This window comes from Amblyomma maculatum, chromosome 10 (assembly GCF_055883805.1).
Source record: "Amblyomma maculatum isolate TAMU_Amacu chromosome 10, ASM5588380v1, whole genome shotgun sequence".
NCBI classification, from domain to species: Eukaryota; Metazoa; Arthropoda; class Arachnida; order Ixodida; family Ixodidae; genus Amblyomma; species Amblyomma maculatum.
This window is the reverse complement of record NC_139353.1, coordinates 128,261,395-128,333,483: the sequence shown is the minus strand read 5'-3', so window position 1 is coordinate 128,333,483 and position 72,089 is coordinate 128,261,395. Positions and strand designations below refer to the sequence as shown.

The 72,089-nt window shown below is 46.7% G+C and overlaps 1 pseudogene; it reads left to right on the top strand.

The window, feature by feature from the left end:
* The first annotated feature begins 35,112 nt into the window (after window positions 1–35,112).
* LOC146177445 (uncharacterized) lies at window positions 35,113–59,356 on the top strand (annotated as a pseudogene).
* Window positions 59,357–72,089: the final 12,733 nt, after the last annotated feature.

Sequence of the window (72,089 nt, the reverse complement as noted above, 5' to 3'; positions counted from 1 at the left end):
GCATACCTGAGAGAAAACAGATAAAGCACAATATTACTTGTGAACATCCGCTTTCAACTTGCGACGTATACCCAAAGAGACGCGGTTAATAACATAGTAGTAGTATACTCACAACCATAGTGTTCACATCGCCGTAGCCCTTGCGGCTATAGAAAGCTGCCTTGTGAGCAGCATTACCCCGCGGCGCCACGATGGCAACGAGCGTGCCGTCAACACACCGAACGATGCCGAGAATACTGCGAAGGCGAAGGTAGCCCTCTTTCGCCGCCGCCTTCTTTTGGGGGTCTTGTGGGAAACCCACCCAGCCGCGCTCCGTGTCAACCTTCACTATGGCCTTCGCCACCCGATGCACACAACAGCTAACCTGTGGCTGGGACATCCCAATGTACACCTCGTTACCGATGGCTGCTTGAATGCCGCCGGTAGCAAAAAACCGCAATGCGCACAACACCGTCCGCCGCACTGACACCGCACTCGTTCGAAAGCCTCCTAGTTCACCAGCCAGTTCGTTGCACAACCACACAGCAATATCCCTCTCTAATGAAAACAGCCGTCGAAACTGATCATCCGGCAATTCAAACGCGTCTTCGTGCACTTTCCAACGCCGGTGCTCGCGATGACTCAACTGTCTCAGCCGGCGTATGCGCGAAGTACACTGCCGCCACTTTCCCTTATAGGCACCGTGCAGGAGTAACTCGCGGTGCGACGCGCGCGCCCCTCGCGGCGGGAAGAACAGTTTGGTAGGGAGACGTGCGCCCGGCCGTGCAGCGGAGACGCGGCAGATCTGCTGTGCGTGGGGCGCATTCGCCGTTCGTTCTTTCGATTCACAGCATTCTATGGTCACAAATGAATTGCTAGGTTACAGACCTTGGATTGCTGCTGTTGCACACATTTTCACTGGCCTGATAAAATATTTTCCGCGTCACCGAATAAGCTTTACGAAGCGAAGCGACGCTAAGGCGAATCGCTGCCTTCCAACGAGCAGTGAGCTGGCAATCATGCCCGGGTATTGCCGCGTCCAGATTTACCGCGAAGCAGGTTTGTACAGTGCGGAACTGCGTTCTGCACTGTACAAACCTAGATTTATGGTTAACATTGTAACCATAATTTATGTTAACCATACATCTAGGTTTGTACAGTGCAGAACGCCGGTAATTTACAAAATTCCTCTTTCTTGTGGAAAATACTACATAGGGAAAACTGGCCGTTGTTTGAATATCTGTCTCTTTCAACATAGAAAATATTTAACCCCTACAGCACAAGACAATTTGCCTAAACAATGCACGAAGTGTTAATGCCGCCCCATTTTCGATAAAACTATTGTTCTTGGCACATCGCGCAATCAACGTACACGAGAAATTATAGAGGCATATCATATCATGAAAGGAGGGGATAAGTGTGTTAGCGAAGCTTCCATTAACTTAACAAAAGTAGAGATTACATACCTTGAATCAGTGGTCAAGTAGTTTTTTCACGTGTTATTTTGTGTATCTTTGCAGACTTGCCTTTTGCCACATTTTTGTCAATTTTTGTCAATTTCACCCCTTTATTACATGTATTTGATAATTTTTTGTACCCTATATATTCTGTTAGCTTTTCTAATAAAAAATCAGTTGTGAGTAAGCGCTCGTGTGTGTTTCCTCCTTTTTTGTCCTTGTCTTTGCGCTGTGTTTCCTAAAATGCGAATGCACCAACTCGCCCAATTTAGAATTCTTGTGCTTGAGGAACGCCCAGCGCCTGCTGGAGTTCTTCACGGACGACGTCCGCAAGCGTCGCCACTTGGGGTTGTTGCTAGGATGGCATCAATCGGCGGTGCTCCTCTCGCACGATCTCTGGATGAGGTCCCGAAGGTTTTCTCCACTTGCAGATGCGCTGGGGTAGTGGCTTCAGTAGTCTGGCTGAAGTGGTCGCTCGTAGTGGCGCATCCGGGTGTACAACGTCTTCTCGGTGGCAGACGCTTCCGTTTCAAATTTCGCCACGGTTTTTGGCGGATTTCGGACAAGATTTGCAAAAACCGATTCCTTGACGCCTCGCATTAAAAATTTGACTCTCTCACCTTCAGCTATGTTAGGGTCGGCGCGGCGAAAGAGGCGCTTCATCTCTTCAACGTACGCCAGGACAGGCCCGTTAGGAAGTTGAAGTCTTGACTGAAGGAGGGCCTGGGCTCTTTCCTTTCGGACAACATTTGAAAAGGCAGTCAAAAACGCTTCCTTAAAAATGTCCCAATCCTTCATAGCTGCCTCATGATTTTCGAACCAAATTCGGGCATGTCCTTGAAGAACGAAGTAGACCTGCCTGAGTCTCGCAGCGTCGTTCCAGCCGTTGAATTCTGCCACACGGTCGAAAAGGTCCATCCAGTCTCCAGCATCTTCATCCGGTCGTCCATGGTAGCAGGGGGGCTCACGGGGTTGGACGAAAACAACCGGTGCTGTAGGCTGGGCCATTGTCAGCGTCGATGCCTTCCGAGATCGAATGGGGTCAGGCAGCAGACCGTGTTCGGGTTGTGGGCCTTGAAGTCGGCGGCTGGCTCGGTGGCCTGTAGGCTGGTCTTCCAGGGCGACAGGAACACGGCTTGAATCTTCGCTTGAAGGCTCAAAGGCAGCACCTCCACCAGATGTGACGTAGGGGTGACGAGGTCGACGACACAAATGAAGGGTCGATGATTGCACTAAATAAACTCTTTATTTGGGCTGACTTGCGCCAGCAAAAGGACCTTAAGTAAAGAGTACTAGGTCGGTTCTTTGTTACAAACCTGTGTACAGCACTGTTTACCAAGACATTTCAACTCAACCTTGTGCCTAAAGCAATCTTATAATTGCTTGTTTGTGTGTATGCACATGGACTTGTTGCATACTGTTTGTAATGTGAAGCTCAAAATTTTCAAGGTGTTGACCCAACTTCATGGTTGTGCTGAGAATGTTGTGTGTTATACAATATATGCTCCACAACTGGCAAGCATAGCTCCGTACATTTGTGCGCTTTCATGCTGTGGACTTCGTTGATTTTAGTAATTGAATTAAAAATGTGCACTATATGCTTTCAGCACGATCATTTCATTCTTCTCGGGAATTGTGGCCACATTCCGTGCAGTGCCCACACAAGTTAACATGGCTGAACTCTTGTCTGTAAGGGACCCATTGCCACATATGTTCCTCTAAAAAATGTTATGATTACCGAAAAACACGTTGTTTAAAGTTGTCGCACTGCTCGTGTAAAAGCACAGTTATAAATTCTTCTGATGCCTCCATGTCATACCCTACCTCTGGTATGGCCTCAATGATGTCATTTTACCTGCTACCTATAACAGCACGACTGCTGCAGGGTTGCTAAAATGAAATGGCTTCTTCACATAATGATCCACTGTAATATAAATGTCCCCGAACTGGTCGAATTAACTTGAAATTGATGTACGCTCCATGAGAAATATGGGAGAGGCCTTCGACTTGCAGTGGGTATAGTCAGGCTGATGGGGATGATGTATGCTCTGAGTGTGGATAAGAGCACCCGATAGACACCTTGATCAAATGCACAGTTGTTTATTGGGCAAAGCTACACTTTTTGTGTATAGTCGTGGTCAGATGTAGATGAAGTGCAACAGATTGTTAGAAGGTGGTTATGTGCCACGGTTATGGTAACCGTGGCACAAAGTCTGTGTTATATACATGCAAGTGAAACACTGTACGAATCGGTCTGCAGTGCACATCTAAAACAGCCTCAAAATATTACATCCTGCCCTTTCATATAAATTTTCTATGGATTGCTGTGCAAGTAGATAGATGTCTGCATGCATTAATATGTAAAAAGTACCTCACCCGCGAGGTTGCTGTTCTTGGCCGGGCACCGAAGACTGCGGGGGGCTCTGCAAACGGCGGCGCAGTCCTGACCGATGATCGTATTATTGTGAACGTCGGTTTTACTGAGGACTGAGCCTGGGTTTGGCAGCCCTCCGCCGGTTCTCCTGCAAGGTTGACATAGTTATAACAGACTTTTTGGCAGATGCATGTTTGTGTACGGACGGGCAAAAAAAATGCGTCCACTTATTTATACAGTAAGTGACTGCGCTACTGTTCTCAGCGCCGCCCTGACCAGCTCCTGCCAGACCCACATCCAATCCTGAGGGGAACGAGTAGCCGGCCCTATACCATTTAACTAAGCCGAAAACTGAGTCCATAATCTCCGCCTAGCTTCGGTGGTTATGCTGTTGTTGGCCGCATGGGCCAGCGCAGGATGATAATGTATGCAGTTGACCATAGCTTCAATTTGGAGAGCACTGCAGCCCGGCGCGTATGCTCCGCGCGCTGCTTGCTTGCTGTCGGACATGCTGTCAACACTTTCGGATTTCATTTTCGTTCTGACGCTTCGCACAGATATCAGCTGGTGCAGCAGCCGTACTGGGCCTTTTGAGCATGACTATGCATATGTTTCTCGACTATAGGATAAAGCCGTTTGTGTATACGAGCTCAATTTACGAAAGCAACACGGCCGACAATCACCCTATTCCTACCCAGTCACCTTCATTGCACATTTTCAAGGCACGCGTGACATCGCTTTGTAATGAAATGAAGCTTCTGTGTCGCCAGTTATCTCCGACGTCCTTTGCTAGATCATGGTTCTCTAATCTTCGGTTCTATCTACGGAAACTCCGATGGCAGTTTGTTCTTGCCCGAGAAAGTTTTGAGCTAGCAATTTATATACTACTTGCTGCACGCATCTCGTAAACTGAGTGTGATGCTGCAGGACATATGGCAATGTTCTGCTGGTGCAGAGAAAATGTTATTGAAGACGGCTTGAAATAGTCGTTGCAGAACAAGCGACTTGTGCGCTGGGTAATTAAAAGTTTCTTTTGCATGCGCCATATTATATCTGTGCACAGGGGAAAAAACAACGAAATGATTTTTTGCTTCTTAGCGCACTTCCCATCCTCTGGTTTGGTTTAATATATAGAGTTTTGTTTGGTGTATACGTCCCAAAGTAATTAATGTATGCGAGAAGCCGTGGTGGAGGCCTTTGGAATTTTTGTTTAACGTACACTGGCATCGCAGAACACACGGGCCTTCTTTTTCGCCCCCATCGACTAGAGGCTGAGGTTCGACCCCGCATCCTTGCACACAGTATCATTCAGTCGTCTGTTCCATCTTGATACTACTACGGGCTTTGATGCTGGACAAACAGTAACTGCATGGCCGCGCGCTTCTAGTTACTGTACAGTCAATGCCAATTATGCCCATAAAGAATACTACAGTCGGCAGTAATCGAGGCGCCTCTGAACAGAATCGTCTGTGTGCTTGATCGCATCACGTAAGTACGCAATCGCTACCTTTGACGATAATTTAAATCGACGAGACGCGAGATTGCTTCGCGCGATGAGTTGAGGGCTTTCCAACCTGCCGCCGTTCATAGCAATGCTCCGTCAGGTTTGCATAAAATTCTTGCATGACTCCTAGTTCAAAAGAGTGAGGTTACATGGGTGATATTATGGGTGATTTTAATATCAATCTGCTTCGACGCTCCCATGTATCTAACACTTTCGTGGACACTTTGTCTTCTTATGGCTTCAGCAATGTTATCAATACCCCTACCCGCGTCACTGATAATACTGAATCCTTAATAGACCTTTGTTTATTAAGCTGCGTACCCGATAACACGATGTCTGGTGTCCTTGCTAGCGACGTCAGTGATCATTTGTCCCTTTTCTGCTTTATACCAAGAGGGCGGTCTAAAGATTCTCGTTGCACAGACAGAACACACACTACACGAAAGATAACAAATGTCAACATTGAACAATTCCGCTCTCTTGTAGCCGCTGTTGATTGGCACGAACTTCTATCAGTCCTAAACCCCAATGACTTATACGAACGATTCCTCGAAAAAATAATTGAATTGTATAATATTGCATTCCCTACCGTCACAATAAAAAAGAGCAAAAGGGTTAGGAAACCTTGGGTTACACGCGACTTAGTGATAAGAATAAAAGCGCGAAATGCTCTCTTCCATAAGTTCCTATCATGCAGAGAGAAATTATTATTTCAGGAATACAAAAAGATCCGTAACAAGTTAGGTAACGATATAAAGAAAGCACGTATCCACTACTATGCCAATAAATTTGCTGACATTTATTATGATCCTCAAAAGACATGGCGCACTGTAAAAAGCTTACTTGGCAAACACCATACAGTTTTACCTGCTGAATTAAAGATTGATAACCAAATGTACGGTGGTGTGGATCTCAGTAATGTGTTCAATAGACATTTTTTAACTTTTGGATCTTTTACTACTTCTGGTTCTTACGATTTCGATAAGTATATTCAGTGCAACCTGACTAAGTCCATGTTTCTTTATCCAGTCACAGAAACCGAAATTTTCGACCTAGTTAATGACCTTAAAAATAACAGTTCATGTGGTTTCGATGGTATTATGGCAGCACCAATCAAAGCGGTTTCTAATATTCTATCTGAAGTGTTATGCCACTTAACTAATCAGGTGTTATCTATAGGAATATTTCCAGATAAAATGAAAATGGCTAAAGTCATAGTTCTACACAAAGGGGGTGCCGTCGATTGTATCAGTAACTATCGCCCAATATCAGTCCTCCCACTGTTTTCCAAGATAGTAGAAAAAGTAATTAATCTAAGGCTAACTAAGCACTTGACTGAAAATGCCTTGCTCTCTGCAGCCCAGTATGGTTTCCAGAGAGGTAAGTCAACTGAATCTGCTCTACTATTCATTAAAGATAAGATAGCACATAATATAGACATGCAGTTGTGTACTATAGGAATTGTTTTGGATTTCAACAAAGCTTTCGACTCAATTAAGCATGAAATACTTTTTGAAAAACTGCCACACTACGGAATAAGAGGTGTCGCACTTCAACTGCTCCAAAGCTACTTGTCAAACCGTTCTCAGTTTGTCGTTATAAATGATTTTGCCTCGGATCCTGAATTCATAAAATGCGGTGTTCCTCAAGGTTCCATCCTAGGCCCTTTATTATTTCTTTTATATATAAATGATATAATTGCTATCCCTGGAGCTTCCAATATCTTGCTCTATGCCGATGACACGAGCGCCTTTTTTTCCTCGCCAAGCTTACCCTCCCTAGTGTCTGCAGCTAATAAATGGCTTGAAGATCTCTCGAGTTGGCTTTGTGCAAACCAGCTGATGTTAAATGTTAATAAAACAAAATATATACTTTTTCCGCTGTCAATAAACCAATAAATAAAAACATCACACTTTCGTTCCAATCTGTCTCCTTAGAACGTGTTTCAGTGCATAAGTATTTAGGTGTTCTATTTCACGAAAACCTCCGCTGGTCTTATCATGTAGACTTTGTATCCAGCAAAACAGCCCGATACATAGGCATACTGAATAAATTTCGCCCGCTTCTGCCAATGCACTTCAGGAAGCAACTATATTTTTCCACTGTCCAGTCTCGTGTTCAGTACTGCCTGTTGGTATGGGGAGTGGGTACAAAAACCAACATGGAAAAGATTTATATTTTGCAAAAGAAAGGCCTTCGGTTTATTCACAACCTGTCTAGATATGATTATGCGTCTGCATACTTTAAACTAAGTAATATATTAAGTATTACAGCCCTCTATAAACAACGACTATCCGAATTTATATACCGACAATACAAAACTGACAGTAATGAGTTTTTAACTACGTTTATCAACACTGATCCACATTACGTCCTTAGAAATGTGAACTTTATAAAACCTCGCATAAGGACCGGGTATGGTATGCAGTTAATTCACTGGCAAATCCCTAACCTCTTCAACTGCTATCCTGACATATTTTATCTACTTGAAGAATCATCCTCCTTGTTAACATTCAAAAAAAAATTAAGATGTACTTTTTGGAACATACGTGATTATTTGTTTCCTATTTCCGTTATGTAATACCAATTACTGTTGACACTGTTACCTTGATGTATGTTAGATTGAATTTTATGTATTTTGCCCCTGGTTTGTGTTTGTATTACATTCTCACATATGACTGACTATTTTGTGCTGCTCTGTGCCTGCTGCGTTGTGTTGCACATGTCATTTGTGGTGCCGAAGGCCCCGTCAGGTGACTTGTACGTCACCTTTAGCCTCGCTCCCACGGCAAAAATTGTATTTTTGCTACAAAGTGCAATAAATAAATAAATAAACTGCGAGCGCTCGCTCCGTAAATGCAAACGACCATTACACATGTTTTTCAATACCGGCTGTGGATGAGAAACGGATTGTACGACACCCTAGACCATGCTTGCTTTAAAAACAGGCCACTAGTGCTTCGTAATCAGAAGCGACTGAACGCCGAAGCGACCAAGCCTAATTAAATACCACCGCCCAACGCATGTGCGCTTACACCTAGCTGCAGCGCTGACTGTGCATCCCCAAATAGCACGCCGCCAATGGACCGCCATCACCCCAATATTGGGGCAAACCGGCCCCAGTTTTGGGGCCAATAATGGTGTTTCATTGGGGCGCTACCCGTGCCAAGATTTAATCCAATTTACTAGACTGGCTTTCCGACAATGGCCACCAATAGCAGACTAGGTTATTTATTGGCATGCAGCCTCACACAACGGCTACCCATTATCATCCACCCAAGCATACCCACTGGCCCCTATATAACGTACAGTACTCACGGATTGAAATAGGACACTCGGAGCGCGTGGCCGTCGCTGCATGCAGCGCTGCCCGTGGATGCTCATGGAACCAAGGTGCTGCATTGTGGTATAGCGCGAGGGGGAGAACATCTAAAAAGCAGAACTGCTCCTTCCGGTTGCAAATAAGCTGGCCTGTTGTTTACCACACTGCCTGCGTGGCGCTGCAAGGCTTGCGCGCCTTCGTGTGCCGAGCGAAATGGTTCGGCGGTGCGCACTGCCCGTTTTGCGGCGTCGTCTGCTTGCGCATCAGCGCGAGCAGACGACGCTCTCGTTACACGCCTTTTGGCGATGCGGCACGCATGCTGTGCAATTAAGACACACGATTCAGCCACGAGATAGCACCTTATGTGCGTTCGTAGATATGATAAACATCTGCACAAAAGACTAGCATATTTCGTGCGAACACCTGTGGAGTAGCCGACGAGAAACCGCCTTCTTTGTTTCAGCCTCGAAATGATAACTGCCGGCATTGTTGGTCGTACTGACGTCAGCAGAAACCAAACCACAGGTAGCTATATATGGCGAACACAAGACGCACCTCCGTTTCAGACACGAGCAGCAATGCCAGGCATACCCATCTCGGAACGGATGCATGACTCTGTCTGCAGCAGGTTTACCGCAGCAAAAAATCGCCGATTTGACTGGACGCCCCCGCTCGTCGGTGAGCAGGATTGTGCGGGCTTTCCGGACGGATGCTCGCTTGGAAAATCTGCCCAGAGGACACCGACGGAAGGTGACGACTGACTCTGACGACGAGCGTATAGTTGGAGCAGCGAGACGGAACCCGAAGGTGACGGCGAAAGAAATACGAAACGACCTGGGGCTCGCAGCGAGCACACAAGTAGTACGCGAGCGCCTTCACATGGGTGGCCTTCGTTGTCGTGTGGCGGCGATTAAGCCCTTCATCTCTTCAGAAAACAGGATCAAAAGGCTGCTGTTTGCACAGGAGCATCGGTCCTGGACAGTGGGAGAGTGGCAGAATGTCATTTTTACGGACTAGAGCACGTTTACATCAAAATGGGACCAGCGGCAGCGAGCGTGGAGGACACGAAACACGAGGTAGGTGGACTCCTTCACAAATTCGGGGGTTACACAGCTTGTGCAAAAAAATCTGCCAACGTTTGCATTTCTTTACATTCCCGTAGCGCATGACAGATGGGATAGATGGTATGTGGGGGCTAGGTATGCGTTTTCATCAATAACTGCGTTTTATATTCCGTGCTCTCCGCTACAGCGAGGAGAGAGCGCATGGCCCAAAACGTTCCACCAGCGCCTTGTTTCGTGCTTTGAACGCAAGCAGTTCGTAAAAATGGTCACTAAAGGCAGTGCATTCTGCCAACATTCAAGAGCAAAACCCCCTATGTTCGCGATTATCAATCGCAACGAAGTAAAATGTTGTATTCTTTCCGCTTTCTTCACCCAGGTTCGACGCGCCCAATCTGCATCGTGTTCCAAGCAGCGGTCGATGTAGCGTCAACGTGTGGGGGTGTATTTCAAAAGACGGCTTGGGTCCGCTTGTACGCCTGGACGGCCGCTTTAATGCCGCAGCATACTTAGACCTCCTCGACACCGTCCTCATGCCGTACGCCCTGGATGGCCCATTCAAGGACGGCTTGTTTTACTTCCAGCACGAACGGAGCCCAGTTCACACCGCAGTACCCGTGACTCGCCTGCTGGAAGACAGGTGTGTGATGGGGTTGAACTGGCCTCCGCAAGGTGCGGACATGAATATTATTGAGAATGTATGGGCTGAAATAAAGAAGGCCCTGTCTCGTCGGCCGCTCCACAAGTGTTCTTCGGACAACCTGTGGGCGGCTGTTCAAGAAGAATGGGAGAAGCTAGCGCGTTCTTCCTTGGCCGATAGCCTCTACGAAAGCTTGCCACGCAGAATGGCCGCCGTACTCGCTGCTAGGGGCGAAGCAACAAAATACTGAGACTTCTTTTAAATGTTGCACGAGTACAGGCCTGTGACTGCTTCTTTTCTTTTTTCTCGTTACAAAACGGACGAAATAAAGTTTTTGTTTTGTGCATGTCTACGAAGGCACGTAAGGCGCTATCTCGTGGCTGAATCGTGTGTCTTAATTGCACAGCATGCGTGCCGCATCACCAAAAGGTGTGTAACGAGAGCGTCGTCTGCTCGCGCTGATGCGCAAGCAGACGACGCCGCAAAACGGGCAGTGCCCACCGCCGAACCATTTCGCTCGGCACACGAAGGCGCGCAAGCCTTGCAGCGCCACGCAGGCAGTGTGGTAAACAACAGGCCGGCTTATTGGCGACCGGAAGGAGCAGTTCTGCTTTTTAGATGTTCTCCCCCTCGCGCTATACCACAATGCAGCACCTTGGTTCCATGAGCATCCACGGGCGGCGCTGCATGCAGCGACGGCCACGCGCTCCGAGTGTCCTATTTCAATCCGTGAGTACTGTACATCCAGTCACTCTCACTGGCTATCCAATACTTACAACCAAGCTTACTCTGTGGCTGATAACAACTGCAATCCAGCTGGGCTCATCGGCTTACCAACATCGCCCACCCAAGCTTGTCCACTGGTTTTGCATCATTGGCATCCAGGAAATCGCATTATTGTTTAGTATTGTGTTTTGTGACCATTTTTTTATTCGATGGGTGTTACGACGCAGAGGCAGCTAAGGCCATCATGCGCCAAACACAGGGTTGAGTCTGTTTTTGTGCAGACATTTTACATGCAGCTAATATATATACAGCATCCTGAAAGTATACATTAATTCACACAAAAAAGCCAGAAATGTTCGTTTCATAGACATTTATTAGGTGCGCATTTGGTACATAGTGAAAAAACTATACGCAGAATTCTTTCAGACATCCAGGACTTCACATCTGCTTAGGCCCATTGACAAGGTGTCGGCAGATCTCAAGGTTGTAGGACGACGCCGCATTAAAGGTAGCTTCAGGTGTCTGCCAAGCCAGCATGTCTAGCATGCGCCCTTTTCTCTCGGTTATAAGGACAGCAGTTTTCAGCAGCCCTTGCCGATGTATGCTCAAGCAGCTTGCATGTCACCATCTTCTTTTCGTAGAAACATCTGCAAGCGAAAACAAAAATAAAACAATATTATGCAGATTTTTTTTTTAGAACATCTTGGGCAAACTGTTCATGAGCAGTAAAGTTTGCCACTGCTACAAAATTAGTTTTTCCAAGTCAGTGTGCTGAATTCGAAATCCATGAAGAATGCATATTTTCTGTTTGGTGCAATACAGAGTTGAAGCCAAAGCATTTCTTAGTCTTGGCGCACATAAACAGCAGATAAGCACATTCTTTTAATCTTAATAATCAGGTGCCAATGACTGACAAACTGATCAATTTCCAGTTATTACGCCACTCTGTATAAAAAACGGATATCTTACCGGTCATCCAGCACAGCCAATTGCATGCAGCGTCAACCGAAGCAGCCCAACAGGAAAATGGCACGCAAAGGTCCGTCCTAGTGATCCCGAGTCTTTACTCCTGCAGGGAAGTGTAGCAACATGGGAGGCAAATAACAAAAAATGCTCCCAAAATCCTACTCCATTGCGAACACATATCTTAAAATAAAGGGTCAGTGGTACTCACACTGAGCTGCAGACTGTTCCGCGAGACAGTACGAGGCATGTCGTGGTTCTACTGTTTATTCTCCGAGTTCGTGCGCAGCAGACAACCTGCGAGGCGCACCTGCGCTGCTATAGAGCAGATAGAAGAACGGAGAGAGCGCGCCTCGTGCGAGAGCGGCAGCGCTGTCCGCATGGTTTCATATGACACCGCAAGTTGCAATTCCGCCGGGGTTACTGGACGCTGCTCAGGCGTGGGAATGAAAATGCGTACGCTGCCACGGCGAAGGCTGGCGCCGCTGTGTAGCAAATAGCCGCCTGTCTAACACTGCTATAAAGAACGCACCGTCTTTGCAAAAAGTAACCAGGCTGCCCGATTTGCTCCTTAGCCCTGTAGTTAAGCGTTTTATAAGACATGCCAAATTAATAATAACCTGTGCAAAAAAAAAAGCTCATTACTCTTATCTATCTGTAAAGACCTTTTTTTTTTTTTGCTTTCTGAAATAGATCAAGGGCTCCAAACATAGTTTAGAAGGGAACCTTGCAGCCTAAATAATAATGGCAAAAACGGTACGAACGAACGTAATTTCTGGATTGAAATACCCTCGGTCTGGTCGCAATAGGTTTTTATAATATTCCTAAAAAGCATGGAAAATCTTTCCAGAATACTGCATAGGAACAAGCATTTAAACGCGTGATGTTAAGCCGACTTTGCAAAAATACTCGAAGGCAGGTCATGAGTTATACACGCGCTTATACAGCTTTCGGACAAAAATAATTTCTTGAAGAGCAGCATGAGCCGGCAACAATAATGTTTAACAAATATTTTGGTGGAGAGCACGCATTCATGTTTTTTTGTTTCTGTAAAACAAAATTCATTCACAATTATTTCCAGTCTGCACTTGTGGGGTTGCTATGCTTGTAGCTTCTTGAATATTTTCTCTTTTAAATCTTTACCAGGAAATGTTAACAGGAAATGTTAACTAGTTAACAGGTGTCACAGCAAGTACACAACTTGTAGTAAAACGCTGGGTAGCGTGCAATGCTATTGAATTTAAATACACTTCATTCCAAAACATCTGAGAAACCTAGATTTTTGTCTTTGCCAGGCGAAGGTAGAGAGCGTATAGAAAATATAGTTTTCATTGTTTTATATGCGGGATTTACCTTTTGACTATGAGGTATGCTGCATCAACAGCCTAAAGGCTTTGTTCATCATTCGTCCCTTGCTGAAGCATTCAAAGCGGAGCACGCCGGCATATAGGAATCAAGTGCAAGTTTATGGCTGATGTAAATTACAACACAAAATATGCTCCAGCTAGCCCGTCTTCTGTGCTTGCAAAACCACCTACGGCGTCAGCTAGCGTACATGACGAAAGGGTGCAGCATTTTTGCCTTGACTAGCATAATCTCTTCGCCCTCTGGTTTCCAGAATTTGATCTTCCAGCATGCAAATGGAATAGTGCATCAATGAAGCATTTATGTGTCTATTTTCAGTTATGGACAAACGTTTTCAGGATGCGGATGTAAAACCTCATCACAACAAATTAGGCCGGGCTGACAGCCTATAGTATATATTGTTTTGAAGGTGCTAAGTCTTACTGGCCTACTGCAGATTGCAGAAGTGTATATTGTCACGTAGTGGCGACACGGCCATTGACACCAAAAGAAGACACAGGCTCGATGGTACTAAAATTAACTATATTGGGCTCACTTGCGCTCGCAAAAGAACTAAGCAACTCGGCGGCGACGATAGCACCAAACGTGCTCGTCGATCGTCGAGCAAAAAACGCCGGTCACACTCGTCAACGCTCAATTTAAAGGCTGCTCAGAACAATCTAGATAAGGTCGCAAACTGCTACTAGCACAGCCTGGAACATTGTAGGAACATACGCAAGTGATCGGAATCTTCGAGACAGATCTCGGCTCATCTTTCCCGAGAAGAAAATGATAACACGTCGTAATGCAATAACGAGCACGAACAAAGACGGGATACAGAATTGATACGCGTGCCAGAATCAGAGTGATAAGCCCGCATGCCAGCGGCTGTTACAAAACAACAAATACAGTTTTGAAGGTTTCGCGGCAATATGCTTGTATACTGCGCCGTGCTGTGTTTCTATATATAGGCAGCTACCGTTGTCAGCCTAAAAAAATTATGCGTCTGTTTTGTTGCGATTTTATCAAAGTGGGCGACGAAGTATTGTTAAAATTTTGACATATGAGCGGCCTCATGCATCACGCTGAAAACGTATAGAAGGAAAGGTAGGGACTGTAACTGCTGTGCCTTCCACCTCTGTACTAAATTTCTTCTCAGTTGAGAACAGCGCAACAGCTCGAGCATTTCAAGCGCTTCGTCGACGGCATAAGCCACGCGTCCGTGGTACGGGAGAACGGAGATTCAGTTTTTGAATGAAGATTTGAAGAGGAACTTCAGAATGGGTCGAACCACTTTCCGGTATGTAGCGAGTGTCTGCGAGTGTTTAGACGCGCTGACACTGAAATGCGCAAAGCCAATCTTCTGGAAAAAAGTACAGCCATCGCGATATACCGCTTGGCTTTATCTTGGAAGGCAGAACGGTGGCCAACATCTACGGCGTGGGCCGTTCCTCCATGAACATATTATTCCGGAACTTCTGCGAAGTTGTGTTCGCGTCCTTGAGTCGCGTTTCGTGCGCTTCTAAACATGACACAGATTAACAGAACATGTGAGGCAGTTTGCAGCGCTTCCTGGGTTCCCCCAAGGTGTGGGAGCTCTTCATGGTTGTCATACAGATGTGGGCCCACCCAAATAGCAAGCATGTGACTAGTACAATTATAAAGGCTGGCACAGTACAAAACTATTAGCTGTGGTGAACCACTGCTATAACTTAAGGTATGTAAATGTGGGTTCTTCTGGGAGAAACCATGACGCTGATGTCTTCCGAAAGACTAAGCTGGTGATGATTTTGGCAAGCAATTTGTTTAGGTTTGAAACCCAAACCTTCCATGGAGTGACAGTTCGCCCTGTACTGCTTGCTGAACAAGCGTTCAAAAGAATATGATGAAGCCTTTTTTGACTACTTGGCGCTGCAGATTCTCCTTCCCCAATTTTTAACTATTATTTGTCTAGTGAAAGACGACTTTTGAAAAATCGCCGCCTAAAGCGCGATTCAGAAGTTCACTGAAAGACCCAGAAAACGGCAGTGGTAATGGGAAACGCATTATAGTGCTTGCTGTGTACTGCACAATATCTGCGAAGAACTGAGTGATCAATATGACCCTGTCTTCATTAGCACTGCACGCACTGTTAATGCAAGCAGGCCTCAACCACAGTGCGCAAGTAACCGCCCTGAACTTGGTGGCACAGAAGTACGAAATGCTTTAGCGGCATTCCTTGCTGGCAAATAAGAAGAGCACGAGGAGTTACTCTGCCTTCCTTAGTGTACATATCTCAATGGATGGTTTGGAACCCAGGGTTCTGTGCTCTCAAATTCCTGATCTGTGACGCTTTGAATAGGTGAACCAACCGGAAGTGCAGTACACTAACTTTTCAATTGAACTTTTAGACATGCTGTTGACATCTTTTGTGCTATAATGACCCACGCCATGTATAAACAACAGAGTTTGTGTGGCTACATTCACATTCTCTCTCAGTATAGTGCACGTTTGAACATTTCTCATATTATTGAAATACTTTGCGTGTGTCTTTCTATTTAAAGAGCCTGGAAGGCAAAGCACAGTTTTGTAGTCGTATTCAAAATGAGTACTTCGGTACAAAAACGTTTTCACATTTGCATTCCAGGTTTTCCTTCACTGATTGCTACACGAGTCTTGCTAAGGCATTTCCTTTCAGTGATGGCTACAGATTCAGTGATAGAAGTGCTGCTCCAATTGCGCAAAACACTGCATGTTCAAGCGACCTCTCCCCATGAAAGTATAAATGGTTTGTGTGCAACTTGTTCTTGCTGAGCGGTACGGTCACAGTCTATCTGCAGTTGCATTGAAGCGAGAGATGGTTAATGATGTGATGTGTTCATACAAGCATTTATTTTGGCATTGTCAACCACAGAAGCCGATCCAGTTGCCAAGGAGTCAAAGCTTCGTAATGTCAGCATTCATCGTCAAACTTTGCAGACCACCTTAAACGGCAGCGAACAGTCCCAATGCCATCAAGTCATCAGGACTAAAATTAAAATCAGACAAGTGCCACTTCGCATATGAGGAGCCATATCATGAGCAAGGATGGCGTTCTCCCAGATCAGCAGAAAGCTTCTCCGATCGCCCAGTTTCCGCAACCTTCCAACAAGAAAACCTTGCACAGATTCCTTGGGCTGTGCGCCTACTACCACCGATTTGTCAGGAACCTTTCGCGCAACGCAGAATCATTGACGCAACTTACAAAGGCTGACATGCCTTTCAGATGGGAAGCGCCTCAGGCGGAAGCGTTTAAGCAACTTAAGCGCCGCTTAGGGATTTCTCCTGTCTTCGGTAACTTCGATGAAAACAGCGAAATAGAAATATATACAGGCGCAAGCAGCGTTGGCCTAGGCGCAGTCTTCGTTCAGAGAACTGCAGGACATGAAAGCACTCTAGCGTATGCCATTCGTTCGCAGTCGAAAACCGAAGCGAATCACTCGACGAACGAGAAAGAGTGCATCGCGGTCATCTCGGCAGTTCAAAGTTCCGTCCGTACTTATACGACAGGCCATTCAATTGGTAAGCGATCACCACGCACTGTGCTGGTTGGAAATTTTAAACACCTCTCCGGCCGCCTTTTGCGATGGAGCCTCCGTCTTCCCAGACATCTGCAAGTCACGAGCCCGCGTTGATGCACCGCCGAAATCAGACGACGAAGACGCCTTTTTGGAGACCGTTAAGCAGCAGCATGTTCGCAGAACAGCGATCACACCTTGAGCTGAAAGCGCAAGCCGATTACTTAAAACTAAAGACCGCTTCCCCTCCCACTGTGTTCAAGCGCCAGCTGTCGTCCTTCGCGTTACAAAATGACGCCCTTGTACCCTTGTGAAGAGCTTTGCTTCTAACAGGACCGCAAGCGTTGATTTGCCTGTAAACCTCGGAAGGGAAAGTCAGCAGGTGTGTCATGATGCACCAAGGGCTGGACATCTTTGCCTAGCACGCACGTTGCACCGAATCCAAAGAAGTATTGCTTGCCACGGTTAGCTGCCTGCTGGTCTACTGACCTCAATACCACCCACAACTAAGCCCTTTCAACAAATAGGGATGGACCTACTCGGAACCTTCATCGACGGAAAACAAGTATGACCCGTTACACCGAAGCAAAAGCCCTGCCTAACGGTTCCGCTGTGGAAGTCGCCAAGTTTTCGTCGACCAAATGCTCCTCCGACACGGCGCCCCAGAAGTTCTCATAACGGACAGCGGAACAGTATTAACGGCAAAGCTCACTCAAGACATCCTGATGTACAGACCAGCAAGCCGCCGCAGGACGACCGCCTACCACCCGCAGACAAACGGCATTAAAGAACGTCTGAATAAAACTATTACGGGCATGCTTGCTATATACAGTCGTGAGCATTAGTGGTATACAAAACTCAGCCGGTGGAGGAGCTCGGAGAATCTGCAATGCAACGCTACCTAGCGACAGTACAGAGGTCGAGATAGCCTAACGGGAAGCCGTCTTATCAGCAGGCAAGCCAGTTGGCTCCTTTAGGTGTGTCGTGCTACTGTTCGCTGAAATGCCGAACGGTGCCGCAGCCGTACTATGCCTGTGGCGTCCTTTTTTATTTATCTTTTCTTTGTTCGCGCTCGAGTTACCACGGCCGGCCGGCGCTCGCGCCGGCGTGATTCTGTGATACACTATTAAAAGGTTTATTTGTTTTGCGGATGTTTTCTCGAAATCTTTTCTCAGCAGTATTTTTTTTACTAGGGACGCCCCATAAAGTAGTCTGTCGTTCGTATTCTCCTGAAGGCTGGATTAAAATGGCAAATGGTCTGTGCGAGCGAAGGCGGACTGTAGAGCTAAGCATTCGCAGAATGTCGCGAAGGAGTATATGTCGTCTCATTGGAAGATCGCTGAAGGCAGTTAACAGAATCGTCCAGGCGTACCGTGATGAAGAAGGCAGGCTGCATGATGCCACCACGTAGTGATAGGCCGAGATCTACCGACGATGAGACTGACAGACTGATTGTCGCAGCGGCTGTGGCAGAGCCTTTTTGCGCTGCTAAAGACATTCGTGACGCACTCAACATGGACGTCTCCTGCTCGACAATTCGTCGCCGACTGAGAGAGGCAGGGATTAGCAGTTATATGGCTGCCCAAAAGCCACGTTTAACTGAACGGCAGAGAAGTCTACGTCTTGAATTATCTAAATCACTTGAAGACTATACAATGAATAAATGAAATAAGGTAGTCTTCACCGAAGTGTCCAGATTTTCAACTAGGTGGGATCAACAACAGCCTGTGTGGCGCCCTGTCAACTGTTGGTATGCAATGTTTTGTTCCCTTCGTGGGCAGTCAAACTGCCGTCTAATATTCACCTAAACGAGTACAAAGATATACCAATTTTTGGGTTGCCTTTTTGTCCTTTGTAATTTTGCATAAATATGTAGCAAACTACGCGTACCGTTCGCCTATACACCACCGGTAAATAAATTATAACGCCGTACGAACGCCCATTTTTCTGTTTTGAGTTATGAAAAGCAAACGATGCTATTACATCAGAAGCCAGCAAAACGTGATGTGAGGAGTTAGAAAAGTTAAATGCTATCGTTGCTCCACTGTTTTATTCATAAAGACGTCGAAATCCGTTTGCCCAATGATCTAATACCAAAATTGATGGAGCGATTATAACTTTTGTCTCCATGCCTCACGACACCTGTACTAACCGCTAACTCATAGCCATAGCTGGGCGGATGCAACCGAAACAGATTGAAGAATAAATGCAGCTTTAAATCGCTTGGCTGCTGTTTGTTTGAAAAAAGTTTCATTTCAGCCACCCTACTGCAATCATACTGCTATAAAAAGCTGGTATAATTGACATCACTGCGTAAATCCCAAAGGTAGCGTATGACATTTTGGTATATATTAAAAGAATAGATAAATGAGCCTCTTTCATATACACGATACAACATTTAACATGAGTTTTTCCAGTAATCATCGCATTTATAGAGGAGCATATGTGGCAACAGGTCCCATATGGTCAATATTTCAGCAATGTTAACTTGTGTGGGCAGAGCAAGCGATGTGGCCACAATGCCTAAAAAATTATATGAAATTACTAAAATCAACCAAGGCCACAGTATGAAAACACACATATGCACGGAGCTATGCTCGTAGGTAGTGAAGCATCGATTGTATAACGCAGAACATTCTATGTAGAACCATCAAGCTGGGTCAACACCTTGCACATTTTCAGCTTCAAATAGCAAACAGTACGCAAGAAGTACATGTGCACACACAAACAAGCAATTATAACATTGCCTTATACACGAGGCTATGTTAGAATGCCATTTAAACAGTCATGTAAACCTAGTAACTTTGACTTAGGGTCCTTGGGATGAAAGCATTTAGAGCTGCCCATTTCTCAAATGAAATTACTAAGCAACACATCGACTACGATATACTCCTGAAAGTCTCAACACGCTGCAAGTTAAATATAATACAATAGAACGGAGGAGTTAAAGAGCGGGAAAGGAGGAGCTCGAAGCGCGCGAAACCGTTTCAGGCTTCCGCCTCATCAAGTCCCGAGCTGGCGACCCTCGACTGTTCGGTTGGTACCCTGGTGTGGGGCCAGCTGGGCTCTGCACGTTCTTGGCCGGCTGTGGTCGTGGACTCGGCGATATGTGACCAGACACCAGCTTAGTCCGGCTGCGTATGCGTCTCTCAAAGAATACAAGGTGTCACAGATTGCCCGCGAGAAGGTGCAGAATTTCGTGCTGGCCTTCCAAGAAAGACTGTCGCAAGCTAAAGCCCCTCAATAAACTAAAAGTAGCGCCATCTCCTCTCTCCTCCTCCGGCGGCGCCGCTCCTCCTCTCGCATTTCGACCGTGGCTCCACCTACGGGGTGCGCGACTAGCGCGCGCTCTCCGGAGCAGGCGCCCTTCACAGCCGTCTCGATCAGCGCCGCGCGCGCGCCGATCGAGGCGGCCGTGCGCCGGGTCTCACCAGAGCCTTGCATTTCGTCGCAATGTGTTCAGGTTAAAATATTGCTCACTGCTGAAACACAATTACCGAATGTTGACAGGGATTTCCCGCCAGAATAGTTTCAGCTGTGAGTGTCATACACCACATATACGCGATTTCGGCGCTGGTTCAACTCGCCGTCATCTCCGTGTGTCCGTAGTTCGTCACATTTGGCCACTCAGCGGCATTCTTTATAAAATTTGTAACTAGGCGGCGGACAGGAACAATTTAGGAACAGTCTGTGTATGGTTTCTTCGCAGCGTTGACTGGATTGCGAGCTGCCGGTAAACTTGAGAAGTGTGGCAGCAGCTGTCTTCCATGTATTTTCAACTTCAGCTGCAGATCAAATTAACTATAGGCGGCGGAAGCTGCAGTCTGTGTGGAGTCTTTGCAGCTTTGATTCACTTGTGACCTACCGGTAAACTTGGGGAGGGAGGTAGCAGTTATTTTTTTTTTATATTTGGATTTGAGACGGTGCCGTGTTCAGCTGCCATGGTGTGTCACCATACGTACACGATTTTGGCGTCGATTTAACTCGCCTTCACCTCCTTGAGTCCGTCAGCCGTTGACAAAAGTGCGCAACATGCTTGAAAAAAAAATTAACTAGGCTGCGGAAGCTGCAGTCTGTGTGGTTTCTTTGCAGGTTGGACTGAATTGTAAGCTACCATGAAACATGAGAAGCGTGGTAGCAGTTTTTTTTATATTTTGCGCTGAAACGGTTTCGTTTTCAACTGTCAGTGCGTGACACCATTTGTACGCGATGTCTGCGTTGGTTGAACTCGCCTTCACCACCGTGCTTCTATCAGCCGCCGGCCAAAGAGCGCAACATGCTTGAAAAAAAAATTAAATAGCCAGCGGGAACGATTTAGTAGCAGTCCGCGTGGCAGCAAAACACACGGCGATATGTGCCGCGCGCGCGCCGCCCGCCCCGCTGGAAAGGAGGAAGCTGCACGCCCAGCAAAAAAAAAAGCGCGCGCGCGCACGTGACGGCGCTCGGCCAATGAGAGGGTCGAACGACGAAGGAGAGCGCAGGAGAGGAGGCGGGCGGCAAACTTCACATGTTGGCGCTACTTTTAGTTTATTGAGGGGCTTTATCGCAAGCGGGTGCCACGCGCTACCTGGTGGCAATGCGTGAACGTGTTGAAGCAATACCCTCAAGATCGCGCACATCTCAAGATGGGGACTTGCTTGACTGGGCCAAAACAGCATTTTTGCCGGCAAGCACTGCCATGGCAGCACATACTTCAGGACCAGTGCCCATGGCAGAGCTTACCGCTCTTGGGAAGCTCAAGAAGGTACCACCTGTGTTAAAGTAAACCGCATACTGCACCCCTACAAGCTGCAGTAAATAAGACGGGAGCTCTGAAGCCTTAAGGAAACGCCAGCAGCATGAAGAAATATGCATCTCCTGTAGCAAGCAGCTGCTATGGAGGGGGGGATGAGGAGCTCCCCCTTGTCCAAGGGGTGTTTGTGAAAGGCGCAAGGAGACTCCTCTGGACACCCTGTTTGCGACATCACTAGATGGATCAAGTGCATACTGCGCAATTTGTGGAGGCGGCAAGGAACTCATCATCTGTGATAACGTCGCTTGCCTAGATGCCTGTGCACACTTCGCCCGAGGCAGCTGGTTGGCGACAGGCAGTTAGACAAGGTGGCCCAGTGCTCGTCTTGGCTGCGCAATCTCTACTCTGTGCACTCGGCAGGCCTTCTGCTACCCAAGCCGGACCGGGATGCTCAACTATTGGCGTTCTTCAGTCCTCGGCTGCAGAAGGCCCAGCCGATCATAAGCCCATTGCCCAGTAGCCAGCGCCAGGGGCTCCGCGTGTTGTCCTTATTCGACAACGTTTCTAAATCCAAATTTGTGCTTAACAAGCGGGGCATTTCTGCGCAAGCTTACTTCGTGTGCAGCACGTCCATGGATGGCCAGCATCCCCCGCCCACTGCACTGACAGCACTGACATCACCTGACATCACCTAGCTCGGCAGGCCTTCTGCTACCCTAGCCGGACCGGGATGCTCAACTATTGGCGTTCTTCAGTCCTCGGCTGCAGAAGGCCCAGCCGATCCTAAGCCCATTGCCCAGTAGCCAGCGCCAGGGGCTCCGCGTGTTGTCCTTGTTCGACAACGTTTCTAAATCCAAATTTGTGCTTAACAAGCGGGGCATTTCTGCGCAAGCTTACTTAGTGTGCAGCACGTCCATGGATGGCCAGCACCCCCCGCCCACTGCACTGACAGCACTGACATCACCTGACATCACCTAGCTCGGCAGGCCTTCTGCTGCTCCGGCCGGACCAGGATGCTCAACTATTGGCGTTCTTCAGTCCTCGGCTGCAGAAGGCCCAGCCGACCCTAAGCCCATTGCCCAGTAGCCAGCGCCAGGGGCTCCGCGTGTTGTCCTTATTCGACAACGTCTCTAAAGCCAAATTTGTGCTTGACAAGCTGGGCATTTCTGTGGAGGCTTACTTCGCGTGCAGCATGTCCATGGATGGCCAGGACCCCCAACGTACAGTACTGAAATCACCCAGCTGGGTTATGTAATGGAACTGGATGCCTCTAGGATCGAGAAGCTGTTGCCGATAGACCTGCTGATTGGAGAATCTCCATAAAATGACGTTTCCGGTGTCACCCCACACCGGAAGGGTCTCTATGATCCAACACGCTATGGAAAGCTGCTCTTCGAATTTCATCGTGTGCTGTCTATGCTGCAACTGGCAAAAGGTGACCGGCTCCTCTTTTGGGTCTTTGAGACTGTTGCTGCCATGCCACTAGACTATCGGCCCACCATTTCACGCTTTCTCGGGTGTGAGCCAACACTGCTGGATGGCCGCTTCTTCTCGCCCCAAGCCAAGGCTTGGTTCTACTGGGGAAACATTCCTGACATGCATCTATCCTCTCATTCACTACCTTCACTACTAGGCATCCAGACTGCCACCCGTGGCCAAAGCACACGGACCGTCTGTTACACCGCCACCCACCGAGGAACATGTGTACCATGTCGAAACGCAAGGTCTGTCACAAATGCAAGTATTGTCACATATAACACGATTGGTAGTTTTCTATGCTACACAATGCCGGTACTGGAAAGCAAGGTCCTAACACATCACAATAAAGCCGTGTGTAAAAGCAAACCAAATAATCATCACTGCACCGGTTCATTTTCGTAGTGTGAAATTTATTCGGAACAAGCTTTACTTCCCAATGAGACAAGACTTCTATAACCACCGCAACATCATTATAACTTTTTTTGAGCAAAGGATAATGTATACTTGGTAAGCACACCTTTGGAAGTGGTCCCAACAGCAATCACTCCCGACTCAGTATACTAGTAAACAAGATTCCCCCAAGATTCAAAGGCGGAAAAATGTAGAATGCTGTAACTCTACAGCATACGAAATGACCGATTTTTTTTAAAACACATTCATTCTAAACGGTCATAGCCTTGCTCTAACATAACATTGCTATCCGCTTACCGTGTGCTGGTCATCCTGTTATGTTCTGCGACTGCCCCAGCCAGAGAGTGATCTTGAATTACGTGGCAAAACCAGAATCGTTACTTCTGTAACTTTGAAGATTGTGCGAAAGTTAGTTTTGTTTGTAGGCACATGTATACTTTAATGAACAGTAATGAGTAGTTATTGCCTGATTTTAAAACGGTTCTCCCGTCTCACTGCAATGACAGACCGATGAATAGCCCAGCACTTCCACAGCATTGCCTCCAGCAAGCACGTCTCCAGCCCAGCCGTCTGGACACCCATTAGATGCTCCACACAGGCGACCACGTCGGCGCCCATATGCGCAAGGGCACCAAGCGGAGGAAATGGATGTTGTCCAGGCAAATGCCACAGCAAATTTGGCAGGCAGTAATCATCAAAAATGTTCTTCACAGAAGATTCAAAATACTTATTTGAATATGGATAAGCATGCTGTTGCAGCACGATACCATCTGCCATCAGATATGTCACTATCGAGAATGACAATATAACAAGCATGGACAGGTAAAACGTACCTGGCATGTAACATGGATGGGTAGTAACTGATTCGTCAACGTGTTGTGCATTATCACGAGTCCAGGACTTGGCAGGCCCTACCAATTTGGGCTCTTCTTTTATATAGGAGGAAGAGATTGGAATCGAACCTACCAAGATATTTAGGGGACGATTAAAAAACGCTACATCTAGCAACGCAGGCACAATACAGCTTGCTTAAGAAGGTGCTTTACAAGTATCTATGTTGCCTACTTTTATTCATAATCAGTTACCATTTACCTAGCCATATGGAATATCGTCCAAAATGTTTTGTTAGATATTTTTCTTCAATCATAATATTTTGGTGTTGAAACGTGGAGGCTAACCAAGAGAGTTTTACTTAAGTTGAGGGCAACACAGAGTGCTATGGAACGAAACATGTTAGGGGTAACATTAGGAGATCGAAAGCGTGCAGAGTGGGTCAGAGAAATAACTCAAGTTACCGACATTCTAGTAGAAATTAAGAAGAAATGGACATGGGCAGGACATGTAGGTCGAAGAGAGGATAACCGATGGTCGCTGAGGGTATCAAACTGCATTCCAAGGGAAGGAAAGCGTAGCAGGGGGCGGCAGAAAGTTAGGTGGGCGGATGAGATTAAGAAGTTCGCGATTAAGCTAGCACAGAACCGGGTTAAGTGGAGAAATGTGGAAGAGGCCTTCGCCCTGCAGTGGGTATAATCAGGCTGATGACGATGATGATCAAGGTCGAACTTGATGGGGATCGGTCACTGCCACGTCGAAGTTTTAGATGACGAGTGAACTCGCTGGACATTAACTCAGCGAGGTTCGCGAATGACCATTGGAATAGCAAGCAACACTCAGAGCAGTCAAGCACTTACCCTAAGGTGAAAAAGACAAACCTAAAAGAAACAATATCTGCTTGATTAAATAATTTAGATTACATTAAATAGTTCGTCAGCTAGTTCTTCGCATGTCAAAATGATTGCTCTCTAAATGTGCACTATTCAAAGTTAAACAAATAGTCTCTGTCCTAGGGTGTCTGCTGCTGTTCTGTGGTAGTGCAGCATGCTGTAACGTATCGCTCATGTTAGCCCTTTAACACGTTTTTCGACAACCAACGCTAAAAGAGCCACACATGTGCTTTTAACAACAGCAACTGTGACTGTAGCCAAGACCACTCCCGAACTGTGGAAGCATCGATTGCGCAAAATGAATGCGGCGACTGCCTGTCACTCCACAATTGCTTTCCTGTGCTGCGTGTGAGTTATGCTGGGACGTTAGGTATTTAAAAGCCCTTCTAGGAACGAAACCTCGTTTAAAACATGCATTCACCAATTTATCCGCCTCGTTTTATCCTGTTTCACTTCATATTTCTGATGAATGTTGCTATCCATTGCGCCATCTTTCGGATCACACACTCACTACTAAATGGTTAATAAAACTGGCATTGTGGCATTGATGAATCCCGGCAACCCACAAAAATATGGTCATTCACTCAATGTGAAGTGAGATTGCCCGTGTAACGGATATATTCGTTTAAGCAAGTAAAAATGTATATACGTAAATGAGGATCCGCAAGGAAATCTGCTGATGGGATCCATTATCATTAAAATGCAGTGTCACACTCCTAAAGATGGAACTTCAGTGCCCCTTCTGCCCTCCAAATTTTCTTTAAAACAGATTGTAGCCCACACAGAGCTCCAGGCCATCGCCATGTAGCTGATGGCCTTGGTGCAACGGATAATCAAACACCGCAGAGCAGGAAGCCTTTGCCCAGTAGGGGCCTTTGCCAAGTTGAAGCCGTTAAAGCGCGAGAACGGAGGAGCTCGAAGCGCGCGGAACCGTTTCAGTCTGCCGTCTGATCAGGTCCCGAACCGGAGACCCTCAATTGTTCGGTTGGTGCCCTGGTGTGGGGCCACTTCAGCTCGGCACGTCCTTGGCCAGCTGTGGTCGTGAACTCGGCGATATGTGACCAGGCACCAGCTTTGTCCGGGTGCGTATGGGTCTGCTGGCTCAAAGAATACAAGGTGTCCCACATTGCCCGCGAGAAGGTGCTGAATTTCGTGTTGGCCTTCGAACAAAGCCTGTCGCGGGTGGGTGGCACGCGCTACCTCGCGGCAGTGCTTAAGGTGTTGAGGAAATAGCCTCAAGATCGCGGACATCTCCAGATGGGGACTTGCTTGACTGGGCCAAAACAGCATTTTTGCCGGAGAACACTGCCGTGACAGCACATATTTCAGGACCAGTGCCCGTGGCCGTGCTTACCGCTATTGGGAAGCTCAAGAAGGCACCACTTGTGCGACAATGAAAACCGCGTACTGCACGCCTACAAGCAAGCTGCAGCAAACAAGACGGGGAGCTCTGAAGCCTTACGAAAAACGTCAGCATAATAAAGAAATATGCATCTTCTGTAGCAAGCAGCTGCTGAGGGGGGGGGGAGCATGAGGAGCACCTCCTTGTCCAAGGGAGTGTTTGCGAAAGGTGCAAGGAGACTGTTCTGGACACCCTGTTTGAAACATTTCTAGATGGATCAAGTGCATACTGCGTAATTTGTGGAGGTGGCTAGGAACTCATCTGTGATAATGACGCTTGGCTAAGATGCCTGTGCACACTTCGCCCAAGGCGGCTGGTTGGCGACAGAGAGCTAGACAAGGTGGCCCAGTACTCATCTTGGCTGTGCCATTTCTGCGTCGTAGAGCAGGGTGCCTTTGCCCTGTATGCAGAGCATGTGACACTACAAGCACTGAATGCCACCTTTCAAGCCTGCTTAGAAGCCTTGTGGAACCAGGTATCCCACGAGGACCATTTTGGTATGTGAAGTGAGGCTCACCCCCCCCTCCCCCCACATGCCTAATTTCAAAATATAAAACGACACAACACAAATATGGTGCTTGCTAGCCACAGTGACATAGTGAGAATCATGGTAGGTTGTGCTACTGAGGGTGGCATAAATATTAAGCATGTTGAGTTGAGCGGTAACTTTGAAATTGGTGCGTCTGAGCTACCTGGCAAAGCATCTGTTTATTTTGCCGATATGGCCTAGTCCCTTGATAACAAGTGAGATTAAAGCGCTTCACTTGCATTCAAGTTGATTACCACACGCTATCTAGCTTGCAAGGTAAACAGTCGTGCAGAATAGCCTTCAGCGTAAAATGTATGGGTCAAAGAACAGTTCGTAAAGCAGTGGGAACTTTTGTACATACGTGCAGTAGTGTGGACCACACACAAGCTGTGTAGTGCCAGCATTTCTGCAATCAGCCACATTTTTATTTTGGTCACAAAACCCGAAGAAAATGTGTTCGGATGCAAGTATGAGCAAAGTTTTGCTTTCGTCCAAGCTAGCAGAGTGCCTCCACTATGTGTGCATAGTCGCTGTGAATGATGGGAAGATGCTGTTGACGTTCTGCTCGTTTAAATATGCGCTAAGGTTGAACAATGGGCTTGAGGCCATTATCACGTATCTTACAACAATGAATGCCAGTTCACAATCCCTGTTCTTGTGATTTGAATCTGTGTGGAAAAGAACATTACAATTGCTCTTCAAGCACACTTTCTAAAACCATTCTTTCCTGGAGAGTAAGGGTCTGAAGTCTCAAATATGCTGTAGTCCGAGTTCTTTAGCGACAATGACAAGTGGCCCCTCAAAAGCTTATCACAACTGGTCCTTGCTGGAGAAGTAGTGCCCAAAGCATGAAACAGGATAGGTTACGCGGTGGCCAAACACAGGGCTGCTGTCTCGTAATACCAATAAAGGTAGTCAATGCAAGCTAGGATGCAATAATTTCGTTCTCGGATAGTGGAAGTGGCCTGAAGAGATTAATGCCTACTTGCAGAAATGTGCTCGAGCAGGTGTCATCGAGAAAGCTGCCCTGCTGCAATGTATGTTGATCATTTATAGTGCGCGCACTGCAGCTGTCAACGTGCTGCCCTGCGGTGCCAGCTTGCCCTTCCCCAGTGCAGAGTAGCAGGCCAGATTTGAATTATTCGGGCAAACCTCTCTGCCTTTTCTTGTCAATAAATCCATCTATCTTGGATTTTTAGCCAATAGAATCATTCATGACCACGATGGAGTGCTCATGCACACTCAGTGCTTGCGGAAGTAAGGTCGTTATGTGTGACATAAAAGATAAAAGGTTTACAGGCTGCTCAGAACATGCAGACGTAGTGGCCCATATAATCGCTCTGCTTTCAAAGCAGGCCAAGACACGCAAAAAAATGTTATTCACCCAATAGCAGTTCACACTGTGCCAAAAAGACTGCAAGGGCATGTCTTTTCCTTTCTCTCTGAGCTTGGTGGTGTCAGGAAAAGGCAGTCACACCGACGTGACGCAGTTCTCAATATTATTGGTGTTAGCCTCCGTCGTATTGAAAGGGTAGCTGAGAAATGCAGTCTGCATCAGCGTGTTGACAGTATTTATTTAGCATACATTGACGGAGTCATAATCTTCTCCCCTTTTGACCCATTCTGCGAGGTGACTACGGAAATTACTAAAGTTGACTAGCCAGTAAGTGGCATGGTCTATGACACCGGTGAACAGGTGCCCATAATATTATGAGCGAAAACAGTGCGTAGTGAAGATGTCTAATTATTCCTCCTCCATGACTGGACAAATCTGCTCTGGTATAATAAGGAAGCAACTCACATGGGCATAGATGGGCTCTTTGTATTTGCAAAACTGCATGTCAACCGCGCTCAATATATCACCTGTTGAGTCGGTATCAACCTGTTAGTGCTGACAAATGTGTGTGTTGGAAAAGCATTTGAAAAGCATTTCACTTGATAGAAGGCAGAATTGCTCAGAGATATCAACTCGAAAGCCACATCCTTGTGAACAATGCTTGTCTAAATGTGTACAATGTCTCCAAAGCAGAAAGCAGTAAATGAAGTGGTGAAGATATTAGCACGAGGCCAGGTAACTCTTCAGATGCTTGAAAGATGGGTAGCCGGAAATACTCGACCATCACAGTATTTGTGGGATCATGTTTGATGACCTCTTTGCCCAAGAAATAAGTAAGAAGTAGCACAAGAGATGTCCCTGCGCAGCACGTTTCGGAGTTCAGCAAAATGCCACCATGTGTGCAGTGCAACGCAAGACTTAAAGTGGACAATGTCATCCCAAAAATTACATCGTTTAAGCAGCCATGTATATATCTCGTTGCTAACTGTTGAATTCAATGTCTACTAAACTCGCAGGTGACCGGCGCATTGATGAAGTCTAATGGCATCAAATTAAAATCATAAATACCATCGAGTGCAGCGAAAAGTGTTTTTGTAAGTATACTGGATGCACAGACCGTCAAAGGGCAACAAAAGTAGGAGGCCAAAACGAGGCACTCGGTGCATCATCAATACAAGGAAGGGGATTATACGTCATTCATAGGGATGACACTGAGACTAGTTGCCAAAATAAATGTCATGTGCTGTCCGTCTTTGCAACAAGAATAATTGGGGCATGAAAGTGCTCAACTGTTGAAATACTACCTCCATTATTACTTTGTCTATTTCTTCGCTTATTACCCTGCATTCAGACAGTTATACCCAGAAGGATATTGTCGGATCAGGTGTGAAGGGCCATAGTTGGCCCTCTGCATGGTCTCAGACAAATGTATTGGTGGCGGACGGACGGTTGAGAAGACTAATGTCATTGCAAATAGTCGACAGGGCATTGTACCATTCCGATGACAGCGAGAGGTTAGTCACACAAATTTAAGTGTGCATGATCGATGAACTTTATTAGTGTTTTGTCCACGGTATTAACAACCAAGGCAAAAGACATTGCCGAGCTGCTACTGCAGGATGCAATTTTCCAGCCGTTGGGCAGAACAGCACATTAGGTTGGTTTATTCGTTGTCTACAGCATACTATAATGTTTCGGCAAAAGAAAGTGTGACATAAAGGGCAAAGACAAGTTTAGTCATGCACGTGACGTCGGACGACACTCCGGGAACTATTTATAAATAGGATATTTGTAAATGCAGCTTCATTCCGCCAATCACTGCGTCGCTTCGGCTATTGTACTTAATGGGCAATAGCTGCCGTAACCGAGAACGGCGCTGAGCTGTGTAACAGCAGCGAACCGCGACTGGCGGTTAACCATGGTTAAGTTCGGTGATCGTGGTTAAGCCAGCTGAGTAACTAAGGTATAAGAGGAACTTATGGTCAGTTTGAGCAGCGGAGCAGTTTAAGAGAGGAGGAAACTGTAAGCTTTGAACAGAAAAGAATTCGGTAGGGAGATAAGGTTAATATGCTTGAAGCAGGGCAGATGGCTGGATGTAGAGCGAAACAGTGATAATTGAAAATCAATAGGGCAGTACTTTGTCCTACAGCGGAAGTAACCAGCCTTATGATGTCTATAATCGATGCAAACTTACCTTGCAACCCATATTGCACTAGGTTCTGTAGTATATAGTGCAAACAGTGTCACAATTTCTAATTGCATGAAATGTTTTGTCGTCTACATGGTTATAATTCCCCATCCCCTTAAAGTAATTGTGCAAATAGTTGAGTTGTATCGGTCATTGATGCTACATGCATTGTTCTTGCTTTCATTTTGTTCCTATATTGCTTTGCAGGTTGTATCTTAACTGTAGTATTATGGATGGGTGTTTGTAGCTTTGCACCAAGTAAAATTGTAATATTGATATTTAACCACGCTGATATTACCTATTACCTAATTTTGCAGATTCCTTGTGGCACTACTTCAAGGTAAAGGCCTGCCCTGCCGATGAGCTCCAGAAGCGCCACAAAAAAGGTGGCTAGGCACCTGGCGAGGACTGTGACCTGCAGCGGTAAATATCTTGTCATGGTCACGTTTGAATCTTCTGTCCAGTTTAGGCAAAATTAAGTGGTTGGCTCTTATAATTTGTTTAGCCTCACAGTAGCAGGTAATGATTGTGATCATGGGTGTGGTTATTGTCTTCCATGTTGAGCTCTTCTGATATGTTGTCAGTGAGAGGCGAGCAAAAGGAACATCGCATGTTGCAATGCAGTCTGCCGAGCATTGCATAGCTTAAATCTACGAGCTGCGAATGCCTGATGTCTGTATTAATTGGTGCACAAATAAGTACCTCCGACCAACAAGCATTGGGCCCCATTGGAGCTATGCACATTTTTGCTAGGACCGTAGAGAAGCCAAGTTGACCCAATTGCAAAGTTAACAAAATCAGGATAGGTGAGAGTTCACTACCTGTTATCAAGGAAGCATATTTTGCTCATAAACATGGTGTAGTTTTCTTCATAATTGGTCATTTGAGCTATACAGTGCATGTGAAATGTGTCGTCGCAGTCAACAGATGTCTGCCAAATTCTGCAGTGGTCTGCACAGCTAGGTGACATTTTGTTGACACATTGCATACTTGAGTTCTTCAAAGTTTACGTGTATTTCTTATGGGCATGTAGCATCACAGTCTTTCTCTTTTTCTTCAGTTAGGGCATGCCGAACTTGCACAAGAAGAAGAAAAAGGAACGTCATTAGCCGGGGGTATTGTGCTAATAAAAGGTTTGCCCCAAGTAAGGTGTTTTTGATGTGCATGGCCATACTTAAGAATGCATGGAATGCAGAGCTGGACTGCTGCTCCGCAGCTGCATGTTAATTTAACAAAAGCAACTACTTAACGAGGCAGACTACAGAAATGCACCGCACTACACAAATACTACATGCCAGGAGACAGACTACAGAAGGACAAATTCAGAATACAGACATGCGCTACACTATATAAGACAGACTACAGAAATGCTATACACTACACAACGCAGACAACAGAACTACTACACAAGACAGACAACACAATTACGACATGCCAAAAATACGACAAACTACAAACTACGGGTATCTTTTCTGTAGTACGTTTTGACTGGGAACGCGCCGCTTTCTTTTGTGTCTGCAGCTGCGGCTGCGTGGGCTTCGGCCCACGGAATCTTGGAGTGTATGGAAATAGAGGTGTACGCATTATTTCGCAGTGGTTCGTCCACCTGGCCATTTCGCCTCAGCAGACCGAGGCTATAAACTCCCTCGCGTTACAAACGCATTTGTGTGTGGGCCTGCTGCTCTGAGCCCTGCTCTAAATAGCATTGAACGCACTGCGGGTCTCGTTGTAGCCTGGGCTTCAGCCTGAAGCAACGCCTTTGGGACGCCAGAGGAGGAAGGCTTGCCTCCAAGGTTTCGCTGTAGGCCCACGCTCCGAGCCCAAAGCAGCGCCCCTAGTGCAATAGGGAGATTCTCTCAACGGGTTCGCTGGGCAGCCCGGGAACTTTCCCATAACCGCGCCCTCGGTGTACCGAGTTGGGAGCTCGCTCCGTTTGTGTTGGGTTCACTGGTTGGCCCGGGTGCTTCGCCCGCAACAGCGCCCTCGGTTTACCGAGGGCATCAGCTTGCTCCTTTCTGGGTTCGCTGGTGGGTGCGGGTGCTTCGCGCGCAACAGCGCCCTCGGTTTACCGAGGTGGGACCTCGCTCCGTTTGTGTTGGGTTCGCTGGTTGGCCCGGGTGCTTCGCCCGCAATAGCGCCCTCTAGTAAGCGAGGTGGGAGCTTGCTCCTTTTTGGGTTCACGGGTTGGCCCGGGTGCTTCGCCCGCAACAGCGCCCTCGGTTTACCGAGGGCATCAGCTTGCTCCTTTCTGGGTTCGCTAATGGGCGCGGGTGCTTCGCGCGCAACAGCGCCCTCGGTTTACCGAGGTGGGATCTCGCTCCGTTTGTGTTGGGTTCGCTGGTTGGCCCGGATGCTTGGCCCGCAATAGCGCCCTCTGGTAACCGAGGTGGGAGCTTGCTCCTAATTGGGTTCACTGGTTGGCCCGGGTGCTTCGCCCGCAACAGCGCCCTCGGTTTACGAGGGCATCAGCTTGCTCCTTTCTGGGTTCGCTGGTGGGCGCGGGTGCTTCGCGCGCAACAGCGCCCTCGGTTTACCGAGGTGGGACCTCGCTCCGTTTGTGTTGGGTTCGCTGGTTGGCCCGGGTGCTTCGCCCGCAATAGCGCCCTCTGGTAACCGAGGTGGGAGCTTGCTCCTTTTTGGGTTCACTGGTTGGCCCGGGTGCTTCGCCCGCAACAGTGCCCTCGGTTTACCGAGGTGGGTCCTTGCTCCTCTCATAGTTGGCTGGTTGGCCCGGGTGCTTCTTTTGCCCTCAACAGTGCCTCTGATTCTTCACAGAGATCTCCAATTCCTATTGGACTTGTCTGCTTTCCTTCTTCAATTTCTTTGTTCTGGTGTTTTATTATTTTTGGGGGAATCTACAATCGATTCTCGGCCGAGCAATATTTTTATTTTACGGGTGTTTTTTTCTGTCTTGGGGAACGCCCTAGCAGACGTGTGTGGTGCATTGAGTATAGTCAAAGTTAAGTGGTTATAGTGGTGTAGTATATATATTTATATATCTTGCCTTGGGGCACTCCCTGGCAAACGTGTGTTGCATTGCAGTTAAGGTGCAATACAGTCAGTACAGCAGCAGGATTTTTTTCTTTTTTTTGCTCGGCCCGGCGGATGCAGGTTTGGACGAAACTGGCTTCCACGAAGTTTGGTCATGACTTTGTTGTAGGCAAAAGCACAACTTCCCGCGGAATTTTACCATGTCAGATCTGTGCACGTTTTGAACAGTATTGTCGTGATGTGCATGCTGCCCTGATGGTGTGGAAATGCCTAACGTGTGGGAGACTTGAATCAAGTTCGCAAGTGCTTTCCTCGCACTCAACAAAGCGTCTGAGGAAAAGGGAGCGCGGCCAGTCCCAGGTGCCTACAAATCGTTCAGTTTCGAATGACATCTCGAGTGGTTAGCCAGATGCCGTAGGTGCTGTTGAGGTTACTGACGATGATGTTGGGGCTGCTGCAGCCGTGCAGCAGCCTGCTTTGCATGACTCTCTTAGTTTGCCTTTGGGGTTGCACGCTCTTGTAGAGGCTCATGTCCCTTTAGCTGATTCCGTCGGGGCGCCGAGCGCTACTGGGGTTGATATGGTTCACATGGCTGCACAGCAGCTACATGATTATTTTGGTGTTTCGTCGGTGGCTGCGGGGGGCTTGGTCAATTTGGTGGTTTGTACTGACGATTCACCTTCAGCGGCCGGCTTGTCACTCTCTGAGCCAGGTGGGCAGAGCGATTACAATGCCATTGATCTCCGTACACGGCCTGCTCGACCTCTCCGCATCAGTGGCCGCTGGAAAGCGGAGGAACTAGCACTATCAATGGTCGAGGTCAGCTTGTATCGCGTAATGCCTCTGCTGCCGGCTCTTGCAGCTAAGTACCGGCAGAGAACCGAGGCGGCTATCGAGCATGTTCGAAGAACGTTGAAATGCCATCACATCTTAAAAAGACTAAGAGCGGAGGCCCCGGAAGCTGCACAATCCTCCATCCAGCCACCATCCGCAAGCCATCAGCCTTCCTATGCACACTGCAGGTGAGCCGACTGTGACCTTGCGGCATTGGCGTCGGCCGAGGCTAATTGGGTGCAAGCAGAAAAATAAGGAAGATCTTCATGAAAACGTTCCTTCACAATCTGTTCAGGCAATCGCGCAGATTAGGCGTGACGACAGATATCGCGACGTCCTCCAGTTGGCTAAGCCCGACTGATTTCAGCGTCACTGTCGCCCTTGGTACAAGCAAGTATTTCTCCTCAACCCCTACAACTTGATCTCCGAGAAGTGGAAGGGGAGCTCCTAGATGTCAGTTACATAAACCCCGGTATGGCCTCTGCTATCTGCACTGGGCCGCTATCAATGCAAGATACTAACGCTTTACTTGACTTTTATGGTGTGCGGAGAAGGCCGCCAAGGACAAAAGAGCCCCGAGATGTTCCCCAGCTGGAGTCCTATACCCGCAAGCAGCGCAGGAAGCAAAGATATTTGGAGCATCAACGACTCTACAAGTTGGGACCTGCTGTTTTGGGAGATACGCTTTTGTTGGAAGGGGATCGCCGGGCTACCCTCTTCCAGACTACATGACCTCTATGATGACATTTCTGGAGGGGAGTGTTCCCCAGTGGAGAGCCCGGTACACTCCGACTTCCAGTTGGAGGTCTCTGAAGATCTCATCATGGTGGAAGACGTCTCGGCAGCTTTGAAGAAGCTGCAGGCAAAGTCAGCGGCAGGCATTGCGAGCATTTCCTTGGGGACTGCGGGCTAGCAGACGATCGACATCGGTGACACTGCTGCGATGGCTGTTTGCTCGGTGCACGCGCCTTCTTTGAAGCTTGGTAAGTAAACTTCGGCAAAGTCGTTGTATTCGCTTCGCAAGTGCTGAAATACCTTTTGAGGACGCAAAAAAAGCACTATGTCAACAGCATTTAGCGAGAACAGCGTGTTATGTATGCACGCCGCTGCGGTGGAGCACGTTTGAGCGTGCGAGGACCTGGGGCGCTGTACAGCTCCACTATGAAATACAGACATGTCGATCATTTTACGCAAATGATTGAGTACTGATATCTCGTTGCAGCGAATTTGCTTGGTGTATGTGTACATACGTGAACGTGTATTTAGCCGTCCGTCGCCCTGCTGCGCGGGAAGCAAGCAACGTGCACTTTTACACCTGCGCGCTATGCATGCTGATAACAATACATTTATTAATAACTAAAACGACGTACTGCAGCTAATTTGTCGCAATGGTTGGCAGAGCCACGAGTTGACCACAATTCGAACGCACGCACAATTTAGCACTTTCATGTCGGCGAGTTAATGGGTGGTTTTTGGGTGGCGTCATTTTTTTTTACAAAATTTGCTTGGTACAGGAGCGTCTAATATCAAATTGTAGAGGAGGAATTCCTCTTCACAATAGTATTAGTGACAATGAACATATCTATTGAGTAAGTGATGAAAAGAAATATAGAAAAAAAATTGTAGTTAAAGAAGCAACGCACAAAAGTATCAAAGTTTTCTGACACAAATAAAACAAAGATTTTCAAACTCTACGTTTTTTGCAACCGGGACCAAAGCAACATTGCAGCAAATTCTAGCTTTCTGTGTACAATATCTGCCCCCCCCCCCCCCCATAGTTACGAAAGAAAACACTTCTAGCGCAAAACACGACTATTTGCGCTACCGGCGGGAAGTAATACCGCCTGAAAAACGTTGAAACCCTGAAGATAACAGTTGCCATCTTCAGAACAATGAGTGATCAGCATGCAGTAAAAGCGGAATTTTCGAGGGAGAAAACCTAAACATATCGGGGCATGGCTGTTGACGTTCCGGTTCGGTTTGACGTAGTTTCGCTGTCGGTGCTAAAGTCTGAAGAGCTGAATTCGTCTTCCGAGTCATCACTCCTTCTGTTCGCATCCAAAAATGAGCTCTCCGGTTCGTCAGCTTCAGTGGAAACGCGCCGTTTCCGTGCAGCTGGAGCGCTCGACGTCGACGCCGAGATGTGAACAAGGTACGCCGATCACTCCCGGAGACCAACTGGACGGGCGCGGAACGGCGAAAAAAATTAAACCAAAAGCAAAACTGACAAGGTTAAACAAAATAATGGTTAGGGAAAGGAGGGATACGCCTCATCTGTTCGTTCAAAATCTACCATGGTTTTTGAAGCTAATTCTCGACAATGAAGCGGTTGAGCTTACGCGAAGTGTTTTTCTTGATAACCGACCATTGGTCAGGACAAGCCTCCTTTTAAGCTTTTGTTTCTTACACAGGTACCCGAGTTTTGCCGCACCCTGCCACGATCTGTGACAAGAAATGGTTGGACGATATGAAGTTGTGGCCACCAGTGGCAGAGCACCACATAACATACTATTTGCTAAAAACAAAGGCATGCGACCTGGAAGATGTCCAGGCATTGAAAAGCTTCGACTCTTACAACTATGTGATCAGCGGCAAAGTGGGGCAGCTCCTGATACATAAAGTGGATGGAGATGTATGGTGCGTTAAAGGAGCTGCGGCACCCTCACAAGCCGATGATACCCAGCCATATGAAGTTTGGGTGTGCCTGACAATGACATGTAGCATAATTTCCGCTTCCTGCACATGCAAGGTTGGACTGACAAAAGTCTGCAGCCACGTAGGTAAGCACACAGGCTGTAACAGGTGAACTTTTGGCATAGCAGATCATCCAGACCTGTTGAGAGTAGACCGCAGTGATTTGTACAGCAAAACCTTTGTGTGGGAAATGCGTTATGACAATCAAAGGAGAATCTGCTCGGCTCATTAAGACTGCAACAGCAATACAAAATTGATGCTTGTATATTGTGCATGCTTGCAACACCATACTTTCATTGATTGCAAAGAACTCCCGTCAGGGCTGTTCTACTGAGACTTGCTTGTTTGATGCATAAAATTTTTTTCTGCATAGTTAAGAGCATGCACCCTACTGCTCATTCCACCTCTGTGAATTAAACCCTTTGCGGCTGCATCCCGACTAGGCTTTCTATGACATTATGGCGTTCTTCAGCTGAGGTTAACTGAAAACAGACAAAAAGTTGTCTAGAAAATGTGTGCATATAGGAAAATGTCAAACACGCTTTGTACTAAAGAAAATAGTTACTAAAATATATCTGCATTTAGTATTGTTTTCTTGTGTAAGTCTGAATGCAAGTTTTTCGACTGCAAGAATCATTTTCCATTGCATGTAGACTGAGTACGGACAGCATGTACATCTATACGTATGTCCTGAATGTGCCAAACGATAACCAGGCTTTTTGGTATGCTTCTCGGTCATTTATTGGAGACTTGAATACAACGAAAATGGTAAAATAGGTAACAAAAAACTGAAGGGTTCTCTTTATTATGGAACGATTCAATGCTACGGTTGTGCAATCATGCACAACCAGGCTGAAAAGCAAGCTGCACAGCCCGTTTACTCCTGGAAGACTGTAGTTTGGTGTTCAATGGTTTCCTTGATATTTCTTTCGATAAGCTAGACTTATGAAACAAACTTTTCGTACTGCTGTGTCCACAGTAGCATTTTCTTGCAATGGCAGAGAGGGAAAATGAGCTGTTTGGTGTGAATGGCTTTCTTTCTGTATTCCTGTAATGTTTTGTGTGCCTATATATGCTTGTGCCATGACGCCAATTGCTTAGACACTGCTCCTTATAGAAATAGCCTCGGTTATCAATTACCGACGCTTAAACAAAAAATGCTTTATTCTGTTTTGGGATTCCAGGTGCACTGTTGTGGAAAATGGAATTCGCCAACAGAGAAGGATTTACTGGACAAGCACTGACCGAAGCGCAATTTGGAATCGTGGAACCAAAAGAAATGTCGTACCAGCCAAGGTGTCTGATATGAACTTCAAAATGAAGAAGTTTTCAGAAACCTCAGTGAAAACAGAGATTGTTGTTTTGCCTTGCTACAATACTCACGAAGACTATGTGCAAGCAATGAGAAGTTCCGACATAGCGCCTCTTCTCGACATAAAGGGGACCTTGTTGCAACTGACTGTCGATCCAGCAGTGCCAGGAAACATGCCTGTAGTCGATACTGCAGTGCCTGTAGTCGATACTGCAGTGCCTGCAGTTGACACAGCTGCACCTGCACACACATCTCATGAGGGTGATGATCTTTCCTGCAGCGTTTGCGAAGACTTCTACAACAAGTGGGTCCGCCTGAAAGAGCCAGCAAGGCTGCAGCTTACAGAACTGACGACGCATCAGACCGGCCTTTTATGGCAGGACAGTCGCAAGCTTAGGTTGACTGCATCAAATATCTCCAAAGTTCCACGAAATAAGGAGGCATTGCCAGATAAATTTATAACATGTCTTTTTTCCCACTTTAGGGGAAACAAAGCAACAAGTCATGGGCAACGGTACGAGCCGGTTGCTCGACAAACATTCGAGAAGCTGTGCAAAGTTCAGGTGAAAAAGTGCGGCACTGCTGTGAGTGAAACTCACCCTTTCTTGTCAGCAAGCCCAGATGGATTAGTTGGTGAAACCAGCATTTTGGAGATTAAGTGCCCTTACACAAACGATTGCTTGGAGCTTGTGGAAAGCAACAGGTATGATGTGATGAAAAATAAGGAAGGAAAGTGCTACCTTAGTAAAACTGGAAAAAATGGATGCTACTACCAGGCACAGTTCACTATATTTTGGTCTGCAGAGATCTCATTGTTATTTTTTGTATGGTCAGTGCTCAACACTGTTTTGGTAGAGGTGCTGTTGGATGTGGATTTTTAGTCAGCCACCTCACACGGCTGTCCGAATTTTATTTTGGGCATTACCTTCCCAGGCTTGTCAATGAAGTTCACAGAAGAAGCCTAGTGCTTTGCAAGGATTACGTTGAACTCTGCACTAAATCATAGCAAGCAGAGCTGTCGACTGCTACGATAATATACCGAGTCCTGTAATAAACCATTACAAAAACACAGCAATAAAATATTTTATCGAAATCCCTTAAACAACTGGATCAGTTTTCCGAGCAGATCTGAAAATAAAAAGGATATTGTTGCAACCATAAAATAAGTGAGTATAGATGAGAGGGTGGGAAAACAAAAAAGCATTGCAACTGTCCTGAAATGCACACCTCAACAACATTTGCAGGGTGCAATAATTAAGTAGAGCTCTTGGTTCACTTCAACAACTTGCAACAGTTTATTAAGCACTTTGCATGCATACGTTCATGCTTTATCAATATAAACACTTTGATGCAAAGGAAGACTTTCCACAAAAAAAAAATCTTCTATAATAGTCATAAATGTGAAAAATACCGGGCATTCCGTTTCACCAGAGCTCCAAGTGCACTTTCGCAGTCATCATTACCTAAAAATTCAGTCAGGTAGAGCCACCCAGCAGTCTCTGATGTGCACTAAGGTATCTCATGATATACTGATGAACATCATACACATTCTCTTCACTACTCAGGAATAAGTAGCATATGTCTGTACACATTTGGCAGACAGCTGCTTGATGACCTTTGTGTCAGAGCTATTCATGCATTATGCAAGTAAAGAATGCATTTTGATCTTGCACCTTACTGCAGTGCATGATCTCTGGGAAAACCAGCAGTCATCAAACTCGCCAAGAAACTCACCCCCCTTGCAATGCATTTCAGCCTGGTGCCAAGGTCTGTGCGATGGAAAGTGCTTGCACTGATGGTGCGAAACTGAGTGAACAGCTAGGGTAAGAAAATCTAACGCTGTATAAATTATGTTTCAACAGACTAGGCACTGTTCTCGGTCTGCAAGTGTGACAGGAGCAGTGAAGTCCAAAGGAAAAGAGGGTGGGGGGGGGGGGGCACTTTACTTAGGAGAGCTTACAGTTTGCCAACCCTTGCTTTAGAGTAAAAAAAGGAAGCCTAATAAGGTACTGTTGCACTGCGTTTCAAAAGTGTCCTACACTGAAAATGCGAAACAAGAAGATACCTGATTGTGCTAGTCAAATTCATGCAGAAATCACTGTCCATGTTAAAGCAATAGTGCATGGACACCAATGGGCTCTGCATATTCACCCTGTTTACTGAGTTAACAGTTCACCATGTTCACTGAATTTCCATACTAAACAAAGGTACATAGCACAGTTATAAAGCTTTTTCCAAAGACACATTGTTCGTAATTAATATTGATATTAATGCAGCTCAACTTAACTCAATACTAAACAAAGGTACATAGCACAATTATAAAGCTTTTTCCAAAGACACATTGTTCATAATTAATATTGTTGATATTAATGCAGCTCAACTTAACTCATTTTTCACAAGAACAGATATACTTGGGTGTCTCTCATAGCCTGAGTAGCTTTGAGACGTTAAACTCAATAAACCAAACCAGAAACAGTTTGTATACTTTGCTGCCTTCAATGAAAAGGTGCAGAAACACTGCCTTAATAAAGAAAAGGTGTAGGTGTAGGCATGGGAAAGGTGTAGCACTGCATTTATAATCATGGTTGTACCCGGATATTTCAGTGCACGTTAAAGAACCCCGGTTGGTTGAAGTTTCCCCGAGTCCTCCACTAAGGCGTCTCTCATAGCTTGCGTTGCATTGGGACATTAAACCTCACAAACCAAATAAACAAACAATATTGTTACGGAGCACAGTATATCGAGACGACGACGACGTGCTGATGTGAAGTAGTAAAGAGGACGACGCTCAAGCCTAGCTAACTTCGTTCTGTGGTGTGCGGTGTGTGGTGTGCGTCTAAGAGTGAACTAGCGTTTACCGCTGTGTTCTTTCCTTAACATTTGGTGGAGGATTGCTGGAAGTACGTAAGTCGCCAAACCTGGATCTCCGTAGTGGCCGCCAGATTGGTACAATCACTATGCAATCCGACGCGACACCTTCTTCAGCGGCACCATCAGCTCCCACCGTCGTCATGACGCAGCCTCGCGATCCAGGCACATTTTGCGGCACCGACCACATCGACGTAGAATATTGGCTCGCCATGTACGAGCGGGTCAGCAAGCCCAACCGTTGGGACGCGACCCTCATGCTCGCCAACGTAATCTTCTATCTGGCAGGTACGGCGCGCGTCTGGTTCGAGACGCATGAAGACGATATCACATCGTGGGAGATGTGCAAGGAGAAGCTTCGAGACCTATTTGGCAAGCCGATCGGAGGCAAGCTTGGCGCACAAAAAGACCTCGCATCCCGTGCCCAGTCTTCGACGGAATCGTACTTGTCTTATATCCAAGACATTCTAGCACTATGCCGAAAGGTGGACAGCGCCATGTCCGAAATAGACAAGGTGGGCCACATATTAAAGGGAATTGCAGACGATGTTTATAATCTGCTGCTTTGCAAAGATTGTCCAACGGTCGACTCAGTTATCCAAGTTTGCCGCCAGTTTGAACAAGCAAAACACCGCCGTATTACTCAACGCTTCGAACGCTTGCCAAACACAGCTGCTACGTCCTCGTGCGAAGATAGTCCAACCTTACAGCAGCCATCTCATCCCTCCAACTTGACCAGGATTGTTCGTCGAGAGATAGAGGCTATGACACCCGTTGCGTTCGCTCCTCAACCAGCGGATGCTACTATAGCCTTAATCCAATCTGTCGTTCGCCAGGAGTTCGCAAATGTGGGCCTCAACGCGAACGTGGGCTTCAACTCCGGCCAACCTTCCGCACAGCCCTCGCTCCAACCTAATGTTCCTGTCGTAGCTGCTGCGACTCCTACCACTCCCTTTCAGACGCGGTACCGCTACCGCTACCGCAACCCGGACGAATGGCGAACCTCGGATGACCGACCAATCTGCTTCAACTGCTCACGTGTCGGCCACATTTCCCGCCATTGCCGCAGCCGTTGGGTTCCGCCACCTCGACCTCGCTACTACTCTGATCGCAGCGCCGAATATGTTCCACACCCAACCTATGTCCGTGATACGCGCACTCGTGACTTTAACTCGCCAGCCCCGCGCATGCCCAGCCGCTCGCCGTCTCCTCAGACCCGGAGGTCCCGCTTGCCCAATTCTCGTCGTTCCACATCTCCCCACTTCTCCGGCTCCCATCCGGAAAACTAACCAATGCAGCTCCCGGAGGTGACGCTGCATTGACGACCCGGCCCGAAAATCCTCTGCTGACCCTCGCTCATCGCCGCAACCTTCTAGACATCTATGTGGATGGTGCCCCTGTTACTGCCCTTATTGACACTGGTGCCCAAATTTCAGTCCTCAGCTCATCCTTTCGCCGCCGTCTCAAAAAGGTTGTCACACCCGCCGCTTCATCCGCCGTTCGTGTTGCCGATGGAAGCGTCGCTGCCGTTGTGGGCCTGTGCACTGCGCGCGTGAGTATTTCCGGTCGCACTACCCCTGTCCTATTCACTCTTATCGACCGCTGCCCTCACGACGTGATCCTCGGCATCGACTTTTTAACGGCCCATTCTGCCCTGATCGATTGTTCAACTGGTCTTCTTCGCTTAGACCTGCCGTACTGCACCGAAAACACCGATGTGAAGCCCCGCCTCCGATCCGCCGAATTTGTTCGCCTACCACCCGAAGCTGCTATTTATGTCCCGCTGGCCCCGATCCCCGCAGTTCCTGACGGCACATACGTCACTTGCCCAATTACCGATGTTGTTCTCCGTCACAACGTCATACTCCCCCATACCGTCGTGACTGTCACTGCTAACCGCACCTATCTTCCCGTACTGAACTTCAGCCGTTCGACTCAAGTTTTACCCCATGGTATCGCACTCGCTGATCTGTTTCCTTTGGCGGACTGCGAAGTTGCGGCTCTAACCGCTCAGTATCTGTCGGAGCATTTATCGCCTTCTTCTCATTCGAACCTCTTTTCAGGCATGATAGCCGCGGATCTGCCAGATGACCAAGCCAAAGCTCTCTCCGACCTTTTGCTGTCGTACAGCGATATATTTGATTTCGGTGACCGACCATTGGGCCAAACATCCGCTGTGACCCATCGAATCAATACGGGTGACGCCAACCCCATCCACAGACGGCCTTATCGTGTTTCCCTTACTGAGCGGCATGTTATACAGAAAGAAGTGGACAAGATGCTGGCGCAAAATATTATTGAGCCTTCCTACAGTCCCTGGGCGTCTCCTGTCGTATTGGTTAAAAAGAAAGACCAAAGTTGGAGATTTTGTGTCGACTATCGCCACCTTAATCAAATAACAAAGAAGGATGTTTACCCTCTTCCGCGAATAGATGACGCGCTTGACTGCTTGCATGGTGCCAGCTATTTTTCTTCTATCGACATGCGTTCAGGCTACTGGCAAATTGCTGTCGACGAACGCGATCGCGAGAAAACCGCATTTGTCACCCCCGACGGACTCTATCAATTCAAGGTGATGCCATTTGGACTCTGTAACGCTCTTGCGACATTCGAGCGCATGATGGACTCACTCCTCCGTGGCTTTAAATGGACAACATGTGTATGCTACCTGGATGACGTCGTCGTTTTCTCTTCCACGTTCGCAACCCACCTTGATCGCCTTTCTACGGTCCTGGACGTTTTCCGCCGCGCCGGTCTTCAATTGAACGCCAAAAAATGCAGCTTCGGCCGGCGCCAAATCAAAGTCTTGGGTCATTTGGTTGACGCAAATGGTGTACAGCCCGACCCTGACAAAGTTCGAGCCGTGCGCGACTTCCCTACCCCACGAATCTCAAGTGACGTGCGAAGCTTCCTTGGCCTTTGTTCTTACTTCCGCCGCTTCATTCGGAACTTCGCAGACATCGCTCGCCCACTTACCTCTCTTCTGCAAAAAAACGTACCTTTCACATGGGGTTCTGACCAAGCCTATGCCTTCACGACACTTATTTCCGCCCTCACCACCCCACCTGTTCTGGCGCACTTCGATCCTTCTGCACCTACCGAACTGCGCACCGACGCTAGCGGACATGGTATTGGTGCTATCCTTGCCCAGTCCCAGCATGGTTCCTCCCGCGTCATTGCTTATGCTAGCCGCCTGCTTTCGTCCTCTGAGCGCAATTATTCAATCACAGAGCGGGAATGCCTTGCACTTGTTTGGGCGCTGACCAAATTCCGCCCTTATTTGTTTGGGCGGTCCTTCTGTGTAGTGACTGATCATCATGCTTTGTGTTGGCTGTCCTCACTTAAGGACCCCGCTGGCCGCTTAGGTCGCTGGGCCTTACGAATACAAGAGTATGAATTTACTGTGGTGTACAAGTCCTGCCACTTACACCAAGACGCTGACTGCTTGTCCCGCCATCCCGTAGATCCCCCCGATTTGTCCGACCATACTGCTGACGACTATGTTTTGTCCATCTCGGACTTTACCAATATCGGCTCCGAACAGCGTCGTGATCCTGCCCTGCAACCAATTATTGACCAGCTGCGCAACATCCCCGACTCTTCCGCCAGCATGTTTGTACTCCATAACGAGATATTATACAGACGCAATATGCGTCCAGATGGCGCGGACCTCTTACTGGTCGTTCCAGCTCATCTGCGCTCTAGTGTCCTCGCCCAACTTCACGACGTTCCTACAGCAGGACACTTGGGAGTCACACGCACTTATGACAGTGTGCGACGCAGATTTTTCTGGCCTGGTCTCTACCGCTCTGTCCGTCGCTACGTCGCCGCTTGTGAGCTGTGTCAGCGCCGTAAAATACCCTCACTTCAACTTAGTGGGCCCTTGCAACCAATTCCAGTGCCGACAGAGCCGTTTTCTCGTGTGGGCCTCGATCTTATTGGGCCTTTTCCGACATCGACTTTTGGAAACAAGTGGATTGCTGTGGCGACTGATTATACCGCCCGATATGCTGTAACCAGGGCTATCCCTACCCGCTGCGCCTCCGACGTTGCCGACTTTCTTCTCCATGATGTCATCTTGATTCATGGCGCTCCACGCCAACTGCTCACAGATCGTGGCCGCTGTTTCCTCTCTCAAGTGGTTCATGACCTTCTCCGCTCATGCGCTACTCGTCACCAGTTCACCACGGCCTACCATCCGCAAACGAATGGTCTTACTGAGCGCCTCAATCGCACTCTGACCAACATGCTGTCTATGTATGTGTCCGATCACCATCGTGACTGGGATGTCTCCTTACCTTTCGTCACGTTCGCGTATAACTCCTCACGCCATGACACCGCCGGATATTCTCCCTTTTACCTACTCTTCGGCCGTGACCCTTTACTCCCATTCGACACCTTGCTGCCTCTTGACGACTCTTCCTGCAGCTACGCTTCGGATGCCACAGCCCGCGCTGATGCTGCCCGCCACATAGCTCGAGAGCGTCTTGGGGCGTCTCAGCGCTCTCAAAAACGTCGTTACGACCTTCATCACCGAGACGTTCACCACCCTCCTGGTTCCCTCGTACTTCTTTGGCACCCGGCTCGCCGTGTCGGTATGTGTAAAAAACTTTTGCCTCGTTACGTGGGCCCCTACTCCGTCTTGCGGCAAGTCACCGATGTGACCTATGAGATCGTCCCTTTACAGCCCAAGAATCCTTCCACAGCCCCTCATCCAGAACTCGTGCATGTCGCCCGTCTAAAACCATATCATTCGAGTTCTCCTGTGTAGGACGCACCGGGACGGTGCTTCTTCGGCGCGGGGAAAACTGTTACGGAGCACAGTATATCGAGACGACGACGACGTGCTGATGTGAAGTAGTGAAGAGGACGACGCTCAAGCCTAGCTAACTTCGTCCTGTGGTGTGCGGTGTGTGGTGTGCGTCTAAGAGTGAACTAGCGTTTACCGCTGTGTTCTTTCCGTAACAATATCATAACTCACTTGAAATATTCGGGCGCGACTTAAGTTATTTTTACTCCTTCCGAGCTATGAGTGGGCCTTTTAAGTTGCACAGACCTGCGCAAACACGAACAATGCTGTCCATAAGCTTCTTGTGGTGGATAGCAAGAGAGCACTTTAAGATTCGATAGCACTTGATGCGGTTGATGGCGCGCTCAACGTGGATTGTCAGCTGAGATATCCTCCTTGCTGCTGTAGCTTCAGCCTCTGGAAACTGTTCTCTTCCCCTTGAAAATAGATGTGCATTCAACTTCACACCTTTCTCTTTCATTGAAGGTGTTAGTGCGAACCCCCTGTCGGCCATTACTTCTTGGTTTTTGAAGAAGAGCTTGACAATGCCAAATTTCTCAACAATGCATTTGTCGGACGCCCGTCCCCCATAGAAACGCGACACAAAAGTGATAAAACCACTTGGCGCTACTGCCACAAGAAACTTCAAAGTGTTTCCACTTTTGTAATGACTATATGTCTCTCCTCGTGGATAAAGCTTTTTAGGCCGCTGCAGTGGTGCCTCTGGGCAGTCAAGGATGCATGTAGTATTGCAGTAGCTACTATCTTTAAATTGTCGTGGCAATGTAGCTAGAATTGTTTCTTGTGGTAGCCATGCCACGACTTTTGTTATTAGGCCATCCAGAATTGCGAGTGTTGTCCGAAACACCTGCCCAGCTTGGGACACTGAAACGTCGAACCTTACGGCTAGGTCAAAGTACAGCAGCCCTAACCTCAGGCGCATGAGCGTCAGCAGTACCTGGTCTCCGATGGTCATGTTGCGGCTAGCACGAGTTTTGAGGCAGACTGCAGCTACAAGTTTCCAGAAGGCAGTGCAGTTAAGGCCAGTATAAAAACTACAAACTGCTTCTGAAATACCTTCAGAAAACGGCCTCTTAATAGTCTGCACTTCTGACGACATAGTCTTAACAGACCGCGCAGCATACGAGTGGTCTTCTTGTATAGCAGTGCACAAATCCTCACACTGCACAGCAATGCTGCAGACCTCCGGTTCGGTCTGGCAGCTCTTTTCACGGCATTCTGATGCTTCCGTATGATGTGGAGCTGAGTGGCTGCTGAGATCAAGTGGCTCCTCTGTCATTTCCACATCAACTGGAAAACCCGACGGTCCTGCGGATGTTTCTCCAGTTGCAATGTCAGAACTTGCATCTCGTACAGGGAAGGTTTGAGGTATAACCTGAAACATAAAGAAAAATCTGGCATAAATAAGAGATAAATGTACATGCTGCAATAAACATCCAGATGAAGGTCTAAGGAAATCTTTGGATCACATTGCAATCAACATGCTGATACCTCACTAACAGGCTGGCCATGTAAATACGAACTGATATGTTCCCTGTGTTTCAGTGCATGCAACCAGTGGCACACTAAAGGTCATAAAAGAGCATGCTTTGGTAGTCAAACTCTACTCAAGCATTACCTGATGAAAATCGTGAAGTATTATAGTTGGCTACAACTCAAGTCTGCAGTAACTGTCACACGTAATTCTTTTGTGACAAATAGTAGACCCCTTTTAAAACATTCTTTTTTTACTTAAATAAAAGCTGACTAGCACACAAAGTTATAAGCTCAAGATGTATTATGCCTTTGACTTGTATGAAATAGCCAAACATTAGAACTATTTTTGTTTACTGCTCAGTGGAGTAATGTGCTGCATACAATAGCCTGTAAAAAAAAGTTACCAACTGCTATTTTTCGACTTGTATCCTGCTCTAGTGACTGTTGGTGTTGTGCTGGCATTATTCACTTAGCAGCCTACATTTTATTTACAGATTGAGAACGAAAATTCCAAACACTTAAGTGTGCTCCATAATATTTCAGCCAAACCTGTGAACGGGAAAGAGGCAAAAATTCCTGAGGTCCCAGCTTGGAATGGTTGTATGTTGTAGAAATACCCAAATGAACTCTTATGATAAAAGCAACCACTTCCACTGTACTTTTGCCGCTGCGATTGTGACAGGGGCCATGTCAGAATGGTGATGTTATAAAGTTAAGTTGAGCACATACCTGGTGGAAGACGACACATTTGGATGTGCAGCAAATAATGCAGTTAGAAACAATAGAGCAGTAATGAGCGCTGTGACACTATTACAAGCTGTCTCGTATGATATAATCAAACCTCAAATATGGATGTACTTCCACATGGGATGACTACAGCGGAAAGCTTGCACAACATTCTAAAGACATTGCATCTTACCTCAATAATGCCCTAAATCATGCGATTACACCAGCTCTTATTGCCAGTTTAGTCACATAAGGTACTTTATTGCTCAAAAAGAAACAGTAGATGCACTGATTGGGGCACTAGGCTAACAGAAATGAAAATCCTCTTTGTCCCATGCTGTGACGGCTATACCATAATACATGATGCTAGTGCATAAACAGTTTTTAAAAGCAGATACAATGCCAGAAGGGATGCTTCCCGAGTGTTGCCTTTTTTGAAGTGGCAGCACCATTCTGGACACAAAAGTTACTCTGGTCTGAGAAATGCAGGTTTTGTGTTACTCACAGGGTGCAATCTATATGAAGTAGTAGGGTGGTAACACGCACCTAAGGTGTAACGTGCTTTGAATGAAATGTGATACAGAACAAGACAGCATATTGGAACTGAGGTGCTCCTTGTTAGTTTTCTGCATTCCGCTCGTTTCATATCGAGTGTGCTAGTGTGACACACCTAGCATGTTTCATAAGCTTTGAATCTTTTTCAGTCTGTCATATTGTGTTTCCTTAGTCTTCATAAAGTGCAGCTATATTAATATTACAGTGTACCAGGAAAAATTATTTGCATAGCAATAGTCTTACCTGTGCCTGTGAGCCTTGTGAGGTGACACCTGGAGCAACATGCTCCAACGGCTGACCTTTCTTGATGATTGGCCTTCGTCCATGCGTCACCTGCGCTTGCCAATAACAGTAGTCTGCATTTATTTTCAGTAATGCATTTTGTCATCATGCACATGTATCTTTTCTTTCGAGTGAGTAAAACTTGCTTCAAAGTATTACTACATCCAAATATTTTGTGTTAGTAATAGTTAGTAGACAGGCAAATTTTACAGCATTGCATCTACTGAAGACAAAACTAAAAAAATGACTGCATCTGCCACAATGAATTTCATGGTAGACCTCACCTGCATAACAACAAGCCACATATACTCGTGTAGAATTCTAATCAGGTATATGGCCACATCTAGCTGACCATGCATTGTAATTACTTAATCCATTAGTTGTGATTAAAAATTGAATGTTAAGATACATTATCGTCATACATTGTTGGACAATCTATGCTGACTATAACTGCATTAGTTAATTGTAGGCCTATACTACTTATTGTTAACCAGTCAACAGTGACAAAAATTGAGCTTTATACCACCTAGTTGTGTTGTTGGATAGTTATGTCATATACGGTGGACTAATTATAGGCCTTGATTAATTAATTACTAGTTTGGTTTTTTTTGGCGGTTTAACAACCCAAAGCGACTCAGGCTATGAGAGATGCTGTAGTGGAGGGCTTCCGAAATTTCAGCCACCCTGGGTTCTTTAACGTGTACTGACATCATACAGCACACGAGCGCCTAGAATCCCAGCCGTCGAGGCTGGGATTCCATCCCGTATCCTTCAGCACAGTAGTCGAGCGCCTTTAACACTGTGCCCCCCCCCCCCAGCGGTGTTGGTTAATTACAGTAAATTACTTAACTGTGCTTAAAACAAACTTTATTCGACTGAATAGTTTACATCAAGTATAACTGCACTATGCTGATTGCAAACGTTACCAATATATACGCTGATTAAGTTCCAAATTTTAGAACACAAGCCATATCATGGAAAAGGTACCAATAAGTGGAATCCAAATGTTAAACTATGATGTCAAACAAGGCTAACGCTAATCTGATCTGCGTTCAACCGTGGTTAAACCAGCACCAATTTTTTGTATTTCACACTGTGTGCCATTAAAATTTTTTAATGTTTCCATCTCTGCAAATAAAGATGTTGGCATGTTCAAGGAGGCTTTATTTGAAACAATAACTGCTGAGTCTATGTCTGTTCTCCATTTCTGACCTGCCTCAGTCTATTTACAAATGCTCGCTCAAAAGTGTTGAAAACCTGTTATGAAAAGTCTAGAAGCCCAACCTTGCTGCAGTCATATACATTATACAATACCTGTACTGATCTACTGCACGCCCATGCCAAAAATTATGAGCACCATTGGCCAATAGCCAGGGCTACTTGTACTCAATCATCGTGCATTTCACTTGCACCCATTTTAAGCAGTAGCTTATACAGCTCATTTGGTCAATAAAGCCATTGGCATGGCTGGTACTGCATATTGGAAATAAGCGCAGGTCATGTAAAAAATTGTACCACGATAATTTGTGGTTAAAATGATTGATGCTTGATTAGTGTGTGATAGCTGATATCACGAGTGAATGAAGCCACTGTAATTAATTGATGAACTGAAGAAATGAAAACATTGGGAAAATGGGGTTCAACTGTGTTAAAATTTTCAGAATAGAAAACCCAGTGCTTGATAAATTAGTTTGTAATTGATCAATAATTGCAAAAGTTGAAAAAAATGACTTTCAAATGTGTTAGGCTACTCGGAATGGAACGCTAGTGCTTGTCGGTGCTAATCGGTGTATAAAAAAAACTAGTAAAAAAAAAAGCTGTTAAAATGTAGCAGGTCTGTAACTTGTTTTGGGCAAATGAAACGTTTGTACCGCGATGGTTGGTTTGGCGTATTGGGTTTTCCTAGCGGCTTTCCACGATGACGCTACTGCTGGTCACCTTGGTTTTGACAAAACATACGACCGCGTGAAATGACGATTCTTTTGGCCCGGCCTGTCTACCACCGTAGCTAAATACGCTGCTTCCTGCCACCTGTGCCAACGTCGCAAGCGGCCGACTTCTTCCCCCGCTGGCCTCCTACAGCCCCTTCCCTGTCCCGCCACACCATTCGACGTAGTCGGCATCGACTTATATGGTCCCCTACCTCTCTCCTATGGGGGTAACCATTAGATTATAACAGCTGTCGACCACCTTACACGCTATGCTGAGACGACCCCTCTACCGACTGGTTCCGCTAAAGAGGAAGCTAATTTCTTTTTGCGGTCAATTGTATTACGTCATGGCGCTCCTCGGGTGCTTCTAAGTGACCGCGGGACGGCCTTCTTATCGATAGTCGTATCCGAAGTTCGTGCGTCATCCACCCTCCTTAAGACAACCTCAAGCTACCATCCCCAGACTAACGGTCTGACTGAGCGATTTCATTGCACACTATCAGATATGATATCCATGTACATCACACCGGATCATCAAAATTGGGATACTGTTCTACCATTCGTCACGTTCGCCTATAATACTGCAGTACAGCGGACTACCGGTTACTCCCCATTTTTCCTCGTTTTCGGCCGTCCTCCCACTACAATCCTCGACACTTCCTTCTTCTCTACGCCCGACTACTCCTCATCATTACCAGCCCAGTTCTTATCCCGTGTGGCCAGATGCCGTCATCTTGCCCGCCTAAATACAGAAGCGTGCCAGCAAGACCGCAAGAGTTGCTACGATTCGAAGCATCGCGTGGTCTCTTTTCGTCCTGGTGACGAAGTACTGCTCCATAAACCACTGCGCACCCCTGGCCTTAGTCATAAATTTCAGCGCCGTTATCTTGGTCCCTATAAGATCATCAACCAAACTTCCCCAGTAAACTACCAAACCACACCTGTTGATCCTCCAGCCGACCGACGCCACCGTGGAACTGAAATTGTTCACGTATCTCGCTTGAAGCCGTTTGTGCCCCGCGGTACATCGGTTGGTTAGGAGCGGCCAGGCTGGCCGCTTCCGACCCCCCGGCCAGATTGTGTGAGCCCTCCTCGGATCTTCTTTCATTTGTACATACCATGATCTTCTCCTTCCTCTTGTACATACCATCATGATCGTCCCGCGGCGCCGGCTCCGGGGCGCTCTTGGGTTTTCGCCAGCAGATTAAACGCTGACATGGCATACCTTGCCTTGCCTTCACGACCTTGACGTCTGGACCTGGCTCGGAAGCGACGAGCGGACCAGCATATCAGGCAACTATTTTTTCTGGCGCTTCACTCTTCTCGCAAATAAAAGTACGTATATAACCGCTCACTCGCTATTTATCCTGTAACTGTCGGTTGTCTGAAGCTATCACCATGCACCGACAAAATAAAAACGACGAATTTTATTAGTGAAAGTTCTCATGAAATTAAACCTGAGGAGGCGACCATCTCATCTGAACAGGTAACTCATGACAGGCACTGCGATGTAATTCATTTCCGTGATGCGCGTGGTGTCCAGCATGCCGCCTGTGGCATGGCCAGTGCCTGGAGCGCTGACAGCGAGCAAAACGCTTCGGTAGACAAAGTGCCCAAAGTGGTAATGACCGCGATATATCTAAAACAGAGCGCGCTCCTATTATTTCCGACAGTGATTGGTCTGAGCGCTCTAATGAGCTAATTGATATCCTCGGAAGCGACGCGAACATCTCGAATGATGCCGAGCTTCAGTATGAGAGCGCACGTGTTAATGAGAGCTCCGCTGGAGAGCATGCAGACTCTCATGATGATGGCGATTCAGAACCGCGCTTTCTTTGTTGTTGAAAAAAATGAAGTAGCATTCCTGCTTTTCTGGTTTACCAAGTGATGTACGGACATTACTGTCTACACCAAGATACTTTGTTGGGCGAGTTGGTACTTATTCATTATTAATATAAACAGCGCGAACACGAAGACAAAGGACAAGATAAAAGAGAGCCACAGTACAAGCGCTGACTCACAACTATGCCTCCCTTTACTCCAGGGCCCAGAAAAAACAAACACGAAGAAAAAGAAACAGTCACGTGAAACAAGCCCTGGGTTCACCTGCTGCACAAAAAATCACTTAAATAAGACACCTCTTTGCATGAAAGAGCAAGAGAAGTCTTGCTGACACACTTATTGTCCGTTGAAATAAAATATGATTCCACTATCTCCCTCGTCATCTTCTCGTTGTGGCAATACAAAATCCTAACCTTGTCAAACGTTTTTTTCTGGGCCTTGGAGTAAAGGGCTTAGGCATGGTTGTGAGTCAGCGCTTGTACTGTTGCTTTCTTTTATCTTGTCCTTTGTCTTCGTGTTCGCGCTGTTTATATTAATACTGAATTACTGTCTATACCTCGCGGAGTGAGTCTCAGAAGTGTGCGACCAGGATCATACTGTCATTTTTTCGAATTTCATCGATTAACTAAAAACTCTTGTCAGATGAACTGCCCATTCCTGAGAAGCTATTCAGTGTCCATATGAAAGGGTATATTCTCGATGCTCCATCAAGAGCTTCCTTGTTGGACGTCAAATCTCACACGGGCTATTTTGGATGTTGCAAATGCATACAAGAGGGCATGTTTGCGAATGGCTCAGTAGTATTCCAAGAAACAAACGAACTTCTGCGAAAGTATGAAAGTTTTTTTGCAAAAGACTCAGGAAGAGCACCACGTCAGTGACAGTCCTTTTAGGTCATTCACCCGTAGGAGTCGTGTCCCAGTTTCCATTAGCTTGCACGCATTTATTCTGTATCAGGGTAATCAAAACGTTATTGGATCTCTTGATGAAGGGCAGCAAATCCTACCGCCTGCCATCTGCAGGTGTAAATGAGATTTCTCAACGTTTAGTTGACATTAAGTAATTCTGCTGCACAGAGTTTGCACATTTGCCGCGGCCATTGAAAGCCCTAACTCCCAGTCAAAAAACATCAATGGGCACAATCGGGACGACCAGTCATATTAAATTGGTTCTGCCAATTCCAAATAGTTTGTAAAATGGATCCTGTCCAATCCATCTGGTTTCTTCACTCCCAATTGGGAACCCCAATGGATTTCTTCAATCGCACTTGGGATCCCCAGTTGGTTTCTTCACTCCCAATTGGGACGCCTGTAATTCACTCCCAATTGGGAGTCACGAAAGTAACTGGCCTTCACAATTAGGAGTGGCTTCCCATTGGTTCTAATTGGTCCAAAGGAAACATTCCCAAATGGGAAAGTCAAATCAATGATATTCTATGCTCATATATACATATCTCTATATAGAGGTATGTGCGGCATAATTAAATAAGTTAACTCTGCGTAACAGAGATGTGTCACTGCTGTACTTGATAACCATAGTGCCGTTTCGGACAAGTGAAAAGTTTACTGTTGGCTGATACTTGAGTCATGCGCTGTAAACACCCACGGGATGAACTTTATGTCAGCGCCTGCGGCGTCATCCTTTCTGGCAAAAGCAGCCTCGCCCGCCGCATCGTGAGTCGGCAGGCAACCAGGAAACCGTTTGATGTTTGACGTACACGTGGCAACTTGTGTGCACTGTTGACCTCATCCTAGTGTAGTGTTTTTGCACCCTCTGCTGCCTTGTGCACTGTGTAAACAAATAGCAAAAGCACTCATACACAGTAACACATCAGAATAGCGAGAGGTTGCACAGTCTTCATTTGCATTTTTTTTATCAGCACTGCTATTATTTCCTTACAGTCTATAAAAGTATGGGTTTGCTCCTGCAGCAAGTGTAAGTTCGTTTGTGTGTACATAGTTTAGTTTGTATACACGCTGGTACGAGTTAGTCTGCACCAACGTCCGGTTGGGCGTCTTCGTGTTTTTTTTTCTGATAGATGGGGGGGGGGGTAGGAATGCGTATTATAATTACTGTAAAAGTAACCTGAAGTTCTGAATGTGTTCCTAAATTTTCGTTGGTGTCTCTTCTGTCTGTATTATTCCTCAGTGCAGACTAGACAGTCTCTTTACCATGGAACAGTATGAACTTTACTGAAATCATCCACTAAACATCTGTGTCGCCACGGATTACTTTAATGCAGACGACAGTTGCAAGACACTGCTGCTGTCTGAGGAGGAACGCCTCGGGGCCAACTCGGAACTGATTCCTCCAGATGATGAGATAGGAGCGGAGGTAGAGGTGGGAGACGAGGCGGAAGCAGCAGCTCAAGCTGCACAGAGTGTGAGTTTCCTGCTGATATAGAGGCTCCAGGGTGCATGGTTTGCAATTCAGTAAAACACGTTGTTGGGCTAGTTGGTGCATTGCATGAAGTAAGACTAACCGGTGGCCGGGCTCCGCGGAGCGCCAGCGGATCCGGCGCGTTCGCGCATCGAAGCAAAGCCGCGCAGGCGCACAGGGGCCCGGGGGAGGAGCTTCATGTCGTCTGCTACAGCGCTGGCGCGCACCTCGCTTGCATTGCTGGAAAGCAGACGACAGGAAGCTCCTCCCCCGGGCCCCTGTGCGCCTGCGCGGCTTTGCTTCGATGCGCGAACGCGCCGGATCCGGTGGCGCTCCGCGGAGCCCGGCCACTTGAAGCCGTGTTCGCACTTAGAGTGGACCACCCTGTACATGGCTTATATGCTTTGCTTTCTCGTGATAACATCTACCCACGTACGATCTGTGATGTTTACACATTTGTATAACCGATAACTTCTAACCACGCTACACTGACTACGCACTACAACTCGAGTCATATGTTAAGCATTGTTTAGCAGCAATATCATTGAATTGCTATCTTTTTACCATTGACGAAAACTTCTATCCACATGGCGCCATATTGATATCTTTATGTTTGATATTTACATATTTTATACATTGTGCAGATTTCCAAGGTTTACGAAATCTATTGTGGACAATGAAAACTTAATAAAGACGGATAATTTCTTTGTTAAAGGACGCTACTTAGCACAGCATTGGAGGAGAGGTCCTCTCTGCTACGTGGAAACAGGGTATGTGGTTTTAGAAAGTGAGTATGGACATGTACAGTGCTGAACCGCACTCAGCTTTCCGTAACACAGAGGTACGTAATGAAGTGAGGTAAACATATAGAATGTTTAAATACCACATTTCAATATGTATGAGTTATAAAATTTCTACAACGCTGCCTCAAGCTGTCCTAAATATTATATTGGGTTTAGTCTTGTCATTTTTTTACGTGCCTGCAAGACAGAGTTCGTCCAGCTGTTGTTAGATCTTTGCAATTTGTTTCCGGTGCTGTTGTATGACAGATGTGGTCGGAAATGTTGCTATAAAATACATTTGTACTGCAGTACAATTAAGCACTATGAAATGCTTCATCGGTACTTTGATTAAAATGAGTGTTACAAAGATTCGCTGGCGTTTGAAACTGTTTTATCCATAAACTTGCTGATACTGTTTTATCCATAAACTTCGCATGGACACACACGCACACATCCATGTGCACACATCGTAGGACACACGGCTGGAGAGCCAGGTGGGTAATCGCGAGCACCGGTGTCGTTGAGTGCTCGAATACGTGTTTAAATTGCCGGACGACCAGTTTCGACGACTGTTCCGGTTAGAGAAAGATACTGCTGTGTGGCTGTGTGAAAAACTTGCTGATGAACTGGGAAGCTTGCAAATGAGAGACAGATGGTCCGATGCTCTACATTGGTATGACTCGCCGTTTAAGTTTTTAAACCAACAAAAACAGCGATATTTACCGCAATAGTGATACCCCTGTGACACTAGGAAAATTAATATAATCCACAATGGGTCATTAGCATGTTGCAATGTTAATTTGCTATTGTGCAAGAGCACTTAATGCCCTCAACTTAGAATCCGGTTTGACATTGAATAACTTTGGGAAATACATCCATTTTAAGCAGAGCCATATGTATGCTCTTGACACCAGATATAAAGCAGAGAAAAGCAAAGTGTAAAAAAGTGTGTATACACCAGTGTAATGATTCTTTACTTTTGCTAAAAAATGTTTGTGTTGTGAAACTTTGTAACACAGGGTGTTAGGAAAAGCCATTACTTTCTCTCAGCAGTAGCTCTGGTCTGCCCGCGAACGTCTCTGGTTTATGCTTTGTTTCTAGCTGGCCGGCTGTCCACATGTATTTATTTTTAGGTACTTAACGGTGTAGCTGAGCGCTTCACCTTTTCGAGGTCAGTTACATGACACATACGTGTGCACATCTGCACTGTATTAATTGTACTTGGATGTGATTTTATACTTGACTTTGATTTTTTATTGTTCAAATGTTCCAGCATAGGCAGATATATTTGCTGCCCCTAGTACTGCACAGAAAAGTTCTGGTCTCCTTTTAAATGGTGCATAGTGAAAAACACCCATTGTATGCACTTATATCCCTTAATCGGAACTTTTTCCGGACTGTCACTGCCATCATTTGTAATTTACATGCACTATTGTGTAGCATTGAAGGAACCTCAATGTCATTACATGCATGGGATTCCATTGCATTTCAAAGAGATATTCTTCCAATGCTACAACGGTACAACATAGCGACGCAGTAAAAAGAACGTAAGGCAATAGTTAGCAGCGTTGATGCTGATGAGTATAAAATCACTTCAGAGTAAAAAGTATTCAATGAGTAATAAATAGGCTGAAAGTTTGCATGATGACATAATATCAACAAAAAAACAATAACACGCTCTTGTTGAACAAATAACATGAACACAGTGGGTAACTCATTTTTCTTTCACTTGCAGGTGATGGTGCCTACCGTCTGCAGCCATGGCTTCTCACACCTATCCCAGGAAACCATGCACGGGGCAGCCCTGCTGCAAGGTTCAACAGTGCACATTCGTCGCTCAGGTCTGTTGTTAAGCGTACCATTGGCGTCCTGAAGGGTCGCTTTAGGTGCTTACAGAGGTACCGCTCGTTGCACTATGAACCTGTTATGGCTGCAAAGAGTTTCAGCATGTGCAGTGTTGCGCAACGTGTGCATTTACGTCCGGCAACCTTATCTGCTGAGCACAAACTCTCTCAGTGACGACCACGATGGCGACACAGACTTGTGCGACGATGAGGGGGAAACCCCTGCACTGTATCGGGAAGGCAGGAGGAGGCGGCACGAGCTGCTGCAGAGGTTCGTGCATGACCCTCGCCAGTAGGTGCCCTGTAGATCCAGCGGCCACCTCACCACCGCCAGCCACATCAACGCTACTAGCCATGACATCGCCACTGCCAGCCACGTCACCATGTTCACCAGCCACCTTAAATGTTTTCCAATTAAGGCAGCAACAAAGACGTTGCACTCAATAGTGATTATTGTAGCGGGAAGTGAAAACGCCATTTTAAGACTTTTTTTCACATATTTGGGTCATGAAGGGTGTTCATGGCATGGTGTTTTACTGGCTCTGTAGACCCACAGAATGCTTTTTTTGTTTTATTTTTCGAGAAAGGAAATCTCTGTTTACTTCTCGCACTTTTTATAAACTGCTTATTCTTGTGAGCACAGTGTCAAGGTTTGGAAGTAATCGACCATTTGCGGAAAAGCGAGCGCCACCTGTCGTCCAAAATGGGAAGCTTCGCCAGCACTTTTGGTTGGAAAGGGCTTCTCGAACTGGCATGCGCAAGGCAGCGTTCGGCGTTTCGCGTGCGCTTAAATCGTTATTTTAGTGTTGCTCTTTTGCTGAAAACGTGCATATGCTGAAGAAAGAGGATGACATAGAAGAAGAACGGTGCAGAGCGCCGGCGTTTTGGGTTTTAGCCAGAATAATGACCACGTATGAGGAATACGTGCAGTTTGCGTCCTCAACTGTTCGCCAGGCGCATCGTGGCCGATGCTTAAAGGAGGAAGGCCATGTCAGGAACTTGAATCTTCATACCACTAATCAGTTTTGATGAGAGTGAGCACCATCCATGAAGACCGCAGTGTTTATGCGACAATGCCATGGTTCGCTGTTGATTCGGGCCACATCGTTTGAACTCACTGCGATTGCGTTGCGGGATGAGATTATTTGCTTAGAAAGATGTGTATCTCTCTTGTGCAGAATGCTGATACACAAAATGAACGTGTATTGCATGGGCGCTAATGGGCGGACGAGTGTTACAGTGACTTGGGGTGCACTATTTTGTAACACGCGCAAATGGTTTTCTGGGTTTTCTGATGTAGGGCGAGAGTTCCTGCTGACTTAGTCCCTGCAGCTTCTGATGTAGGCCAGGCTTTACTGATTAGTAAACGACTCGTATTTTCTCAACCACGCTCGCGCTCATACGCGAGAGCTTCGCTTACTGACGGACCGCTTCCTGCGTAGGCTGCACTCTGCCGTGCTCCCGCTGTTCAGATATAGCGCACCTTGCTATTGTATTTTTGGATTTACGGTGGATGTTCATACAAGTATATAAAATTCATTTTCAACCGAATCTGTCGATGCAAGAACTCTTATAAAACCAATATGCGTTCATTTGGCAGCAAGCGCCAAATACAGCAAGAACGCCCAGCTACTACTGAACGGGCCGGTTGGGCACAACCGACCCCACGGCTTCGTCTTTCGCGCCTTGTATGTCGTCGTGGTCCTCGTTATATATACGTGCAAGTGTCGCTGTCGCATGGCACATGCTTAGCTTAGATAGAAGGCGTTCTAGTCAAATGGCTGTCTTTAGACTGCATGCAATAGTGAACAATGCTGCGTTTCTTTACTCCTTATTGAACGCTCAGCGAAACCTGTCAGCATGTAGCAGGGCTGCTGTTGAGTGTTTCTGTGAGGGCACTAGGATTCTTCTTCTTGCACGGGCGTACTCTGCAAGTGGATAGTTCTTGGTAAGGTATAGAACTCACTCCAGCAAAGCTCTACACTGCCTTGTCTCAAGGCAGAGATGGCCCCTTTTCCGTAAATGGTGTGGCTGTAGGAGGAAACAAAACTCACAACAATAGATTATGGCACCGACATAAAAAAAAAGGGAGGGGAGAACAAAAGCGCCTCAGCAAAGCAGCAGCGGAAGAGGACACCGAGCACACTACTTCGTTAGCAGACGACGCGCACTCAGGCCAGTCATGAAATATCCATACAGCCTTTTTTCACGTGTCCGACTTTTTTTTAAATACGTGATAAGTTTTCGCGATGCACGGGCACACACATACGGCGAAAGCGAGACAAGCAACTCAAATCATCCACCGCTCTACAGCGCGAGAATGCACAGCTAGGCAGCGCTGGCGCGTCATGTTTTCCAACCAAAACCAAATCGCCCACAGAGGGCGCTAGTTGCGCCTTTGTCGCGCATGCGCAGGAGCTTTTCCGCAAATGGTCCATTTCAGTCCACTGCGATGCTTCAAAAAAGTTCGTGGTTTGGTTGGTGCTAGTGTTGGTGTTATGTGCCTCATAGTTTTGTAGCCTTGTGGTGATATATCTGGTGCTTTACCCTCAATTTTTGTGTCGTCAGTGATTCACTCACGTTCCTTCCTGGCAAAGACACTTCGTACGCGTGAGAAGTGCTCAGTGGTGCTAGCGCTCTGTCAGCTGACGTGTTCCTGAACTTTGCACATCATATTATTCTGCACTTCAAAACACTTTCTGCTATTGGTGGTGCGCGAGTTCTCATTGTGTGCCTCGTAGTTTTGTCGGCTTGTGGTAGCGATTGTGGTGTTTTGCCCTCCATTTTTGTGCCGTCAGCGATCCACTCAAGGTCCTTTCTGGAAAAGACGCTTCGTACGCATGAGAAGTGTTCAATGGTGCTTGTGTTCCTGCATCATGTCACTGCATATGGTAGTATGCCTCTAGGCAATCCTGAACGAAACTCTGCACCGCTTTTACTGGTACCTCTACAGACAGCATTTCAGTGCCACCATTCCCTGTATCGGCGACTCAACCAGCAAGGATCCCTCTGTGCCGTATTGAAAGCGGCCCAGCGGAAATGGTATTTCAACTACTCGGCAACATCAATATCTTAGGATGAAAGCGTTTGATGCAGCCACTACTTACCGGCGCCACCTGTTCCTCGTCCCAGTAATATAAAGGTGTGCTACTGCTTTGCCTACCCTGGCCACGCCTTGCAAATGCGTCTTTCCTCGCTGGCAAAGATTGTGTTCTGGTGCCTTGACCTATCCTTCACGGAAAGATTACCACCCTGGCCTCGTAGACTTTCTAGGTGTTATCCTTATTCCCCCTACCAGTGACTTCTACCACTGCAGAATAGTCCACTGGCAAAGATAGGAGTGTGAAACCTCCAGCTCCCCGTGTTCCACTGTCCGTCCCCCAGCGCAACTCTGCTGTGCCAGAAAACATCACTCGACCGATGGGGGTCGAAGCCGCCGATTTGCTGTTTTGCCTCCTCTACAGCCGAAATCAATGTCGTCAACCGAAGAGGCTCAGGCACAAGCTTCAGAACAACCTAGTTCTCGGCTATCTCATTGGGAACCCCTCAAGCTTACAAGTGAATAAGGTGACAATGTTGAATACTGGCTGACCCAATACCAACGAGTCAGCAAGTACAATCGTTTGGATCAGACTGCTCAGCTTGGCATTGTTGTCTTCTTCCTCGCCCGGACCGCCCTCCTCTGGTTTGGTGATCATGAGGACACATCACTTGGACCCGGTTTGTGGAGGACATCTCCAAGTGCTTCAGTGACACTTCGGCCAATAAAAAGAGAGCCGAGCAGAACCTTGAACAAAGAGCTCAGGTTCTAGGTGAGACATGTACGAAGTACATTGAGGAAGTGCTCATACTTTGCCACCTTGTCAACAGAAACATGTCGAAAGATGACACCGTTGGCCACCTCTTGAAAGGAATCGCCAGAGACTATAACTTCCTCCTTGCGAAAGAGAACCTTGCAAAAGAGAACGCGATGCAGCAGTGTCCTGCATTTGAGGCACTCAAGTCAGGACGAAATTCCACAGAATTTGGTCGTCTAGCGTAACGTCGCAAGTACCGCCAGCATCGACCTTCCTGTTTTGCAGATCATGTCGGCAGAGCTGACCTCAGCTACAAGGTACCGCTCATGATAGAGCACACCAGGCATGATCTTTGCTTGAGTTACATGTGGACCTGCCTGCTCCCTGGCCTCAAGGTACCATAAGTATGAACAACGACCAGTGAACCGGCCAGGGCGGACACGATAGGCCCTTTTTTGAACTTTACAAACAGTGACATGAACCGGATCAGTATTACAAAACATTTCTGCCTGAACCACATCGAAAAATACCCATTGGATATTCTCATTTGATACGGAGTCATCCCTGTTACTTCTACGGTAACCGAGAGGCACTAGTCTGTTACACTTGCAGCCTGAGCGGGCACATCTCCCGGTACTACTAGCATCGTCAGCCTGTGCGTTCTTCCACTGACTCCCGTCTCGACTTCAAGATAGATTGCCATGACAATATCTTGCTTCTCTTTGGCAACTTGCTTTTTTTCCGGTACAAACCGCAATGATTCCCCCGCCTCCGAGCGCAGCATGACACCGCCTCCTATCCGGCCAAGGCCTTCACTGTCGCCGCTGCAGTCCACGACCCATGGGAGACTAGCTGGTGCAATCGATGGAGATAAGGTCGCTGGCTGGTGAATTTCGCGCATACATTTTTTTCTTATTGTCATGTTGAAGAACAAAGTGTTGCGCGTGGGAACAATGTTTGTATAATTACTTTAGTGGATACGGGTGCCGCTGTATCTGTGATGACACTTTCATTTAGTAATTGCCTCAGCCAGAAAGATGTTTGCATGGGACCGAGCGACCACTTTTTGCTGCATTGGGGCGAAAGTTTAGCTTCTGTCATCCTTTGCTCAGCCTCTGTTGAATTGAGTGGCACAAGTTCCAGGACCGGATTTGTTGTATTACCTGATGTCACGCATGACGCCATCCTGGGCATCGACTTTTGCGTTAGTGTGGCACATCACTGGACGTTGGAGACAGCTACATTTTTTTGAAATGAAACATGTCAGCCTTACTAAACATCCGTTCCCGAGTCGCGACGATTTGCTTTTTCTCACGCAAAATGTGGTCTTGCCAGTTCAGACAGCTGTTTTTGTCCCTGCGCAGTCTTCCAGAAATCGAATGGGGCATTGCCAACTTATAATTTAACTGGACACTTGCAATGTATTGAAGAAAATTCTGTTGGTCCCTCGTGTTGTTATCGACGCAGAAAACGATTGTACGCACATGTGGGCCCTGAAGTACCCATACAGCCTGTGCGTCTGCCGGCTGTCTCAAACTTGCAAGATGTGAACATAATGTTACCGAAGGCATCGCGGCCATTTCTGATTGCCCTCGCACTGCACTGAATATGCCGGGTTATTCTGATTAGTTAGGAGCAGTGATAGCAAGCCGCTATTCTCTACCAATTGGCATGCACTACAGGACGTTCCCGCATCTCGTGCTGCTGTGCTTGCCTTTGCCAGGACAGGATCTCTTCCTTATGTGCCAGACTCTCGCATGCAATATCCAAATAACATGGGGAATTGCTATTCCATCAGGAAAAAAACCGTATTAAGTCTGTCCAGCCGAGCGCAAAAAATATTCATGATCAAGTCGAAGAGATGCTGCAGAAAGGAGTGATTCAGGAGTCTTGCAATCCATGTGCCGCACCCGTAATACTATTGTAGAAGAAGGAAAAATCATGGCAATTTTGCGTTAGTTATCGTCACTTCAATGCGTTCATTCAAAAAGACGTGTACACTGCCACGTATTAATGACGCTATCGACTGTCTGCGTTCGGCGTCATACTTTTCGTCCGTTGAACTCCGCTCTGGGTATTGTCAAATACCGATGTGCCCATGTAACAGAAAATACTGCCTTTGTGATTAATGATGGCATGTTTGAATTTAATGTAATGGCGTTCGTCTTGTATAATGCGCCTGCGTTGTTCGAGCGTTTCATGGATACGGTTCTTCGTGGCCTGAAACAGGATATTTGTATGTAGTATTTGGATGATGTTATCATATTTGGAGAGTGATTTGAAGAGTACATTTAACGCCTTGGAATGGTCTTTGACTCTGTCAGCAACGCTGAACTCGTGTTGAATTCTAATAAGTGCTACTTCGAAGAATGACAAACTGTTGTCCTTAGCTTCCGTGTGGAAAACGACGGCATTCAACCTGGTCCGCAGAAGATGGCTGCAGACTTTGAAAAGCTACGTACGTTCAAGAGGCTTTGGAGTTTTCTTGAACTGTTGTCTTATGGCCGCCACTTTATACCAGGCTTTGCACACCTTGCAATCCCCTAACTGCCGTTCTCCACAAGGACTTGCAGTTGGTTTGGACACCTGACTGTGGTTCGGCTTTCAACCAGCTGAAATTTGCTCTGACCTGGGAACCCCTTTTGCGCCACGGCGATTCGTACTGACACTAAAGGCTTCGGACTTGGGTTGGCGCTCATACAGATTCATAGCTGTTCCGAGCTTGTAATTGTTTATGCCAGCTGCACCTTAACGAAGTCAGAGAGCAATTGCAACGTAACTGAAGAGAAATGCCTAGCTGTTGTCTTTGCTGGTTTGGTTTGTGTGGTTTAACGTCCCAAAGCTACTCAGGCTATGAGATGCTGTAGTGGAGGACTCCAGAAATTTCTACCACCTGGGGTTCTTTAACGTGCACTAACATCGCACAGCACACAGACGCCTTGCATTTCGCCTCCAGTGAAAAGCGGCCACCGAGGCCGGAATCTGATCCCGCAACGTTGGGAAAAGTAGTCTAGCGTCGGAACCACTGCGCCAGCCTGGCGGGGCTGTAGGCTATTGAACACAACTGTTTATCTTGCAAGCTAGATATGCAGCAGGCATGTAGGGTGTGATAATCATTTTGAAGGCATGTGGCACACTTTAATTGCACTGGCTACTAGGCCATATCTGACATGAGAACCACAGGTTTTGATGGGTAGTTCATGACACATAAAATTTACAGTGTCTGCTCAACACAACATACTTTGTCTTTCTGATAGCCTCAGTAGCAGACCCTACCATGCTTATTTGCACTATATCAATGTGGCTAGCAAGAACATATTTGTGCTGTGTCACTTTAACATTTTGCATTTATTTATGTGATCCTCACCTCACATGCCTGAAGGATCCTCGTGGGATAGGCGGTTCCGCAGGTGATCCAAGCAGGCCTGTGCCTGTTGGGCCCAAGCCATCTGCTTCATAGCGTTGGCCTGTGTCTTTTGGGCCCGGGCCATCTGCTCCATGGCGTTGGCCTGGCGCTCCGTGTGGCCTACAGTCTTTTTTCTGAAAGTTTGGAGGTGGGAAGGGACACTTATGAGTGTGACAATGTACATATAATGCTAATGTCACCCATCTGCAGATTGCCTTGCAGATCCTCGTTCACGTATATGCATTTTTTTTTACTTGCTTAAACTAATACCTCTGTCAAACCGGCCACCGCACTGTCCATTGAGTGAATGGCCATTAAATATGTTTAGGATTATAGAGATGCATCAATCCCTTGTGTCAAGTTTCAAAGAGCATTTAGTAGTGAGCATGTGGTCTGACAAATGGTTGGTTGGTTGGTTTGTGGGGTTTAACGTCCCAAAGCGACTCAGGCTATGAGAGACGGGCCACGGATAACATCTAATAGAAATGTGAATAAAACAGGATAAAACGAGGTGTATATTGCGCACAATGCAATTTTTAAATAAAATTCCGTTCCAAGAAGGGTATTCAAATACCTCACAGCACAGCATAAACAACACGCACCACAGGCGAGCAATGGCGGAACGAATTCAATCGCCGCAATCATATTGCGCAATAAATGCAGCCACAGCTCGGCAGCGCTCTTTACTGCAGTCATAGTTGCTATTGTTAAAAGCACATGTGGGACTCTGGCTCTCGGTTGTCGCAAAGTGTATTAAAAGGCTAACATAATTGAAACGCTACAGCATGCTGCACTGCCACAGAACAGCAGCTAGACACTCTAGAAGAGAGCCTATTTGTTTACATCTAAACACTGCACAGAGGTATGCACTGCACTGCATATCTCTGAGTACATTCTAAACTCGACAACAAGCATCCAATAGAACCACACCCCTGCCCTAGATGTAAGACTTGCAGTCATATACAAAAAGGCACCACGGTCAAAAGTAATGCAAGCAATTTCACTTTTCACATAAAATAGGCTTGAACTACACATCTTCAAACGCCGTCTACCTTCTGTAATGCTCCTTTTGTCATAAACAGTGCATCGGAGAGACAGGGCAACCAATGAACATAAGGCTTAACGGAAATCGGGCAGACACAGGCAAAAACCTCCCGAAAGCAGTTTCTAAGCATTTCAATCAGAAAGACCATAATTTTGAAGAAATTAAATTATATATTTTCCAGTCAGGCTTTAAATCTGCAAGGGACATAAAATATAGAGAGGCATATCTAATTCATAAATTGAAAACATTCGAATCAGAAGGAATACATATGTCGAAAGGAACGTTACAATGCCTTAAGTATATTCCCTCTGCATCATAACTTTTCGGGAAAACAATACCAAATAGCGTCAATCGTACAGTTTAATTACAACACATGTACACTCTATTTCCCTCCGCAAAGCATAAGGTGTACATGTTTCGCTAAACACATTTCCTCCTTATCACTTGTTATTTGTTGTTTTTTTTTCATATCAGTTGTGGCTCACTGTGCGGTTATTATTGTACTTGAACTTTTCTCCCCCCCCCCCCTTTGTAGAAAGTTTCAAGAATTGTCCCCCTTAGATTGGTCAGAGTTTTGCAGGGTCGGTGCAGTAAGGCCTCAGTAAGCCCAGCGGAAGGCTAGGCCACCGGACGGGGCCCAGTAGAGGCAAGAGGCCTCTGATTGCCTTTCCACGGCCGATGCGTCAGGCCTCCCCGACGTGCCTGGGCTCAGCACGGCGCCGAACGCTTGTGCCAGTGAAGAGCTGACACTGTGGCACTCCCGGGCCCGACCACCGTTCCGAGTTTCGTGGACGACAGGAGAACAGGACAGGATACGGCCGGCAGGCCCCAAGTCTGGATCCCCGGTCAGGCCTGGCAGAAGACGCACCGCTCCGAGCTCATTGGACAGCCGATCGGCGCCGCTGCTCGCCATTTTCCCCCGCTCGTTCCTCGCGCTCCTCGAGCCAACCTTCCCGTTTTCCTCTTCTTCTTTCTCCAAACGTCGTTTTCTTTCTTCGTTTTGTATCAAATTATCATATATTCTTCACACGTGAGCACCTTTCTAAAATAAGGCATTAACTACTCATTACTTTTCATCAAAGTATAGTTGTACCTACAAAGAAAACTCACACAATCTTCACAGTTGCAGAAATAACAATTCTGGTTTTGTCACTTAATCCAAGATCACTCTCTGGCTGGGGCAGTTGCTGAACCAAGCTTCGCAAGATGGCCAGCACAGGTAGGCCAACAGAAAATTTATCACTAGGTTTAAGTTGAAACTAAGCATGTCTGTGAGCTTTTAACTGAATGTGTTTTTCAAAGAAGGTGGTGATTTCACGTGCTGTGCAGTTGCAGCATTATACATTTTTATCTTGGCGACACCTTGTTGAGTTGGAGACTCAGAGAGGAGTGACTACTGTTGGTACCCTTTGCAAAGGTGTGCTTACCAAGTATAGACCAACACCATGTTTACAAACAACAGGAGCGCTCGCGGCGTCGAAGCCGACTGGGGGTAAAAAATAGGGTTAGCGCCCATAGGAATACATAGAACCGAAATATTTCTAAGCAGTTTTTTTAATTTCACGAGATACTTATGATGTCCTTATTCGGTGCAGAGTAACCGTGAGCATTCTAGAACAGATCGTGAAAGTATGAAATCTCATTACTGGGGCGAAGTATTTTCAAAACACCGCGAAACGTATGGGGGTGCGAGTTGGGAGGGTGGCCTATAGAAACACAAGTGAACGCAACTTACCACAACATTTTTATCGTTTCGCAGAGCACCAGAAGTAGTGTCCGGTCGTTAAACATTGGCCAGCGCTTTGAAGAAGAATGCAGCGTCATTGCAGAGGCGGTATACTTTTAAAATTGCCCTAAAAATCGTTGTTGTGAATCCGGAACCCTCAAAATGCTCATGTAACGAAACACGTAGTTTTGTTTACAGTCTGATATGCTGCCGCATGGAGTAAATTAGCTTGATTATACTGTCCTTCAAGTCATACATCCTAGACAGACTTACATTTAAAAGGCAGTTGTCAAACGGCGTACGACAATACAGACCGAACGAGAGTCGCGCAATGCAGCAGACGACAGCGCAGCTGGCGATACCCACCGTGGCCGCCTCCAGCTCCGGAGCGTCTGCTATCGACAGCGCCGCTGGTGCATTGCCGTCTGCAACTGTGCGCGGTCAGTTTATCGTACTGTGAATGGTCCCCCAAGTCGTCAGACTGCAGCACTTGCAAGGGAATGTAGTGTGTCACGCAAGATGGTGTCGGGGCGTGACACAAGACGTTCACCAAAAAATGAGAAGGGTTCAACGCTGCTGAACCGAGTAAAATGTTGCGGTAAGTTGTGTTTGCATGTTTTTTATGGGTCGCCCTCCCCAACTCGCACCCGCATACGGTTCGCGGTATTTTAAGAATACTTCGCCTCGTTAATGAGATTTCATACTTTCGTGATCTGTTCTAGGATGTTCATGATTGCTGTGTACCGAACAACGAGATCATAGGTGCGCTGTGAAATTAGAAAATTGCTTTGAAATTTTTCGGGTCCATGTATTCCTATGGGCACTAAGCCTAGTTTTCACCCCCAACCGGTCAAGCCTGGTGACAGAAGCGCCACCGTATTGCGCTTACGTCACAGATCGGTGTTCTTCTGTACACTGTACTTTGCTCTCAAATAGATTTTAATAGTGTAGTGGTTACAGCAATAGGCTGATTGAGGAAGTAAAGTTTCTTCACAGTAAATGTCAAGCTACGAGGACAAACCGGTGCAGTGATGATTATTTGGTTTGCTTGAACACACTGCTTTATTGTGATGTGTTATTCCCTTGCTCTCAGGTACCAACATTATGGGGTATGGAAAACTACCGATAGTGGTATATGTGACAAACCTTGCATTTCGAAACAGTACCCATGCTCCTCGGTGGGTGGCGGTGTCACAGGCGGTCTGGGTGACTGGGCTATGGGTGACGGCCTGGATGCCTAATAGTTAAGCAAAGGGATATATACATAACACCTTGTATCATGTTTCAGTTGCGGCATGTTGTCTGTTGAGGCTTTCAGCAGTTGCTGTGTAACTTCACTCGGGAAGCCTGCAGCACTAAATGCCTTCGCCCCAAGGACCCTAAGTCAGGTGTTCTAGGTCGGTGCTTTGTTACAAACCTGTGTACATCACTGTTTAGCAAGACATTAAACTACGCCTAGTGCGTAAGGCAATTTTATAATTGCTTGCTTGTGCGTATGCACATCGACTTGTTGCATACTGTTTGTAATGTGAAGCTCAAAATTTGCAAGGTGTTGACTGAACTTCATGGTTTTACTGACAATGTTGTGCGTTATACAATGTGCCCCACAACTGGCAAGCATAGCTCCGTGCATTTGTGCGTTTTCATGCTGTGGCCTTTGTTGATTTTGGTAATTGAAATTAAAATGTGTACTATATGCTTTCAGCACGATCATTTCATTCCTCTCGGGCATTGTGGCCACATCCCATGCAGTGCCCACACAAGTTTACATGGCTGAAATCTTGTCCGTAAGGGACCTATTGCCACATGTGTTCCTCTAAAAAATGTTATGATTACAGAAAAACATGTTGTATAAAGTTGTCGCATTGTTCATAAGAGAGCTCAGTTATCCATTCTTTTAAATGATGCCTCCGTGTCATACCCTACCTTTGGTATGGCCTTAGGGATGTCATTTCTACCTACTACTTATAACAGCACGACTGCTGTAGGGTTGCTAAAATGAAATGATTTCTTCAACATAATGATCCACTGTAATACAAATGTCCCCGAACTGGTCGAATTAACTTGAAATTGATGTACTCTCTAGGAGAAGTATGGGAGAGGCCTTCGCCCTGTAGTGAGTATAGTCAGGTTGATGATAATGATGACGATGTATGCTCACAATGTGGATAAGAGCACCCGATGGACACTTTGATCAAATGCTCCGTTGCTTATTGGGCAAAGCTACACTTTTTGTGTACAGTCGTGGTCAGAAGTAGATGAAATGCGATAGATTGTTAGAAAGTGGTTATGAATAAACTATGGTAAGCGTGGCACAAAGCCTGTGTTATATACATGCAAGTGAAAACCTGCACAAATCATTCCGCAGTGCACATCTAAAACAGCCTCGAAATATTATATCTTGCCCTTTCATAGAAGTTTTCTATTGATTGTATATATTAATGCATGCAGACACCTATCTAAATGTACAGCAAAGTACCTCACCCGCGAGGTTGCTGTTCTTGGCCGGCCGCCGAGGACTGCGGGGGTCCTGCAACCGGCGGCGCAGACCTGACCGACGATCGTAATAATGTGAGCGTCGGTTTCATCAGGACTGCGCCTGGGTTCGGCAGCCCTCCGTCGGTTCTCCTGCAAGGTTGACATAGTGATAACCGACTTTTTAGCAGATGCACATTTGTGTATGCACGGGAAAAAAAAAACTGCGTCAACTTATTTAATACAGTCAGTCGCCGTCACGCTCCGTAGCACGTCTACTCACCTGTGCTCGGCAGCAACCGACGCTGCTGTTCTCCGCGCCGCCCTGACCCGCTCCTGCCAGACCCGCCTCCAGTCCTGACGGGACTGAGTAGCCGGCCCTATACCGTTTAACTAAGCCGCCAGCTGAGTCCATAACGCCGCCTGGTTTCGGCGGTGATGCTGTCGTCGGCCGCATGGGCCAGTGCAGGGTGGGAATGTATGAAATTGACCATAGCTTCAATTTGGAGATCACTGCAGCGCAGCGCGTATGCTCCGCGCTGCTTGCTGTCGGACATGCTGTCAACACTTTCGGATTCCATTTTCGTTCTGACGCTTCGCACAGATAGCAGCGAGTGCAGCAGCCGTACAGCCTTTTGAGCATGACTGTGCATGTTTCTCGTTTGTTTAGACGAGCACAATTTACGAAAGCAACACGGCCGACAATCACCCTATTCCTACCCTGTCACCTTCATTGCATATTTTCACGGCACGCGTGACATGGCTTTGTAATGAAATGAATCTTCTGTGTCGCCAATTATCTCCGACGTCTTTTGCTAGGCCATGGTTCTGTAATCTTCGGTGCTATCTACGGAGACTTCGACGGCAGTTTGTTCTTGCCCGAGAACGTTTTCAGCAAGCAATTTATATATTACTTGCTGCATGCATCTCGTAAACCCAGTGTTGCTGCACGCCATATGGCAATGTCCTGCTGGCGCAGAGAAAATGCTATTGAAGACGGCTTGAAATAATTGTTGCAGAACAAGCGACTTGTGCGCTGGGTAACGAAAAGTTTATTTTGCATGTGCTATATTATATGTAATTACTGTGGACAGGGCACAAAAGAACGAAATGAATTTTTGCTTGTTAGCGCGTTTCCCTTCCTCTGGTTTGGTTTAATATATAGAGTTTTGTTTGGTGTATGCACAGCTATGCACCAACCTGCCCCGCTAAGTTTTTTACAATTTATTGGCATGCAGCCTCACACAACGGTTACCCAATATCTTCCACCCAAGCATACCCACTGGCTCCTATATAACGTACATCCAGCCACTCTCACTGGCTATCCAGTAACCAAGCTTACTCACTGGCTTATAATAATTCTGCTATCCAGCTAGGCTCATCAGTTGCCCAACATCGCCCAACCAAAGTTGTCCACTGCCTTTGCATGATTGGCATCCAGGCAATCCCATTAATGTCTAATATTGTTTTTTGTGACTATTTTTTGATCTGATGGGTGTTACGGCGCAGAGGCAGCTAAAGCCATCATGCGCCAAACACAGGGTTGAGTTTGTTTTTGTGCAGACATTTTACATGCAGCTAATATATATGTACAGCATCCTGAAAGT